This window comes from Triticum urartu, chromosome 6 (assembly GCF_003073215.2).
Source record: "Triticum urartu cultivar G1812 chromosome 6, Tu2.1, whole genome shotgun sequence".
NCBI classification, from domain to species: Eukaryota; Viridiplantae; Streptophyta; class Magnoliopsida; order Poales; family Poaceae; genus Triticum; species Triticum urartu.
This window is the reverse complement of record NC_053027.1, coordinates 548087555-548153350: the sequence shown is the minus strand read 5'-3', so window position 1 is coordinate 548153350 and position 65796 is coordinate 548087555. Positions and strand designations below refer to the sequence as shown.

At 46.5% G+C, this 65796-nt stretch overlaps 1 protein-coding gene and 2 long non-coding RNA genes across 3 annotated transcripts in view; all 3 read right to left on the bottom strand.

Annotated features, from left to right (window-relative positions):
• Nucleotides 1-248, bottom strand: part of LOC125515173 (vacuolar fusion protein MON1 homolog) — a 6359-nt gene extending 6111 nt beyond the window's left edge. The window contains exon 1 of the mRNA XM_048680611.1: nucleotides 1-248. This exon is cut by the window's left edge and continues 162 nt beyond it. Coding sequence (XP_048536568.1) covers nucleotides 1-165 — 165 coding nt within the window. The 5' untranslated portion in view covers nucleotides 166-248.
• A 22137-nt stretch (nucleotides 249-22385) lies between these two features.
• LOC125512829 lies at nucleotides 22386-24273 on the bottom strand. Its single transcript, XR_007285563.1, has 2 exons — nucleotides 22767-24273; nucleotides 22386-22678 (listed from the first exon to the last, which is right to left on the bottom strand). It is a non-coding gene; the product is annotated as an uncharacterized LOC125512829 (long non-coding RNA).
• A 1405-nt stretch (nucleotides 24274-25678) lies between these two features.
• LOC125512828 lies at nucleotides 25679-29037 on the bottom strand. Its single transcript, XR_007285562.1, has 6 exons — nucleotides 28900-29037; nucleotides 28634-28712; nucleotides 27908-28137; nucleotides 27699-27775; nucleotides 27534-27612; nucleotides 25679-26079 (listed from the first exon to the last, which is right to left on the bottom strand). It is a non-coding gene; the product is annotated as an uncharacterized LOC125512828 (long non-coding RNA).
• Nucleotides 29038-65796: the final 36759 nt, after the last annotated feature.

Here is a 65796-nt window from a genome sequence, read left to right as displayed (position 1 = left end):
TCCGTCCCCTTCGTCGAGCCCCTCCCTCCGCGGGGCGGCCGTCGCATATCCATCGTCCTCGTCCTCCTCGTCGATCTCGTGGCCGGCAGCGAAGTGCGCGGGCAGGTCGGAGCCGCGGAGAGAGAGGGCGGCGAGGGGGTTCTCGTCGGCGGGGTCTGGATCCATGGCCACGGCGGGGAGGCCGGGGGAAGGGACCGGAGCTTCTCCTCCGCGGCGGGCACGGGAGACAAACGACTCGGCCAGCTCGCTGAGAAATGAGAAATGGCCAAGTACTGAGGCGATTTTGCTTCGATTCACGGTCGGCCGTTCGATTAGGATTGGAGGGCAGATACGGATGGGTTAAGTTTTTTTTAGTGGTGGATGGGTTAAGTTGGACGGTGCCTTTTAGCGCTGGAGAAAAAGCTCAAATCTCGCGAGCTAAACGAGTAGCTCGTGACTCGGCTGGAATCGACTCGAACTCGAAGAATAACGAGTCGAACCGAGCTTTAGTTTAAGATCGTTTATAGACCAAGTTAAACAAATCAATCTCACGAGCACTAGTGTAACTCATTAGGCTCGGTACAAAAGATCAGCCACTTTAAATGCAAAAAAAGATCGACCAATCAGCATCCTATGTTTCAGGCGCATAACACAAGGCTTAGCCGTTGAAGGCCCAGCCGCCTAGAGGACTCATGCGTTACAAGAAAATTACTACTGTTTAGTGATATATATTTAATATATACATAATTATTTTTATAATATTCGAAGGTTTTATATTCATATCTTTAACGAGTTTAACAAGCTAAACAAGGCAGCTCGCGAGTTATACGAGTCAATCCAATCTTGTGTTTGAGCTCGTTATAATAACGAATCGAGTCGAGCTAACTCGTTAACGAAACGAGCTCTAGCGAGTCGAGCCGAGCTGGTTCGACTCGGCTCGAATTCCAGCCTAAGTGCCTTTGCTCTAAACCTACGCAATTCTAGGGCTGGGCTTGTCAAAACCCGATCCTATAAATTTCAGCTCGAGCCCAGCCCAAAGCCCGAAACTTCTGCTGCAATCAAGCCCGAGCCAGCCCGGAGCAAAAAGCCCGAAGCCTGGAGCCCGGCAAAGATACACATATCAATATTTTCCTCGGAGTACAATACGATAGCAAATTTCATCAATTTTCTCAGCCCGTGCATAGTGCATACAACACATCGATTTTTATACAAAATCGTATCCGTTTTACAAAAAGAAATACAACCAGTACGCAACTGGACTGGTGACGGCCTCGAAGCTCGAGGCCTCGACGCACAGGACCACGAGTCCATCACGCTCACGCATGGAAGCCACCGCCTAGATGGTCTTAGGCCGCCGGGGAGAGCCACAACACCAGATCCATGGGGATGAAGTCCACCACGCTGACACGTGGAAGCCAACGCCTAGATGGTCTTGAGGCCGCCGACGGAAGCTGCAACACGAGATCCATGGAGAGACGGAGGTTGTTAGAGTTGCTCTCGCCAGATCTGGTAAGGGAGGGCATCACGTGGCCAGATCTCAAGCGGGGGGAGGGCAGAAGTGAGCACGACGATGGCTTTCAATCTTCGGGTACAGTCTTCACATAGAACCTTGCAACGAGAATATGAACAAACTACTAGGATCACCATCCTCAATGGATGACGTAGACACATTTTTTTAAGAATGATAACCGCTCTATCAAAAGCCTCTTCCAATGCTTAGATGCTTAGACGAGGTACTAATTGCATGAAAGTGCTTAGTAGCCAAAGTCCCTAATGTATGGTTGCTTAGTTTTTTTTGTTACTAAGCTTTCTTAATTTGATTTGTCGTGGACTGTAAATTATCATGTGGGTACATTGGCTTAACATTGTTTCTTTGTAGGGTCATCAAACTACTCTATCTTTCCCCTTAATTAACTTATCATGTTGATTTCATGTCTACTTGACAGTCTTAGCACCTGTATAAGATGGAACATCAAGAAAATCTAACTCGCAATCTTTAAGAAAATTAGCAGATGTCATGATTTGATAATTTAAAGTAGAGAAGCCTAGAAGTGTTTGAGGAGATATTTTTTTCCTCCTTTTTCTTCTGCGTGATTATACTGTATACTTTATTTATTTAGTTTTTTCATGAGTGATTTTTTAAGTTACTGTTTAGAGATACACAGGGAGGAAAATTCACAAACGCACGCACTAGCGCATGCATTGTGCTAGGTCGACTTTGTACGCGCATGGCATGGCAGGGTTGCCTAGTGCATGCCTTCATCAGGACTTGTGTTGCCCGCGACTTTGTATATGTACGTACTTGGATGTCTACACACTAACACAGTTTTTTTTTCGAAATTTTTTTCAATCTATTCATCTTCAATCATGGCAGTACAACAAACATCAGAAATAATAAAAATTGCATCCAGATTTGTAGACCACCTAGTGACGACTACAAGCACTGAAGCAAGCCGAAGGCGCGCCGCCGTCATCGCCCCTCCCTCGCCGGAGCCGGGCAAAACTTGTTGTAGTAGACAGTCGGAAAGTCGTCGTGCTAAGGCCCCATAGGACCAGAGCAGCAGAACAGCAACCGCCATCGACGAAGAGTAGCGTAGATCAGAAGGATCCAACCTGAAAACACATGAACATTAAACGAACTACGACCATATCCGAGCAAATCCACCAAGGACAAATTCGCCGGAGACACATCTCCACACGCCCACCGATGAAGCTAGACACACCATCGGAATGAGGGCTTGGCGGGGAGTACCTTATTTCATCTTTAGGAAGCCACCGCCGTCTCGTTTTCCTGAATAGGACACAAACCCTAACAAAACACGAAGGAACAACTAAAAACAGAGCCCTCCCGTCGACAAGGGCCGAGATCCACCGCGCCGCCATGGCCCTAAGACCACCGAAGACGAGGTGGACCAACAGCGGCGCGACACACTAACACGGTTACAAACCTCAACCAGCACGCATACATAAACATCCGACTACCCACTATGTACACATACATGCTCAAATACCCAGATGTCGAGATGGCCAGCATGGCTTATATATATATATATCTATTCTCATAATATTATGAGAATAATATTCTCATAACACTTCTGAACTGTATTGGAAAGCTATGCGCACTGCTTTCTTCTACTGTTCTGAACCGCAGAGAGGGGCAGTAGCAAACTGCTTCACGAAGCAACGTTTCTGGCTAGTTTGATCGATTTCCATTGTTTTATTTGTGTGTGCGCTGATTTATTATGTGATTAAACACGCAATTCTACGAAAAAACGACGGAAATCGATGGATTTGGCGGATCGGTCTCTATTCTTCCGCACGGGCAGGAGCTTCGCATCGTGCTGGCGGGGTTCATATTCGATTTATAGCCGTAATCCTAGTGTGTTACTAAGTTCGCGTTCATGTTTGTGTTATTCCGCGACAGATTAATTTGCTAATACGATTGAAATTTTGGATAATTGGTCGAATTTCTCTCTATTCTAGCGCAAAAACGGCAAGGTCTCTGTCCTCCCACTTCCGGATCAAAATTGTTGTGTTTTTGTTCGTGATTTTTCTGTTGATTTTGCAAGTTATGTGTTCTATGACACTAATCTATATGAATTCTAGCTGATTAAGTTGTTAATTTTGAAGAATTTTAACTGGTTGATGCTTTTTGTGTTGGAGCGGGCGCCACGGGGTTGGTCGTTACTCAAGATGTTTTTTGAGTTTTTGCGCATTATGTAGTTTTTAGAACTGCATTACAGTCTGTGTTTTTAGTCTGCGAATCGTGGAAGGGGGGGGACTAGGTAAGAGCGGGTCGTTAGTTTAATTTTGCTTGGTCAAGCGCGGTGAACTGCAGTAATATGCAATGCGAGCTGCACCTTGTCATGTTACCGCACTGCTTTATTTGTCGTTTTACTTTTTTTTGGGTTGTCTCTCTCTGTGTGTGTGTGTGTGTGTGTGTGTATATGGCTGGGTCAATTGCCTCCCCTCCCACCTTATCCCTGGCGGCTCCCCTCCTACCTTATCCTTGGCGGTGAACATTGCCTCCTCTTTTGCCACCCCTCCTTGATCCGTCTTCTTCCCAACCAGAACCTACGTCTAGCAATGGATTGCGCGTGCGACTTCCTGGCAAGGATGGAGCCCATGCTGGAGACCTGCGTTTTTTCTGAAGGGTTGGTTCTGAACCAGAGGCAGCGGCACAGCGCGCTCTGTTCCCTGCTTTATTCTCCAGTTATTGGATTTCGGGCTCCATTCGTCCATCAGATGACTGACGATGATGTCAATGATTCATGGGTATGTATTTTCTCGCATAGTCTTTTCATGTGTTGTGTGTAGTTAACACTATCTGAATATTTGTAGTAGTATTAGTTTCTGAAGAAACATTTTTCACTAAGTATAAGTGAACTGCTTTCACATAGAGTTTTATTATGAATATTGTAGGAGCAGCAACAATTTGGTCTAGTCAATATTATTATCTGATGACATCAATATTTATTATGAAGATTGTAGCAGCAATTTAGTTTCTGAAGATTGTACCTTATTCTTATTTGTTCTTATTTTTTGTTCCTGTTCATTTCCTTGCAAAAATTCCCTTCTAGTCTAGTCAGGGTAACAGAAAGTTGTGTTAATTTGGTCTTGGTTAGCAAGAATGGATATCATAATGTTGATGTTATGTATTCTGTTGGCTCTGATGATTGTTTGGTTCTCAAAGATGGCTGGAAGGAATTGGTGGAGGAAGCTGGTCTTCAGGCTGGGGATGTTGTCATGGCTATGTTTTATAGGCATGCAAAGTGTTTGGAAATCAAGTTAAATTTGCTTTAGATCAGTCTTGCTTGAGCAGCAGCAGCATGAAACAATTTGTTGTAATAATTTGACATTTTTGTGTGGCTTCTAGTTTATTTTCTAGAAGAAATCTGAGTATAAGTGAACTTCTTTTCACAGATAGTTTTTTATGTGCATCCTATTAGCAGCAGCATTGAAGCAATATACAGACTGGAAACACCCACTGAGCTTTCTTTTTTTCTGTAACCCACATATGGAACTACAGCTCTTAATAAAAGAGGATTGCATCAACCATTATAGTAGTAGCAGTTTTGTGAAGAAAACTCTCTGTGAACTGCTTTCATAGAGAGTTTTTTATGTGTATCCTAGTAGCAGCAGCAGTTGAAGCAATATACAGACTGAAAACACCCACTGAGAACTACAAATTATTGATAGATACAAACCAAGGTTCTGTGCTCATAATAAGCAAAGTACATCATCAAGCAAACTAAAGCAACATAAGCAAACATTGTGCCAAAGCAAATTACAACAAAAGCAAACTAATCGACATAAGCAGAAGGAAACAAGTTGAGCAATTGTGACAGGAACCCTTGGCTATCAGCATCTGGCCTGCTTCATCAGTTCCACTCGGGCCAGGTGGAGGTGGAAGGTGATCCCCCCCTGCTCCCCATCCCCCAGGATGACCTCGGGCGCTTCCTTGTCTTCTCTTTTATAGAGCGGGTGAGGCCATTCTGCACTGTGGTGATGCGGTTCCATATCTCGAACGCAGTGTAGACGTCCTTGGCAGCATACTCAATGTGCCTCCTGCTGAGAACCCAAGTCCACTGGCGGTGCTCTTGGTCTGTCATCTTTCTCTTCATGTCTGCGTAGTAGTCGTCGATGATGATGGCAGATACATCGCCAAGTGAGTCTAGTGTCTTTGTTGCTTCAGGCACCCTCCAGTTCGTCTGAATGTCGGCGAAGTTGGGGATGTTCAGGTTGCAGCGTGAAAGCTTCTCCTTGTCTTGGTCTATGCAGAAACCAGCAAACTCGTACCTAAGTGAAGTGAACCACAAGTTATTCTTTTGCGAACTGCATACAGACGACAAATAGAACTGCATACAAATGACAAGGAGAGACCCATCGGCCTGCAACTATATTTTACTCAGTAGAAAGAATGGCTTACTTTGGGTCACTGAGGAACTTGTCGAAGGCGATGCATCTCTTGCCCATTGTAGCGCATACTTTGAAAAGCAGCACTAGGTGATTTTTGCCGATGGAGAGTTGAATCACGGCGGCGTCCCTCTTGTTAGGGGTGTACTCGAGGTCGATGCCGACGATCTTCTCGCGGCGCCCCCGGAGAACTTCCTTGTACTCGTCGATGTACCCCGCCATGGCGTCCACGTCGTTGGTGTAGACCACCGTGAGCATGGTCTTTCTGTGCGCCTCGACATCCTCGAAGACCTTGGTGAACGGCATGGCTGGAAAGAGGAGGAACATGAGGAGGAAGCGCAGTGTTGTGTGTTTTGTGAATGATCAGGGTGATGGAGCATGGAATTTAAAGGGGAGCGACAGCAACATCTGCCGAGCGCACGATCTCGTCCTCCAACCGGCATGGTGATCGTGTTTGTGTTCGTGGGGATCGTGGGCTTCGCGCGTTTTCCAACCGGCCGGATAGAGGAGCGGACCCGCGGCGCTTTGCTTGTGTCGGGCGATCGTGGGCGCGTATATTTCGGGCAGTTTTAACAAGCATTCTGAAGTGAGGTTTGTTTGTTCGCAGGCGAACCGCTTCGTTATTTGTAACCGAACTGCATCGTGTTAACCGAGCCGTTTTTTTTCTTTTTGTCTATGACCTGTGGGCCGTGCTCGTAGAGGAGGTTATTTTAATTTGTGCCGCTGACTCGTGGGCCCAGTCTTTTAGTCATTAAGCTTCTCTTCTTCTCTGTTTCTCGCCGTCCCCTTCATTCCTCTCTCCCGCACGAAAATCCCTTCCTCTCATGGCGGAGAGCGACGCCGCCCGCATCCGCCGCCGTCCACAAGCGCGCCTCCTCCGCCGTCGCCATCCGCAGCCTCCTCTTCCGGCCGTCACAGCATCTCACGTTGAGCCCCATATCTTCCCGTCTACTCCGTCGATTTCGGCGCCGGAAATCGCCATGGGTGTTCCCGATCGGGTGCTAGGGTTTTTTTGGAGCCAGCATCCTTTTCTTAACCTCATTTTGTATGCTCGAATCGTAATGCCCTATGGATTGAAACTTTTGGTTGTGGTTTTTTGGCCTTCAAAATTTTAGCAATGTGCATCTAGGGTTTTTTTCTCTGTCTATTTTTAGGTTGCTGTCTAGGGTTTAATTGTTATCCCTTTCTGTTTGCAGATACAACATGTCTTCTCCTACTAGAAGAAGTCCAAGATTTGGAGGGAAATGTATGCGAACTGCTTTTGTAGTTCTATTATAATGCCGCTCCAGCCTGATACTTATCTTTCTGTTTGTATCTCCGTTAGATAATACAACTTCTTCCTCCCCAATTGATGCCTCACCAGTCAGCATGGCTCCCCCATCTGGTAATACATCAAAGTGCACTGCATTTTTTATACACGGCCAATTGCTTTTTGAACGAAATAGTGCACTGCATCATAGATTCCCTTACCAAGGCCCATTTTCAGACATGTGGCAAACTGATATGAACTGCCTCAAGTTATTTTTTTATTTTTTTGGCATGACATTAAGTTTCTTGTTATGTTTAATTGTTAAACATAAACTGCTAAGAGAGCACTGCATTTGTACATTGCTTTGTCTTTTTTTTGTCTATCCACATGTGGTTGCCAAATTGATATGAGCTGCATTAAGTTTAGTTTTTCCCTCTCACAGAATTGCATGAATTTGTTTTGTTTTGTATATCAAAGCGCACTTCATTTTATATGTGGTCAATTGCTTACTGAATGAATTAGTGCACTGCATCATATATCCCTTTACCAAGGTCCATTTCAGACACGCGGCAAATTGATATTCAAGTGACATGAACTGCATTAAGTTTTCTGTTATGTTTTAATTGTTAAACATAAACTGTTGAAGAGAGCACTGCATTTGTACATTGTGTGGCCAAATTGATATGAGCTGCATTAAGTTTAGGTCTCCCTCTCACACACATATTTTCTTATATTTTTCTTACCTACAGTTTTATGTCCTGGTGGGTCCGGGGGTGGTGGTGTTAACTATTTGATTACACGTTATTTCACAGCTGATGTTGTCGGTGGCGGGACATCTGATCAGGGCAGCATTCTACCTGAATTGAGTGAAACCCAGTCGCAATCTGTTGATGGCACATAACTAGTTACACAGGATTGGATGGTCCCTGATCAGATTGCAGCTGATGTTGAGAAGAAAAGGCAGAAAGCGATTGTGCTCAGTAAGACTTTCGAGAAGGCTCATAAGGCGAAGCAAGTAAAGTTTGATGAGGGTAAGGAGATAAGAAGGAGGATTGCAGATTCAAAGAAGTCTGCTAAGTTTGCCTCCGCAAAGAATCCTGTGAAGAGAAAACTCAACACTGTTGCAGAGGAAGGTTTAAGTTCTCCACGGCGGAGCCCGCGTGTTGATTACTCAAACAGGCCTAAGTATGCTGAGGTTGATGTGGATGGGATTCAAGGAAAGCGGACATGCGCGGACGATTACTCGGGTGTTGATTTTGAGCGTCCATCTAAGTTGGCACGGGAAAATGCAGCTGAAGAAGCGTTGGACAATGATTCTGATGAGGAGGATGTTGATGTTAGGAAGGTATACGCTATTTATTTATTTTTACTGTTTTTAAGTTGTTTCGCATGAGTTGCTGATGTGAAATGCATTTTTTATTCTTTTTTGTAGATTGCTAAGAGTACCAAGAGGAAGAGGTCTGAAGATGATGTTGCGCATGAATGGCGTTTTAACAAGACTGTTCGGCTGTCCATTCCAAACGTATGCAAAGCTGTTGCCTTGTTGGATGAGCCGCACAGAACTTTGGTGCGGCAAGAAGGTTTTGGCATTATTTTCGACCTGAAAGTAAAGAAGAATGTTTCTCGTGTTCTCATGTGCAAGTTGATGGGAAAGATCGACCCTGATATGATGAGATTGGACTGCGGGTCAAACAAGGTTCTGGAAATCAATAGTGAGGCTGTCCATCACATTTTTGATTTCCCTATGGGTTCTCACACTGCTCCCAGGCCTGCTGACAGTGGCCATGATGATTCGCTGGCTAATCTGAAGGATGAACTTGGTTTCAACCGTTCTCGTAGCATAGATGTGAAGGACCTGCTTATTTTACTTCGCACGCTGGCTGCGGACCCTGCGAAGGTTAATAAGACTGTGAAGGTTTTTTTCTCATTGTTTTCCAGAGCTTGCTTTGCCCCAGCCCTGCAACTCGGTTGTCCAGGGTAGCTGCTATGGTTGAAAACTTGGATTTTGCATCTATGGCTAGCATGGACTTTTGTCAGCTTGTTGTCGATGAGCTACAGGCCGCTGTGTACAAGTGGAATTCTGAAGGGAGCAAGCAGAACTGCGCTGAGGGTTGCACCATCTGCCCCTGTTCATGTACCTCGATTCATTGAATCTTCACACTGTATCGGTTATGCATACACGCACGCCACGTGCTGCAATACTGTCCCATGAGCAGTTGAAGAAGATTCACAACGCCGACATTATTGTCAAGGGAAAGATACACCTGGATACTTACAAGTTTGGCAAGCTGCCGGTCAGTGCATAGCCAGCCTTTGTGTTTGTTTTATTCCTTTTTTTCGCCATGCTAAATGTGAACCTCTTATGTACTTATTTGTGAACTGCATCTTTTTCTGTTAATTTGTTCAGTGGAAGGCGGAAGGGGACATTGTGTACAAGCGGACTCCAGTTGCTGAACTGCATGCAAGGTTTTGTGAGCCTCTTGCTAGGGGTTCTCCAATTCGACGGGTTCATGGTTTTGCTAGGGCGGCTGCTGGAGGTTTTTCTGGCGAGGCTTCTGCTGACGGCAATAAATTTGTTCAGATCGATGAGCTTCTCGACAGGGTCATCAATTTAACTTCTGATTTACCAACATCCGGTTCTAGGATGAGGAATATTGCTGGATTGTTTCCTGAAGGCAAAGGCCCTTCTGAAGCAGAAATCGAGGCCGCTCATAACTTTGACCGTGGGCAGCTTGAATTCCTTAAGCAGACAGTTACGAATATCAGGTCTTCATTCGTTCAGTTTAAGCAGTCTCAGGATGAAAAGTGTGCTAGGTATGAGCAGGAAGCTGAGGCAATTGTGAAGGAAATGAACAGGCGTGAACATGTTATCCGGCCTTCTTTGCCTGACCGCGCAGCTGTGGATGTACGTCTTTTTTCATATGTGAACAGTTTTTACCCATTTTGTTATTGATTTTTTCTGTGTGTTGTGGCATTCACTATTTGTTTTCGCATCCTTTTGTTCTTTTTGTAGTGTGGAGGAGAATCTTCTAATGCTAACGCTTGCCGTGATGATGACCACCACGACCACTACGGTGTTGATTCTGATTTTTTGTTTGATAGGCCATTGTCCCCTGTTGACGAAGCTGCCAAAGACAATCCTCTTGACGAAGGCGTCATCGATAAGGTTTGATTTCTTCCTATTTTTTTTACAGTGGACTTCATTGTTTAATTTTTTGTAGTGTCCAAAACAAAGAATCATAGTTGCACCAGCAGTGGCAGCGAACTGTAGTTTTAACTTTTTTGTAGTGTGCACCAGTAGTGGTAGTGCACTGCAGTTGTTGTTTAGGGAAGAAGCAGCATTTAGCAGTGAACTACATGATCTGGTGTTGGCTTTGTTATAGAACTGCATTTTGTATAATAGTTTTATTTATGTTTTTGTTTTTTAGGACGGCGAATCAAATGTCAAAATACATGGGAAGGAGGCAGAGGGTGATGCTGACAAGGACGACGAGGCTGACAAGTCTAAAGAGATGGAAGGCGATGCTTCTCTGGTGAGTATAGAGAATTTGCATTTTGTGTTTTATTTTTATTTTTCATGCGAGCTTCATGGTCCGTTTTCTTAGTGAACTGCATTCTCTCTTTGTGTAATGTGTTTTATTTTTAACTCATTAGAACTGCGGATTAAATGTTGAAATCCAAGCGGAGCGCACCATGGAGGATGATAATGTAGAAGAGAGAGAAGGAGAGGAGCCTAATGCGGAGGTTGATAAGGCAGAAAGTAGAGAAGGAGGGGAGTGTTCTGTTGAGGCTGATAAGGCACAAGAGAGAGAAGGGAGGATATTGTGGATGGTGATAAGCATGAAGAGAGAGAAGGGGCTCCTTGTGTTACAGTTGAAATGGCAGAAGAGAGAGAAGGATCTCCTAGAGTTGGATTTGATGCTGTGGGGACATCCGCTGGCATTGATGGTGTTGTTTGGCCTACTATTTTGTTGCTTGGCGATGAGGTGCCTGAGAAATTTTGTGTCGCCCCTCGCGCCCCCGAGCAATCTGATGGCTATCTGGCTTTCCCAGCCGAGACAACCAAAGTCCCAGCTGAGACAGTTTCAATTGGTTCTGAAGAGGAACAACCAAGACTCTCTCAGGACATGAGCAATCAAGCGTCGCTTGACGATGATATTACCCGGCTGGATCACTTGAGGCTCAGTGAAGATGGATCTGAGCAGCCGCAGGAAGTGTATTCTGAAACCGAAGGTAAGCGAACTGCATTATTTTTGTTCTTTCCCGGGCGAATGGACCGTGTTGTTTTATTCTCTGATATCGTTCCCACTCTGTATGCAGATGAGGAATTACCTGTTGTTACTCCTTCGAACATTGATCCAGCTCTTCTGAGAAGATACAATGAGTTATATGACGCTGTTACGAGGGCTAGGAGGGATAATAAGAAGAAGTATGACATTTTTTGTCTTACACCCCGGTTATTTAATATGTTATTTTTTCAGGGACACCCATCTTATCACTTTTTGCTGGGCTTTTTTCTTCTTGTCTGAAGGCATCTAGTTGCATTCAAGGACGAGTTTGGTGATATTACTATCGGTCAGGTTGGTGAGTCTTTTTGGTCGTATGGAACGATGAGCATGTGCCTCGCAAATATTGGCGTCTCTATGTTAGCTGAGAGGTTCAAAGGATCTCAAACAATGATTGTCCCGTACAACCTATGTGTAAGCATTTTCATTAATTTATATTTATCCCTCATCCAAGTTTATTGTGCTATAAGCATTTTCATTAACTCTCTGGTTTTGTCTTTTTGGCAGAATTCCATTTGGAACGGCGGTGCCACAAATAGGGCTTTGAAAAAGATGTTTTCTTCAAGCGCAGAGGAACGTGTGGACAAGAAAAACTTGGTAACGCATTTTAACCATTTTCGTCATCTTGAAATAAGTTTTCTATTTTTCTATTTTATCATCTGGTTTGTTTTATTCTTTTTTAATTCAGATTATGTTTGCAACATTTGATCCTCCTCCCGCAACAATGAGGACGCGATAGGCCACTACTGCTTGGTTACTTTGAACCTGCGAGAGAAGCGTTTTGAGTTTCTCGACTCATACAATGGCGCCGACAGCACTCCTGCAAATCTTGTCTTCAGGAAAATGGTCAGGAACATAAAAAAAGTTTGGAAAGATGGCAGCGTAAGCTGCGGTGAGCCGTTGAACCCTCCCACCCTTGACGGCTTCGTGCTGACTCATGTTAATGTCCCGCAACAGGGAAATGGGTTTGTACTTGTTCTCCTTTCTTTTTCCTCCTTCAGTTTTTTTGTGTAAGTGAGCTGCATTGTTTTTACTAAATTAGAAGCACCTTTCCCTTGAGCGAACTGCATTACTAATGTGTTATTAGTTGTTCTCCCTCGGTTTTGTGTGTAGGGAGCTGCATTGTTTTACTAACATCAGTAGCACTTCATTATTGAGTGAACTGCATTAGTAATGTGTTTATCTTGGTTTTCTTGCAGGCATGATTGTGGATTTTACATGTTCCAATTCATGCAGACCTGGGATGGTGAAACGATTGCCAAGTTTGGGAAGGAGCACATTGGCTACATGAGGAAGGCGATGCTCTATGGTTGGCTGACCTCGTCGCGTTGCTGTTTGGACCTGACATCACTTTTAATTTTTAAAGAAGGTTATTACATTTTTTCAGTCACACACCCTTTTATTAAGTGAACTTCATTGATACAGAAAGGGGAGGTCCACTACTTTTGTTAAGCTTTTAGTAGAACTCCATTTGCATGTTAAAATGACTTTCGTTAGTGAACTTGATGATTCTTTTCATTTTGCTCATTATCCATTTTTTTGTGCAGGCTTTGACGAAGGCGCACACCAAGGTGGTATTTCCTTGTTTGAAACTCAGGTTCACACTCCAACGATTCAGAATTTTGTCCTTGATGAACCCCCCGTTAAGCTTGGAAAAGAACCGGTGTGTAAGAGGTTGAGGAGTGGTGCCGGCCCTTCGAATGAAAAAGCTCTTGAGAAATCTCCTGTCAAGGTCAAGCGTGGGAAGAAAGCAGTCAGCCCTCCGAGTGCTGAAGATACTGATGATGATTTTGAGAGGCCACCACCAGTGCGTAGGAGGACCAGGAGCGCAGCTGTGGAACGCCCAACCGACAGTGAGGCACTAGTTCTATCAAATAAGAGGCCTGTGCAGAAGCCATCAAAGTTTAGATCTCCGGTACAGAAGTTGAAGCCTGCGAGTTTCAGCTATCTTGCGGAGATGAGGAAAGTCTTGCAACTCATCACGAGCACACCATTCAGGCAGAAATACAGTGAGTCAGTTCTTTTTTCGTTAGTTTTTTCGCTTTGATTTTTAATGTGTGTAATGTTTGTGTGTTTTTCCTTTGTGTTCCTAATCCCCCCACCCTCGCCGTTTGTTTTGTGCAGGTCCGCGCTTTTCATGCACAGGAATCCTGTCGAAGTCTACACTGTGAATGTGGACTACATGTTCTTAACTTTCACTAGAGCTAGTTTCATGGACTCGGAATTGATGGATCATATCATCAGGTACTGGAAGAATGACGAGCATATGAATGTGGTTTATCGATCTAGCGAACGCGTTCTTCTGTCCCCTTTGTTTATCACGGTATTTCTCTTTTTTCCTTTTTTCTTTTTTCTGCTGGAGTGAACTGCAGTTAATAGTGTCTAATAATTTGTTTTAGCAATGCACTGAACTGCATACATTATTGTGTTAACCCATGTATCTTAAATGAAACAAATTGGAGAAGTGTGAACTGCATACTGCTAGAGAAGTGTGATCTGTTTTTCATTAAGCGCCAGAGTGAACTTTGAGGGGGAACTGCATTAACGTTCTTTTGTGAATTACCCACTCACAGTATGTGCTTCAAATGAATGATCACGCGGATAGAGATAAAGATGGAAACATTGTGTTGCCTTTTGTCCACAGCAAGTTTAATGTTGACGATGCAGTAAAGCAGTTCAAAGTTTTTGTTTGTGATGATGAGAACCTTCTTGATTGCAAATTAGTAAGTTATCAGATTTGCTGGTTCAGCCTTATGTACTTATTTTCTCTCCCATTTTTTCCAGTAATCCTTTTTCACTCATCAAACCCATAACAATTTTGATGAAACAAAATCAGATTCTGTTACCACGGATGAAAGACCAGCATTACTCGCTATACACGATGAATAGGCACCGCGAGACCCTTGATATTCATGACACTAGGAGGTACAACGGACCGTTTGATCAGACAACGAGGTGGCATAAGTCTGAATACCACAGCGACCGCACTGAAATGGTAAAAATTTTCCTTTTTCACCTTCTTCTTCTTTTCATCTGTGCGCGTGTTGAACAACAGTTTTGTGATGTGTATTTTTGTTTTTTTTTAATTTTCACCAGATGATCAGGATGACTGCATTGTTGCAGAAGGTTTACGGAGAAAAGGAGTACAAGAGAAAGGAGTCGGTAGACTGGGTCGATGTTTCAAAGAAAGCTAGCTTTTTGGGCGCCCCTGAACAGGGCCCCAACGAGTGCGGCTTCTTTGTTCTGAAGATGGCTCAATTTTATGACGGCAAAAGCTTTGTTGTGAAATTCGCAAAGCGTAATGTAAGTATCTTTTTTTAACCCAATAATAATCCCTCATTCTTTGATTTTTTGTTAGTTCTTTTTGTAGATGATCTTGTATTTTGTTTATTTTTTTTGCTTCATCGCAGGAAGCTGCTGTTGAGGAATGGAAGGTTGAGTTCTTGTTCCAGATCCTGTTCCACCCTGATAACATGGTCATAGTCACCGAGTTCCCGGAGGATCTAAGAAATCTCTGCATTTCTCTTGGCCTTCCTCCAAAAATGGATTCGCAGGAGCAGGATGAGGCATAGAATGATAGCAGATCTTTTATGTGTGTTGATGTCTTTTCGTGTGTGCTCCAAAACTTTCTGTAAACAGTATGTATGTCGCTGTGTGTAGTTCTCGATCTGCAAAACTTTTCACACCATGTTGTGTGCTTTTGTATATTCCGGTCTAGTTAGTTTTGTGTTTTTCTTTTGTGGCAGACAGTGACAATGTCAAATATGTACATAATGGAGCTTTCAGCCAATTCCTCCTGTGAATTGTAACATGTTCGTAGCGCACTACATTCACTCATATGAGTAGCAGCCAAGTTTTTTTTAAATATACGTATCCGCACTGCATCTCACCTTATCACATGGGACAGCAAAGAGGAATTCAACGTGTTTGTCGTCGAGGTTCAAAATTTTGGAAAAATTGTATTAGAAGACAGAAAATCAACAATGTCTGCTAAGTGAGAGCTCAATTTTTACATTTTTGCACTAAGCGCACTGCATTGTATACTCGAAGAAGACTACACTGTAAGCTTTAAACGCACCACACTGCACTGTACGTGAAGCCTAGTCTCACTCTATAGATTTTTCTTCTAACTGCATTCTATATTGTTTTTGTCATCTCAGATTCTATATGACGAAGAGAACTGCATTCTCAAAATGACATTCTGATCTCAGGGTTTTCATATAGAAGAGAACTGCATTCTGAGAATGACATTCTCATCTTATTTCTTTCATATAGAAGAGAACTGCATTTTATCAAGCATACCCCCGCAGCACATTGATCACAAAGTATATCTGTTTTATGTTATATCTATTCATTTTGAACTTCAATATTACATGTTGAATTCTTTTTTTGCAGTCCACTGAACACAAGCTATATCTCATATACGATACGATATATAAAAGGATGAAGTTAATATATTTAAAAGGTAAAACTGTATATGTGTTGAGCTATGTCCTCTTCCTGCTGCTTCTTGTCAAATTCTGCACTGCATTTGTTTCAATGGTTGTTGCTGCTTCTGTTTTGTTCTTGTTGTTCGCATTACCCCTCGTAACGCGACCGTGTGACTGTGATGCTTGCCTACGCGCTGGATTCTGCATTCTGCCTCTCCCCCTCATTTTTGATGATGGTTCTTCGATGTCTTCATCTTCTTCTTCTTCCTCTTCTGCTTCCTCACCTTCCTCTTCAGTTACATCAGCTTCGCTCTCTTCCTCGTTCTCTTCTTTGTCAGCATCTTCTTCGTCATCTTCTTCATCTTTTTCTTCTGTTCTATTTGGACAAGTTCTTGCGTTATGCTTCTCTCTCTTGTTGCAGATGCCACATAGTCTTCTCTTTGTCATATCATCTTGTTGGTCAGCTTGGTGATCTGTGGCGGCATTTTCAGCCTGGATTTTTTTAGCCTCTCCTTACATGTTCTTGAGTTGTGTCCCGCAATCTTATTGCATGATTTGCACATATTTACCCCCAGTGGTCTTCCTTCGCTGTCCAGTTCTGGCTCAGGCCTGCTATTTTTTTCAGGACCTTTTTCATTTGCTGCAGCTTTTTTATTGGCTGATTTGCTCTCTTTCTTTCTCCCTTTTGTGTTTGAAACAGGTGGGGGAAGAATTGTGTCATCCATATTATGAGCTGCACCATCAGCGGCATGTTCGCGCTCCTCTCCTTGTTCTTCACTCCGCGCATCCCTGATGTTCTCTGCTTCTTCTTCTTCGTTTAGTACGTCAACTTCTTGTATGAGTGCTCTCATCCCAGCTAAAGCTCTGTTGTACCCTCTATCCGATTTGACACCCCTGTTTGCCAGGTCCATCGTTGTTTCTGCAAGTAGTCTCCTACGGCAGAACATCGAACTCCCATTTGGAGCAGTTTGCTCATAGTCTCTGCGGTCAAAAGTTGCATTTTGGCGCGCGTTCCGTGTGTATCTCTTCAATATGTACTCTTCAGGTATCTTGTCCACCCGCAGCTGATCTAACATGCAAATGATGTGCACACAGAACAGGCCTGCAACAAAGAATTTTTTCGGTTGTTCGTGTCAGCAAACTTCACATAAATATGCAACATTCAATTTTGGTTTGTGAACTGCATTATAAATACGTCCTGGTTTTTATCTTCTAGTGAACTTCACTAAGGTTTTTTTGTTTTCATCTCTTGCTACTAGCAATAAGTGAACTTCATTATGTTTTTTGTGTGCTTATTTTCGTTTCTTGTCTCACTGACCTGTGTGTGTCCACAGCTTGCATTCGCATTTGTAGATACCGTTCATCACATCAGCAACTACCTGGAACTCGTGTCTTGCCCAATCAAAATCATCAGACTGGTTGTAGTGGCGCACCAAATATTTCGTTGGGTTGTCAGCGGACTGCTCTGATCTGAATGCAATGTTGTGGTAGTGCATTTGCTTGAAGTCAGCAAAGACCTCCCTGGTGTAAATCTTGGAGAGCTGAACCTCGAAACCAAACTGAGTAGTAGTCTTTATTTCCGTCTGTGAAACAAAGAAAACCAGTTAAGTAGTTGTTTTTCACAGCAAAAATCAAGAAAGTGAGTAGTGTTTATTAATTGCTCATCCAGCTTAAAAACTTTGCTCTGGTTATATACCTCGTTAGCTATGGTCTCCGCTTGCTCGACGCCCTTCCTTGTCTAGATGCACCTGTCCACCTGCGATGCAAAGATGTGTAGGTCGTGTCTTTCCTTGACAAAGTTCCTCTTCAAGATCCGGTTCATGCTTTCACTTCTCTGTGTCAACGTCATCCGTGCACAGAACACCTCCTTGTGGTAAGCTGATATCCATTCTTTTCGGTCTGTCCAGAGCGCCTTCATAATTTCATCATTTTGCAGGTTATACTTCTCCATGAGCTCATGCCAAGCGCGTTCAAACTCCGATGGCATTAGCGGGTGGTTGAGAACTGAGGTCAACTCATCTTTGAATGTCTCATACGCTTTGTACAGCAAGGACAGGTGATCCTTGTATTTTTTCAGTATATGCCAACGACATAACTTGTGCAGCGTGCCTATTAGCGTACTTTTTATCGCGGCATCCATGGAGGGGCATTGATCTGCATGTTTTTGAAAAACCAAGCAGTGAGTTATTGAGAGAACTGCATATCTTTTTCTGCTTTTGCTAATTTTTCGTTGGATGGAAGAAATGCACTACAAAACTTGGCAGTGAACTGCAGTGTTATTTAAACCCATTCTTTAGCATACCTGTAAGTATGCAGATTGGCTGCTTGTTGTTCATGCAACGCAAGAACGTCCGGAACACCCACTCGAAAGTCGGTATTGTTTCGTCTCTGATGAGAGCCACAACAAATATTGTACTTTGGAGGTGGTGGTTGACTCCAACGAAGACGGCCAGAGGCATGTGGAACTTGTTGGTCTTGTAGGTCGTGTCAAATGTGACACAATCTCCAAAATCTTCGTAGGATCCCTGGCAGCTCACGTTCGCCCAGAAGATGTTTCGCACACGGTTATCGACATCTTTGTCGTAATCATAGAAGAACTCCGGGTTTATTTCCTGCATTTTCTCAAAGAAAGCCAGGAGTTTCTTCACATCGTCTTCTGTTTCCTCCCTCGCGAATTGGTGCTTCCTGTAGTTCGAAATAATAATATACTTGCAGCATTAAAGACATGCAGAAATGCACAAGCGAACTGCATCAGATAGACGAGATATCGTTTTTGTTTAGTGAACGTACTTGTTCACCCAGTCACGGCTAGTGCGCCCCATAAAGTGCGGCCCTCCTGACATTCTTGATAGGGTTGACATCATCTGCGTGTGCGTCAGGTTGTCGCTCTGCATGCCCTTCACTAGTTTATCAAGTAACGGATCATCCATCTTATGTGAGTGCATGTGCAGAAGCATAGCCGGGCTCTCAATCATCCTGTGGTTGTGATTGAGCTCAATCTCTGCTATCACAAACACATCCTTGATTTTTTTCACTCTGATTCTCGCCTTGCAGCCAGTCCTCTTTGTTGTTTTCTCTCGCTTTCTGTCATAATCTGTGACAGTTTCCTTGCTTTTGCCTTCCTTTGAGCACACTATGTATCTGTTTGTTTTGTATCCGCCGTTTTTGCGTGTGCCGAAGCCTGCATGCCTCGCATACGTGTTGTAGAAGTTTTGCGCCGCAGCGTATGATGTGAATTGCATACCTTTCATAGGCACAAGTTCTTGGAGCATGTTCTCATTCTGCACCACAATATGGAATGTTTTTTTGTTAATGAGAATGCACAAGTTGAAAGAATGCATAAATGAACTGCAGTAGTTAGGCAAGGAAGCTTACATGCGTGTACTGTATTTTCTCTAACGGTGTTTGCAGCTCACCGATGTTTATTGGGCATGGAGGAGTGACAACAGATATGTGTAATTTAGGATCGCGAGGAGGCAGAAGTGTTGAGAACTTTACTTTTTTGGTTGCTTGTGGCTCTCCTTGATTTTGCTTCCGATTCTTTTGTTGCGCAGTAGGCGGCCTGGGTGGAATTCCACTGTCTCTTCGTTGACGAATCATTTGCTCATGAACTTGCCGAACTTGCTGGGTTTCAACATTGGCTTGTGGAGGTGCTATATCATCCGTTCTGATCTGCTGGCCAAATGTTTCAAAGACATGCGTGTACCTTGGCTGCATAACTGTTATGATTTGTTCTTCATCATCATCCTCATCATCTTTCTGCGCATGCTCCCCCATGAAGACCAGATCGTCGTCCTCCTCCTCATCTTGTGCACTTTTTGCTTCACTGCCTTCTCCATCTCGAGTGATCTTTGGTTCACTGTTTTCATCTTTATCCTCTACATCTTCCTCCACCGAGTACGCAGTTCTGTTTGTTGTGTTAAAGAAACCCCTAGGTATTTCAGGTGTTATCCATCCAGCCATCTCCCACTCTTCTCTTCCAACGCAGTTCAGGGGCTTTGTGTTGTGAATCAATCGAGGTATCTTCTGGTTTGGAGGCATAGTAATTTCCTGCACAGTATTAAGCCAAAGCATTATGCACGCTAACAGTGAAATGAACTGTATTTTCGTACTATATATCATTATATATGCAACTGGAGAAATTGCACTTCAATTTTTCATTCTATAGCAGGGGCACTGGGAGTTAACATGAAGAAACAATGCACTTCAGTTTTAAGCCACAGCGCTCTACATATGTATGCCATGGTGGACTGCATTGTTCAGCCATAGCGCATTTTCATTTTCGAAGTATCTTTCTGTTTTTTACTGGGAGATACATGGCACTGCAGTTGATGCAAGAGGGCACTGCATGGTAATAAAAAGGGCACTGCAATTTGAATTTCTCATCAAACACTAGAAAGCAACTGCACTATACTAAACTGGAGGTGGGGGGGGGGGTTGGGTATGTGAATTTCTTACATTATCTGCAAGCGTGACTTTCCTCTTGAGAGCAATTCTCTCCTTCTGCAGATGCAGCTCGGCCTGCTGTTGGCGTGCATTCCACCACCGCTACAGGAACTCATGGGCTTTTTCAACTTTCGCCATTGTCGCGGGAGAAGGCTGGATGGGCGAAATGACCATTGCAATTCGCATCCACGACGACTGCGAGGTTGCCGGAGAAGGCATCCTTGCAATTCTCTTCCCCCTGCCATGCATCACCGAGGCTAGCTGCTTCAGCTGGGTGAACGGCGACAGATCCCCCATGCGAGAGGCGGCGCACCAGTCATATCGCGGTAGTAGGAGCGCAGAAGCGTGCCGCCGGCGCTGTCCATGCTGATTTCACGGAGGAGAGGAGCGGCGGTGATTCCGGCGGCGATTTGGGGGCGATTGGGTGGACGAGAGGGGCGGCGGCGCTGATTAGGCGCTGCCCCTGGAGAAGGGTCGCGTGATTCGATCTGCATCCTCCTGGGCCGCTGTCCGCCGGCGCTCCGCGCAAGAAGGCGGGGAGGGGAGGGGGTCGCCGCCGGCCGTGGGGGCGCTGCCGCGCTAGAAGGCGGGGTGGGGAAGGGGCCGTCGTCTGCGGGCGCCGCCACGCTAGAAGGTGGGGTGGGGAGGGGGTTGCTGTCCTCGGGGCGCTGCCGCGTTAGAAACCTGTGTTAAGTGGGGGGGGGAGGGTGTTATGAGAATAAGGCCTTTGTTATGAGAATAAGGTCTTAAGGGGTGTTATGAGAATAGACCCACCCTATATATATGAGTATCCGTACATCGGCTGCCACACACATACATACTTGCATTGACGAATTGTTTGGAGGTTGTAAACCTTTGGTCTACTCGTCATGACTCTCGTTCTGTCATGGCACCAATTCTAGTAGAAATTGGAGAGCTTATCAGTAATTTTAATTCTTTTGTTATTCAATACGTATCCAGATCAGCCAATAGTCCAGTACATATCTGTGTGAAGCATGCTTGCACGATTAATGTGGCCGAAATCTGGCCTGACAACACTTCTAGCTTCCTGATCAGTAGCCTACTGGCTGACTGTTCGGCGAATACTTTTATTGAATAAAGCTCTCAGTTTTCCCTCACAAAAAAATACTTGGCTAATTATTTTGTTTTTGCAGACGATCGCGTTAAGAAGGACAAGCACGTCTGAGTGGCCGCGTATTGTACATGCAACATGCAAGGCTACCACCACCCTCTTCGGCAGTAGACTTCTGCAACGTCAGCGGTTGTTCACGAGCGTGGACCAGGGTCTATCATCGTTGACTCTGACAGTAGCCCATACGCTCTATCACCGTCGTGTACGGCGGGAAACAAGATCAGATCCTGCTAAAGTTTTAGATAGAGGTCAAATTGTGTTAAACATTCGCTAAAGTCAAAATAGTGATTATGGCTCGTCATCGCAGAGTTGGCCTCGTTCTCCGTGGAATCAAATCCTGTCAAAATGACAGTTGGACAAGTCATTGTTTTTTTCTCAGTACATAGGTAAGCAGTGACGTCAGCATCTACCATGCGGTCAGCCATGATGTCCTCGTAGGACATGACATTAGTGATAAAGTCGTGGCATGTACCCAAAGTCGGCTTGATCTCCTATAAAAGGAGTTGACTCCTTCGTTGTAAAGTCAAGCCATTTTCAAGTAGAGAAAAGCATTCAACCTTGATAGTCTAATCCTATGGAAGGGAAAATTCTTCTTCTTTGTCTCATGATCCTTGTGCTACTAGGAAATTCCACTCACGCAGGTATGGAATCTATGTATCTATCTTTGTGGTTCCTTTTCTTTCTCCTTCCAATTAGAGTAGAACAAGTAGTATGAATATTCTCAACCCAACTGCATGAATTTCTTTGGGCGCTTTCAATTTGAAATTCTTTTCGTGATGTGTGTATGTTGTTTACAGAGCACTGCGAAACACACAGTACACCAGACTTTATGTGCACTAGATGACTCATTGCGCCAGTGGCGCAAAGGACGAGAGGGGGGCAAGTATTGTGAGAATATTTAGACACCCAAGTCGAAAACCAAATGTGGCCAACACTCCCGCATCCTCTGCTTGAAAGCCGCCTTTTCTCACCAAATCAAACGTAGATACATGATTCTTCAAGAGCAAATTTCAAAGAAAATATAAAGCATGGAAGGCTTTAAATTGTATTATTGAGACCATACCACCATATCTTCATTTAGTTTCTTTGGAAATCTAAAGGTCTAAGAGGATGGTACATGTGAGAAGCTATGAATCCACAACAAAAAACTAAACTAACTTCCAAACAAACATTTCAAGTTTGGAAGCCACAAAGAAGCAGCCCAAATCTCTCGTTGTAGTGCAGGTACATGTCCTTAATCCTGCATCCACAGCCCATAATTTTTCAACACCTAAATCCACAAAATCCAACCGAAGGAAATCATGGCAGAAACATGCACCGTGGCTTACGTCTCCGAGAAGGACTTCTTGGCATTCTTGTGCAGGTTGGACACAACAATCCTCGTTGCGAACTGCATAAGAACCACACAGGCACCTTCCTTCACCTTGCCCTTGGGGAGGAGGGGGGCAACACTTGCAGCGCCGTGACAAATATATCTTTTCTGTCCCTCTATCCCTGCTATTTGAAAACAAGGATCTCCAGTGATAGAAAGATGCCAAGGAGAACCAGAATAAGGACAATAACCAAAGTGTACCCGGCAGTTCAGGCTTTACCCCAACAAGAACAGACCATGGTCAATTCACACAAGCATGAAAAAGCAGGCAAAGCACACCATGATACATGGCTAACAATTGAAATAAGCACGCAAATCATGTCCACACGCAACCACAAAATATGAATGGCATGAGGCAAAAGAAAACAAAATGTCGGGCCAAACCCAGAATATCAACATGACCAATGAAGCAAGAATAATGAAAATACATAGGTCACATAATAAATGCAATTTCCAGAAAAAGGAAAGGAAGAAACCCTGATAAGCAGAAGAAAGAAGAAGAAAACTTGATCAACAGAAGAAAGAAAAGGCGACCTCCAAGAACGTACAACATAAAAAAGGAAAGAAAAGAAGTAATCAGGCCACATGCATTGCACTAAACAACTCATTATTATTAGGACATGTGTGCATACCCAAACTTCTTAAGATTCTGTGTAGAGCAGAAATTTTGAAACGACACAGAAATAAAATACAGGATTATGTGGTCGGCTTTTTGTTGATGACCAGCAACTATGTCAAACTGGGATTAGTCCACCAAAATTAAAGCTTGTTCAGAATAGGGGGTAGCATCTGTAGCTAACAAGATCAACCATCAATGAATTATCTAAGTAAATGCGGCCAATAATCAAGCAAATAAACTGTAATCCCATCTCAGCTAGCAATATAAACAAACAAGGGGTAGCATATGTACTTAACCAGATCAACCATCAATGGATTATCTAAGTAAACATGACAAATAATCAAGCAAATAAACTGTAATCCCATCTCAGTTAGGAATATAAACAATTACACAACAATCCAGAATCACCTGATTCTTCCTCGGCTGAACTCTACCGTGTAGTTCATCATGCGTTGCAAGATGGAGAACACAACGCAGAGGCCAGGCTTCATGAGCACGATGTCGGCGCGGACCTGGCGGCGTGCATCATGTCCAAGGATGGTACACGTGAGATGTGGATCCAACACAAAGAACTAAATTAACTATCCAAACAAACTTTTCAATTGTGTGCTTGCATAGGAAATAATGGTCATAATGGTGCCAATGGCAAGAAATTTCCTGTGGAACTGAACAGTGCAGACCAGGGCATACATTTCAGTCACTTTGAACATAGATGAGTAACGAAATAAAAAAACCAGAGAGCTATGGAAGCACTGACCTCGGGCGGTGCCTCCCTTGTGCTCCTGGCCCCAGTACTGCACGGCCATGTATGGGTCTATCATCCCTGCAAGTACAAGTTAATCAGATTAATGTCCATCAGCAGAACAGCCCAAGGCAAGCCAAGAACATGTGTGGTGGTCATGATAAATGTTCTCTCTGGATTTGACGGAAGGTGTGCAGTGGAATATTCACCAAGTGCCGGAGTACACAGTGAATATTCAAGTAGAAAGGTATTCATGAATACACAGTGAATACATGAAAAAAAACTTGCATCCATCATGCACCGTGAATTCTGAAAGTAGGTGTGATGCTAACCAAGATATCTAAGAATAAAGCAATCATAGTTTTACCGAGAGGAGAGAATTTAGCATGGGCAAGCATGAGCGCATATAACACACAGCTTCACCTGGAAGAACTTTATTATCTACAAAGAAAGTATTAACCTGATGTACTACTAAATCAGGAAGAACATGATAAACCATTGCTTTTGGTCTGAAATGACTAATGAAACTGGAGATTGTAAATATACCAAGATTGAATAAAAGTCCGAAGGTAAGATATAAGTAGTCATTCGATTACATCATGTGAAGATCATTTGGAGATTATAGGTCATGAAATTCATCTTGTTATGACTTATGATTGACTGAAACTACAACGAGCAAATATACAGCAAAGTTCACTTCTGAATTTGGGCAAACAACATGAAGAAATCATATTATTACCTAACAAATACACATGCACACGTACACCTAGAAAGCGTAGAGTTTACAAGACACACTGCAAGCAATTATGCAACAAAAGTTCACTTCTGAATCTTGGCAAACAACATAAAGAAATCATATTAGTACCTAACAAATACACATGTACATGTACGCCTAGAAAGCTTAGAATTTACAGGACACACAACAGGCAAATATACAACAAAAGTTCACTTCTGAATTTGGGCAAACAACACAAAGAAATCATATTATTACCTTTGGGATTAGGGAAGCCGAGAAAACCTGGAAACAACATGTATATCTAGAAAACTTCAAGTTTACAGGAACTTGATAAAGCACTTCTGAACAAGGCTACTTACTTGCATTTCTTGCACATGTCCACGTAGCGATAGAACTACGACATGCGGCATCACGCAGTGATCTACTGATCACGAAGATACACTTCATCTTCTGTTGCAATGTCAACTTGAAGGAAACAACACATAAAAGCGCAGTCTTATGCATAGAATAACCTGACAGAAAACAGAGACAAATGCAGGTATGGTTATCTATTATGCCGCTGATAAAAAGTAATTAAAACACCAATAGAAGAATAATGCCTTACGTTACCTACAAATGCTTCTTCAGTAGAGAGCAGAGCAGCAGCTACTTGGCTTTGTTTGTGATCACAGTGGTCCTGACACCAGTATTGGCCCTGAGTTTCAGAAATTAGTACTGAATAAGCATTTTGCTGTGCATGTTAGAAATTTCAAATAGAACAATCAATCAACCAACCATTGGATTTGAATGGCTGTCCATTGCGTCAGTAAGGAAACAATACATTGCTAAGGAAAGGAAAAACACAAACCTTGACGTGCCAAAGCAGCAGATGATCAACAAGAAGCACGTCACAAATAGTAGAACCTGCAAAGTAAAATAAAATGATAGAAGAACATGGAGTTAGCTAGTATACATTTCATCAAATGGAAAATATGCAGGGCAAGCAGGTGGGGAATCACAAGACAGTCGATACAGTGAGCAACCCAAAGGCAACAACAACCCGACAAATGGCCATTGCTATGTTGTCTGCACGATCGGGCAACAAATCAGCACGAGGGAGAGGATGATGCGGGGGTGGTGGGATGAAAGATACATATGATGGATAATTTATCGGTCAATATTTGTAGGTTGTCCTGCAACTGTAAAAAATACTCCCCTTGGTTATTAGTTTCCAACTAAATGGAATATACATGACACAAATATGAAATGTTGGTCATCCTGTATGCCTAAATGGAAGATACATGGAAAAAAAATTGAATAGAAACATCAAGCCATTCATATCCATTAGAGATCAAAATATATCATGCACGAAAAAATGGAATTAGCTGCGCTATCGTCACTCTATTTTGTTTGCAGAGATCATGCCAAATATAAAGATTTTAACCAAGAAAATTTCATAATTCAGATCATCAAAAACCTCAAAAAATACATGCAAACAAACTGCAGATATGAAACCACATGTACTACTGAATCTTTTAGAGCCTAGTTCTCTGCAAAAAAAACAGCTATCCTCTCTGCCAAGCTTAGCAAATCTCGGTTCAACAACAAAAACGTAGTCTTAGTGGAGAAGGGGTTCAAAGTCAACTTGTGTTTTATGTCAAAAGTAAGACTGAATAAATTATTGGGGATATGAAGAACATAAATAGCATAGGAGAAGATAATAATGGTAGGCATACAACCCTTTGGTTCAGGTAGGAATATTTCGATCTTAGGTTGTGTATCTTCTGAATTAGATTTCAAATGGCTGCCCCCATTCAAATCCAACCATGGCATGAATGATCTATCGATCCCAAGCGTGTCAAAGAACCTGAACACACACGCTGAATGTACCGAGTTGACAGTACGTCACAAACTGCCCATTCAATAGGTAAAAATCAAATTAGGTGAACGCCGACACTTATCTTACTACTTTGTATTTCATCCTATCAATTAATTAATAAAATTAAGCATGGTCACTTTTATTGCCTCTTGCAGCAGGTTCGTTCCATCAAAATGTTAGACAATGTATTTGTGTCTTATTTACTTATTAAGAGACTGTTCTCTTATCAAATTTTATTATTCTTTTGGCGATGTGAATTTTCAGGCCCAATAGGAATAGCCACAGCTTGGTTGAGCAAGCTGTTAATGGTGATAAATGATAATTTCTGTCAGGAAGAGGCAAATTTTAGCAAAGAATACATAGAAGAAGTGGTGTAGGTAAAGAGCTAGTGCCATATTCTAACGAAACAAAAATGAGATGGTTATCCTCATCTTCTACAATATAATAAATAATATTTTTCCATCAGAAACAAAGTTAAATAAAAAGCATAATATGCAAGGATGTCTTCAAAGAACAACTGAAATGAGAGAGGTGTAAATTTGTAGGATACTTTTTTAGGTTTGATTGCTTCCTAAATACCCTCACGTATGCCCTCCTCATCTCAGAGCAACAACCACTGTTAAAAACACCGAGGAGAGGGAATGGCGTGCTAAGAACTTAAAGTACGAATAACTTAAGGCTAGAATGCTAGCAAGCAACATATTCCAAGCAGCAAGTACTGAAGTACCAGAAAGAGCAATAATTTGGTTAGATAAGAGAAGAACTGACCTCCCTTTGCAAATATCTCACAACAACATCACCTTGGTCCTCTTAGATATCCATTCAACTGAACATGTGTGATTCAAACCTGAAAAAAAGGCAAGTCAACCATTATTCATAGACCTACGGACTGAAGCATGTATATAAGGAGGTAAGCGGTAGGAGGAGAATTACCATGGCAACAAGCTGTTGATGCCTGAGCAAGGGGGCGGTGGAGAAGAAGTGGCGTGAAATCGAGAAACAATCAGCACCTATGGACACACATCAATAACAATGCAAAATAAAGACATAAGCCAACCAAACACTCAGCAACCTACCCAACATTAGGATTAAGACATCCAAATGCTCCATAGTTTTTTCTTCTGGTGGAGAACAATACTTACTCGAGTTCAGATTCTACCCAGAATGAGTGTGTGCATCGACAGTAGTAAATTTCTCTCCAAGACTGTTGAAAAGAGCGAAAGGCATGAAGACGGTTACCAAGCCAAGCAAACAGTAGCAGGCACACAGAACAGCTGATGTATAGAATTACCTGTCACTAAACGAATTTATGTCAGGGATATCGTCATTGATATACCAAAAGCAGGCCAAGCGACCAATGAGCCCCTTGTACCTATCGGAAAGAAACAACAAGGAAAAAAATATCAAGCACACTGAACATAAAGAATATGTGACTGAGGTTAATACGCAGCAAATTACTGAAGCTTATATGCACATAGCTATATTACTCCCTCCATTCCTAAATATTTGTCTTTCTAGGCATTTCAACAAGTGACTACATACGGAGCAAAATGACTGAATCTACACTCTAAAATATGTCTACATACATCCATATGTAGTAGTCATTTGAAATGTCTAGAAAGACAAATATTTAGGAACGGAGGGACTAATTCCTACAGGTATTTCTTGGTACAGAGCAGACCTACGAAATCTATTATAAAGCATGATGCAATCTATTTCTGCACATGGAAATGAACACCATAATGAGAAGATCAAATATATAAGAATTCATTGGTTGACAAATTATATCGCAACCTCTCGATCAGGTGGACACCATGCAAATGCACAACAACCAATCGCTGAATCTAAGCTTGTAGAAACAGTCATACATGGAGATAGCCATTTGTTTTTCCTCCTCCATCACCATTTGTTTTTGCTCCTCCCCGTGCTTCCTCCATCAACCACATACTACAAAAGTACCATACATATAAGCTGAGAACATGAATCGACCGTACCATGTCAAATTATGAATTAGCGTGGCTGTAACACTTCCACTACACAGCCCAGTTAGAGCTTGAGAATATATAAGTACCAGCAGCATCAATCTAACTGTGAAACAGCCATGCCACGAAGAAGAGAGTTGTTACTTGCCAACCTTGTCATTGTGTGGCCGTCGTTACCAAGCTCTAACACGAGATAGAAGGAGCCCGGCTTGGTAAGGCTAATTGGTAGAGACAACAACTGCAAATATTGTAGAAAAAAAAGAGAAATGTGAATTATCAATGGGTTCCCACAATGAATTGGCCGAACTCCACACAAGTGGAGCAGGGGCCATAGAAAATCTATTGATTAAGTATACCAAGAAGAACAGACAACACCACACAACGACGATAAAGTGACAAACGCACAAGCTGAGAGAGAGGACCGGAAAGAGCTCACCTTGTAGTTTCAGCCAGCGGTTCTCAACGACGATAAAGTGACAAACGCACAAGTCGAGAGAGAGGACTGGAAAGAGCTCACCTTGTAGTTTCAGCCAGCGGTTCCCAAGTTGCGCATGCTGTCTTGAACACCAGTCTTGTCCGTAGGCTGCTCCGGCGCTCGTTGCAAGACAGGCAGCGGCGCGGGTGGCGAAGCCGACGAGTAGCTGGAGGTGGCGGGCGAGATGTGCGGGCAGGCGTTGTCGGGGAAGAAGAGGTAGCGCACAGGAGGCCATCGGCGAGGTCAGCGCTACCAGGGCCGGGCGCCGCGCACGGGAGGCCAGCGGCGAGGTTCCTGCAACGAACGCCCCCATGGCTCAAGGCCCTGCGTCAGGAGCGGAGGAGGCGGCGGGGATATTCCTTCCCAGACGCCCCCACACTCTCCTCCTCCTCCTCCTCCCCCGTCTCATCCACCCCTCCTTGTCCCGGATCCCGCCGGATCCGAGGCCTGTGGGCGCGGAGGCGAGCTTCTCCGGTGGCGGCGGCGGCGGCGATGGCAGGAGAGAAGGCGGGGGTCACGGGGTAGACGTGTGGGCTAGGTCACAGGCATTGGCGGCGAGCTTCTCCGGCGGCGGCAGCGGCAGGAGAGGAGGTGGGGGTCGCGGGGGAGACGCGCGGGCCGGAGCTGGCCGGAAGCGGCCGGCGCGATGGGGAGAGAGAGAGAGAGAGAGAGGAGGGGGAGGCGAGTGGGACGGGAGGCGGCGGCTAGGTCTTCTCCCTAGGAGTGGCTCCCTTTTATACTCCGGTGCGTGAAATGACGAAAATGCCCCTGGTAGGGCACCAAATTAACAGGCGGTGGCATAGCGATTTAAAGAAGACGTGGATGCAACGGTTGTGACTGAGTTCTTAAGGGTTTATATGTTCAATGCCTTACTACTGCCGGAGTATGTGCATGGATGAGTGGGGCCATGTCAAGGGGTCCTACTGCGTCGGTGGCACATCTTTGTTTCAATGTCAATGCGTCTGCATCGTTTGTAACTAGAGTTGCACTCTAGCATCATGTTAACAATGGACAATGACGCCTAGTAATAAAGGTCTAGTTTGGATCATGACCATGGCTGCGTGCCTGGGCGATGGGGCTGCCTGGCGTGGACACAGATTCAGATTGTTTTTCTGCCTGGCCAGGCAACGCTGGGTGAGAGGCGTTTGGTTACTGCCCTGAGCCTGGATGGCCATTAGGAATAAAAAAAATCAGCTCATGGGCCCATGTACGGGGAACATTTTCTATATTTAAAACCTAGGCACCTGTTTTGTGTGCCCGGGCGCCCGAATTCTCATGCCTGGCTCAGGCTAATTACCTCCCTGGCTGCACCGCTCAGGCTAACCGCCTGCATGCGAACCCCAGGCCAGGCTATACCAGGCATTTTCAGGACGTGAACCAAACAACTTACATGTGACGTCCAGGCACGCGCCAGGCCAGGCGAGGCTTCCCCAGGACGAGAACCAAACTGCCTCAAAATCTTCTTGTGACATGCATGCAAGAACATTACGCCAATTTTGGGTGTTTGATTTGATTTTGTCCGCGTAATCTTAGATTTAGAGGTTTTCTGATTGCTTTGCCCGATAGGCAGTAAGTTTGGAAATAAGAGCACCTACAGTCGGGCTCCTCAAACCCCTCTACACGTCCGGGCGGACGGTCCGGTGACCGACCGCCCGCAAAAACATAACCCAACCAAGCTCCTCAAACTGACCCTTTACGTTTGGGCTGACCGACACCACCCAAATCTAGGATGGATATGGGGAGGACTAAACGCGTCCACCACATCAAATCCGACAGGCAGGAACCACCATAATTTGCACCAGAACACCCCCGACCTTGCTAGATGAGGCATTTGCCTCTCCTCTCTTCGTCCACTCCCGTCCCCCACTAGCTCCGCCACCGCCCTAGCTGCACTGCCGTCTAGACTCCTTAGCGTTGCTAGGACCGCCACAAACCTTCTCCTCGGCTGTTTCGCCACTCTGGGCACTGTTCCGTCCTCGGACGCCGTGGCGCTACGTGCGGCTATTCTCAGACTGCTTGCCCTCTATGTGTTCCACAAATTGTTCGAACATTTTTTTCATAATTTTTTTACATTAGAGTACGAAAACTTCACTCTTATATATTTATTCTACATATTATTTCAAGGAAATATGCCCTAGAGGCAATAATAAAGTTATTATTTATTTCCTCATATCATGATAAATGTTTATTATTCATGCTAGAATTGTATTAACCGGAAACATAATACATGTGTGAATACATAGACAAACATAGTGTCACTAGTATGCCTCTACTTGACTAGCTCATTGATCAAAGATGGTTAAGTTTCCTAGCCATAGACATGAGTTGTTATTTGATCAACGGGATCACATCATTAGGAGAATGATGTGATTGACTTGACCCATCTCATTAGCTTAGCACTTGATCGTTTAAGTTTACTGCTATTGCTTTCTTCATGACTTATACATGTTCCTATGACTATGAGATTATGAAACTCCCGAATACCGGAGGAACACTTTGTGTGCTACCAAACGTCACAACGTAACTGGGTGATTATAGAGGTGCTCTACAGGTGTCTCCGATGGTGTTCGTGGAGTTGGCATAGATCAAGAATAGGATTTATCACTCCGATTGTCGGAGAGGTATCTCTGGGCCCTCTCGGTAATGCACATCACTATAAGCCTTGCAAGCAATGTGACTAATGAGTCAGTTGCGGCGTGTTGCATTATGGAACGAGTAAAGAGACTTATCGGTAACGAGATTGAACTAGGTATTGAGATACCGACGATCGAATCTCAGGCAAGTAACATACCGATGACAAAGGGAACAACGTATGTTGTTATGCGGTTTGACCGATAAAAATCTTCATAGAATATGTAGGAACCAATATGAGCATCCAGGTTCCGCTATTTGTTATTGACCGGAGACATGTCTCGGTCATGTCTACATAGTTCTCGAACCCGTAGGGTCCGCACGCTTAAAGTTCTATGACGATCGGTATTATGAGTTTTGTGTTTTGATGTACCGAAGGTAGTTCGGAGTCCCGGATATGATCACGGACATGACGAGGAGTCTCGAAATGGTCTAGACATAAAGATCGATATATTGGAAGGTTATATTCAGACACCGGATAAGTTCCGGGGGTTATCGGATAAATACCGGAGAACCGGGAGGTTACCGGAACCTCTCGGGGGGTTATTGGGCCTTATGAGCCCAAGTGGAGGAAGAGGAGAGGCGGCCAGCTAGGGGCGTGAGGCCCCCCTAGCCCAAACTGAATTGGACTAGGGGGCCGGCCCCCCTTTCCTTCTTCTTCTCCTCCCCTTCCTCCCCCTCTCCTACTAGGACTAGGAAAGAGGGGGGAATCCTACTTGGAGTAGGATTGCCCCCCTTGGGCGCGCCTCCTCCTCCTTGGCTGCCCCCTCCTCCTCTCCCTCCTTTATATATGAGGAGGGGGGCACCCCTTGGAGACAACAATTGATCTGTTGATCTGTTAGCCATGTGCAGTGCCCCCTCCACCATAATCCACCTCGGTTATATCATAGCGGTGCTTAGGCGAAGCACTGCGACGGTAGCTTCATCAACATCGTCACCACGCCGTCATGCTGATGAAACTCTCCCTCGAGCTCTACTGGATCGTGAGTTCGCGGGACGTCACCGAGCTGAACGTGTGCTGAACGTGGAGGTGTCGTATGTTCGGTGCTGAGGATCGGTCGATCGTGAAGACGTACGACTACCGCTTCCGCTTAACGGTCTATGAGGGTACTTGGACGACACTCTCCCCTCTCGTTGCTATGCATCACCATGATCTTGCGTGTGCGTAGGAATTTTTTTGAAATTACTATGTTCCCCAACAGTGGCATCCGAGCCAGGTTTATGCGTAGATGTTATATGCACGAGTAGAACACAAGTGAGTTGTGGGCGATACAAGTCATACTGCTTACCAGCATGTCATACTTTGGTTCGGTGGTATTGTTGGATGAAGCGGCCCGGACCGACATTACGCGTACGCTTACGCGAGACTGATTCTATCGACGTGCTTTGCACACAGGTGGCTGGCGGGTGTCAGTTTCTCCAACTTTAGTTGAACCGAGTGTGACTACGCCCGGTCCTTGAGAAGGTTAAAACATCACTAACTTGACAAACTATCGTTGTGGTTTTGATGCGTACGTAAGAACGGTTCTTGCTCAGCCCGTAGCAGCCACGTAAAACTTGCAACAACAAAGTAGAGGACGTCTAACTTGTTTTTGCAGGGCATGTTGTGATGTGATATGGTCAAGACATGATGCTATATTTATTGTATGAGATGATCATGTTTTGTAACGGAGTTATCGGCAACTGGCAGGAGTCATATGGTTATCGTTTTATTGTATGCAATGGAATCGTCATGTAATTGCTTTACTTTATCACTAAGCGGCAGCGATAGTCGTAGAAGCAATAGTTGGCGAGACGACAATGATGCTACGATGGAGATCAAGGTGTCACGCCGGTGACGATGGTGATCATGACGGTGCTTTGGAGATGGAGATCAAAGGCACAAGATGATGATGGCCATATCATATGACTTATATTGATTGCATGTGATGTTTATCCTTTATGCATCTTATTTTGCTTTGTTTGACGGTAGCATTATAAAATGCTCTCTCACTAAATTTTAAGGTGAAAGTGTTCTCCCTAAGTATGCACCGTTGCGAAAGTTCGTCGTGCCGAGACATGATACGTCCATTTTGCATCATGCTTTTATATCAATATTTATTGCATTATGGGCTGCTATTTCACATTATGTCACAGTACTTATGGCTATTCTCTCTTATTTTACAAGGTTTACATAAGGAGGGAGAATGCCGGCAGCTGGAATTCTGGGCTGGAAAAGGAGCAAATATTAGAGACCTATTCTGCACAACTCCAAAAGTCCTGAAACTTCACGGAACACCTTATAATAAATAATGAAAAATCCTCGCCAAAGATGAAGACCAGGGGGCCCACACCCTTCTCACGAGGGTGGGGGGCGCGCCCCCTACCTCGTGGGCCCCCTGGTGGCTCTCCGATGACCATCTTCTCCTATATGAAGTCTTTCGTCGAGAAAAAAATAGGAAGCAACCTTTCGGGACGAAACTCCACCGCCACGAGGCGGAACCATGGCGGATCCAATCTAGAGCTCCGGCGGAGCTGTTCTGCCAGGGAAACTTCCCTCCCGGAGGGGGAAATCATCGCCATCGTCATCACCAATGCTCCTCTCATCAGGAGAGGGCAATCTCCATCAACATCTTCATCAGCACCATCTCATCTCAAAACCCTAGTTCATCTCTTGTATCCCATTCTTGTCTTCAAGTCTGGGATTGGTGCTAGTAGGTTGCTAGCAGTGTTAATTACTCCTTGTAGTTGATGCTAGTTGGTTTAATTGGTGGAAGATCATATGTTCAGATCATTTATGCATATTATACCCCTATGATTATGAAGATGTTTATGCTTTGTGAGTAGTTACGTTTGTTCTTGAGGACAAGGGAGAAGTCTTGCTATTAGTAGTCATGTGAATTTGGTATTCGTTCGATATTTTGATGAGATGTATGTTGTCTAGCCTCTAGTGGTGTTATGTGAACATTGACTAATCACCCACAAGTATAGGGGATCTATCATAGTCCTTTCGATAAGTAAGAGTGTCGAACCCAACGAGGAGCAGAAGGAAATGATAAGCGGTTTTCAGCAAGGTATTCTCTGCAAGTACTGAAATAAGTGGTAACAGATAGTTTTTTGATAAGATAGATTGTAACGAGAAACAAGTAACAAAAGTAAATAAAGTGCAGCAAGGTGGCCCAATCCTTTTGTAGCAAAGGACAAGCCGGAACAAACTCTTATAATAAGAAAAGCGCTCCCGAGGACACATGGGAATATCGTCAAGCTAGTTTTCATCACGTTCATATGATTCGCGTTCGATACTTTGATAATTTGATATGTGGGTGGACCGGTGCTTGGGTGCTGTTCTTACTTGAACAAGCATCCCACTTATGATTAACCTCTATTGCAAGCATCCGCAACTACAACAAAAGTATTAAGGTAAACCTAATCATAACATGAAACATATGGATCCAAATCAGCCCCTTACGAAGCAACGCATAAACTAGGGTTTAAGCTTCTGTCACTCTAGTAACCCATCATCTACTTATTACTTCCCAATGCCTTCCTCTAGGCCCAAATAATGGTGAAGTGTTATGTAGTCGACGTTCACATAACACCACTAGAGGCTAGATAACATACATCTTATCAAAATATCAAACGAATACCAAATTCACATGACTACTCATAGCAAGACTTCTCCCTTGTCCTCAGGAATGAACGTAATTACTCACAAAGCATATTCATGTTCATAATCAGAGGGGTAATAATATGCATATAGGATCTGAACATATGATCTTCCACCAAATAAACCAACTAGCATCAACTACAAGGAGTAATCAACACTACTAGCAACCTACTAGCACCAATCCCGGACTTTAAGACAAGAATTGAATACATGAGATGAACTAGGGTTTGGAGATGTTGATGGTGCTGGTGAAGATGTTGGTGATGACGATGGTGATGATTTCCCCCTCCCGGAGTGAAGTTTCCCCCGCAGAACAGCTCTGCCAGAGCTCTAGATTGGATCCGCCAAAGTTCCGCCTCGTGGCGGCTGAGTCTCGTCCCAAAAAGTTCCTCCCTATTTTTTCTCATCGAAAGACCTCATATAGGAGAAGATGGGCATCGGAGAGCCACCAGGGGGCCCACGAGGTAGGGAGGCACGCCCTAGGGGGGGCGCCCCCCACCCTCGTGAGAAGGGTGTGGGCCCCCTGGCCTTCATCTTTGGCGTGGATTTTTCTTTATTTCTTTTAAGACGTTCTATGGAGTTTCAGGACATTTGGAGTTGCGCAGAATAGGTCTGTAATATTTGCTCCTTTTCCAGACCAGAATTCCAGCTGCCGGCATTCTCCCTCTTTATGTAAACCTTGTAAAATAAGAGAAAATAGCCATAAGTATTGTGACATAGAGTGAAATAACAGTCCATAATGCGATAAATATCGATATAAAAGCATGATGCAAAATGGACGTATCATTGACTACATAACACTTCACCATTATTTGGGCCTAGAGGAAGGCATTGGGAAGTAATAAGTAGATGATGGGTTGCTAGAGTGACAGAAGCATAAACCCTAGTTTATGCGTTGCTTTGTAAGGGGCTGATTTGGATCCATATGTTTCATGCTATGGTTAGGTTTACCTTAATACTTTTGTTGTAGTTGCGGATGCTTGCAATAGAGGTTAATCATAAGTGGGATTCTTGTTCAAGTAAGAATAGCACCCAAGCACCGGTCCACCCACATATCAAATTATCAAAGTACCGAACGCAAATCATATGAGCGTGATGAAAACTAGCTTGACGATATTCCCATGTGTCCTCGGGAGCACTTTCCATTATATAAGAGTTTGTCCAGGCTTGTCCTTTGCTACAAAAAGTATTGGGCCACCTTGCTGCACTTTATTTACTTTTGTTATTTGTTGGTCGTTACAAATTATCTCATCACAAAACCATTTGTTACCACTTATTTCAGTACTTGCAGAGAATACCTTGCTGAAAACCGTTTATCATTTCCTTTTGCTCCTTGTTGGGTTCGACACTCTTACTTATCGAAAGGACTACGATAGATCCCCTATACTTGTGGGTCATCAAGACTCTTTTCTGGCGCCGTTGCCGGGGAGTGAAGCACCTTTGGTAGGTGGAATTTGGTAAGGAAAAATTTATATAGTGTGCTGAAATTTACTGTCACTTGTTACTATGGAAAGTGATTCTCTGAGGGGCTTGTTCGGGGTATCTTCACCCCGTCCAGTAGAGCAAAGAGTTGCTCCTCAACCTACTGAACCTATTGAAAATGAAATTCCTTATGAGTATCCTTCGGGTATGATAGAAAAACTGCTAGCTAACCCTTTTACAGGAGATGGAACAAAGCATCCTGATGAGCACTTAATATATGTGGATGAACTTTGTGGATTATTTAAGCTTGTAGGTATTCCCGATGATGTTGCTAAGAAGAAGGTCTTCCCTTTATATTTGAAGGGAGACACATTGACATGGTATAGGCTATGTGATGATATGGGATCATGGAACTATAGAAGATTGAAATTGGAATTTCATCAAAAGTATTACCCTATGCATCTTGTTCATCGTGATCACAATTATATATATAATTTTTGGCCTCGTGAAGGAGAAAGCATCGCTCAAGCTTGGGGGAGGCTAAAATCAATGTTATATTCATGCCCCAATCATGAGCTTCCAAGAGATACAATTCTTCAAAAAAATTATGCTCGACTTTCTGAAACTAATCGCACCATGCTCGATACTTCGTGTGATGGCTCTTTTATGATGAAGACTATTGGATTTAGATGGGATTTATTGGATAGAATTAAACGCAACTCTAAAGATTGGGACCTCGACAATGGTAAGGAGTCAGGTATGACACCTAAGTTTGATTGTGTTAAATCTTTTATGGATACCGATATTTTCCGTAAGTTTAGCACTAAATATGGACTTGATTCTGAGATAGTAGCTTCTTTCTGTGAATCTTTTGCTACTTATGTTGATCTCCCTAAGGAGAAGTGGTTTAAATATCATCCTCCCATAGAAGTAAAAGTAGCTGCACCTATTAAAGTTGAAGAAAAGACTATCACTTATAATGATCCTATTGTTCCTTGTTATGTTGAGAAACCACCTTTCCCTGTTAGGATAAAGGATCATGCTAAAGCTTCAACTTTGGTTTGTAAAAGCAATATTAAAACATATACACCTCCTGAGCAAGTTAAAGTTGAACCTAATATCGCTATTGTTAAAGAGCTCTTGTCTGATAATATTGATGGGCATGTTATTCAGTTCTGCGGTGAAACTGCTAGAATTGCTAAACCTTGTGCTAAAGATAAACATAGACCTGTGGTAGGCGTGCCTGTTATTTCTGTTAAAATAGGAGATCATTGTTATCATGGCTTATGTGATATGGGTGCTATCGCTAGTGTTATACCTTATACTTGTATAAAGAAATCAAGCATGAAATTGCACCTCTGAGTTAGAAGATATTGATGTCACAATTAAACTTGCCAATAGAGATACTATTTTAGCAATGGGAATTGTTAGAGATGTTGAACTCTTGTGCGGGAAAACTAAATATCCTGCTGATTTTCTTGTTCTTAGTTCTCCACAAGATAGCTTTTATCCAATTATATTTGGTAGACCCTTCTTGAATACAGTTAATGCTAGGATAGCCTGCGAAAAGAATGTTGTTACTATTGGCTTGGATGATATGACTCATGAGTTTAATTTCTCTAAATTTAGCAAAGAATACTGTGAAGAAGAATTGCCTAGTAAGGATGAAATTATTGGTCTTGCTTCTATTGTCGTACCTCATAGTGACCTTTAGAACAATATTTGCTAGACCATGAGAATGACATGTTTATGAATGAAAGAAGGGAAATAGATGAAGTATTCTTTAAACAAGAACCAATGCTAAAACACAATTTGCCTGTTGAAATCCTAGGGGATCCTCCTCCACCAAAGGGTGATCCCGTGTTTGAGCTTAAACCGTTACCTGATAATCTTAAATATGCTTATCTTGATGAAAAGAAGATGTATCCTATTATTATTAGTGCTAACCTTTCAGAGCATGAAGAAGAAAGATTATTGAAAACTCTGAAGAAGCACCGCGCTACTATTGTATATACTCTTGATGATCTTAAGGGCATTAGTCCCACGCTATGTCAACATAAAATAAATTTGGAAGCAGATGCCAAACCAGTTCGTGATCCTCAACGACGTCTGAATCCTAAAATGAAAGAAGTGGTAAGAAAAGAAATACTAAAGCTTCTGGAGGCAGGTATAATTTATCCCGTTGCTGATAGTCAGTGGGTAAGTCATGTTCATTGTGTCCCTAAGAAGGGAGGTATTACTGTTGTTCCTAATGATAAAGATGAATTGATTGCACAAAGAATTATTACCGGTTATAGGATGGTAATTGATTTCCGTAAATTAAATAAGGCTACTAAGAAAGATCATTACCCCTTACCTTTTATCGATCAAATGCTAGAAAGATTATGCAAACATACACATTACTGCTTTCTAGATGGTTATTCTGGTTTCTCTCAAATACCTGTGTCGGCTAAAGATCAATCAAAGACTACTTTTACATGCCCTTTTGGTACTTTTGCTTATAGACTTATGCCTTTTGGTTTATGTAATGCACCTGCTACCTTTCAAAGATGCATGATGGCTATATTCTCTGACTTTTGTGAAAATATTTGTGAGGTTTTCATGGATGACTTTTCAGTCTATGGATCTTCTTTTGATGATTTCTTGAGCAATCTTGATCGAGTTTTGCAGAGATGTGAAGAAACTAATCTTGTCTTGAATTGGCAAAGGTGCCACTTTATGGTTAATGAAGGTATTGTCTTGGGGCATAAAGTTTCTGAAAGAGGTATTGAAGTTGATAAAGCCAAGGTTGATGCTTTTGAAAAGATGCCATGTCCAAAGGACATCAAAGGTATAAGAAGTTTCCTTGGTCACGTCGGATTTTATAGGAGGTTCATTAAGGACTTCTAAAAAAATTCTCGGCCTCTGACTAATTTATTACAAAAAGATATACCGTTTGTCTTTGATGATGATTGTGTAGAAGCATTTGAAATACTTAAGAAAGCATTGGTCTCTGCACCTATTGTTCAGCCACCTGATTGGAATTTACCTTTTGAAATTATGTGTGATGCTAGCGATTATGCTGTAGGTGTTGTTCTAGGGCAAAGAGTTGATACGAAATTAAATGTTATCCATTATGCTAGTAAGACTTTAGACAATGCTCAAAGAAATTTTGCTACTACTCAAAAAGAACTTTTAGCAATTGTATTTGCTTGTGATAAGTTCAGACCTTATATTGTTGATTCTAAAGTAACTATCCACACTGATCATGCTGCTATTAAATATCTTATGGAGAAGAAAGATGCTAAACCTAGACTTATTAGATGGGTTCTCTTGCTACAAGAATTTGATTTGCATATTGTTGATAGAAAAGGAGCTGAGAACCCCGTTGCAGACAACTTATCTAGGTTAGAGAATGCTCTTGATGACCCACTACCTATTGATGATAGTTTTCCTGATGAACAATTAAATGTCATAAGTACTTCACGTAGTACCCCTTGGTATGCTGATTATGCTAATTACATAGTTGCTAAATTTATACCACCTAGCTTCACATACCAACAAAAGAAAAAGTTCTTCTATGATTTGAGACATTACTTTTGGGATGACCCACATCTTTATATGGAAGGAGTAGATGGTGTTATTAGACATTGTGTACCTGAGCATGAACAGGAACAGATCCTACGCAAGTGCCACTCCGAAACTTATGGAGGACACCAGGCGGGAGATAGAACTGCACATAAGGTATTGCAGTCCAGTTTTTATTGGCCTACTCTCTTCAAGGATGCCCGTAAGTTTGTCCTTTCTTGTGATGAATGTCAAAGAATTGGTAATGTTAGTAGACATCAAGAAATGCCTATGAATTATTCACTTGTTATTGAACCGTTTGATGTTTGGGGCTTTGATTATATGGGACCTTTTCCTGCCTCTAATGGATATACACATATTTTAGTTGCTGTTGATTACATTACTAAGTGGGTAGAAGCTATTCCAACTAGTAGTGCTAATCATAACACTTCTATTAAAATGCTTAAAGAAGTTATTTTTCCGAGGTTTGGAGTCCCTAGATATTTAATGACTGATGGTGGTTCACATTTTATTCATGGTGCTTTCCGTAAAATGCTTGCTAAATATGACGTCAATCATAGAATTGCATCTCCGTATCACCCACAATCTAGTGGTCAAGTAGAATTGAGTAATAGAGAACTCAAATTAATTTTGCAAAAGACTGTCAATAGGTCTAGAAAGAATTGGTCCAAGAAACTTGATGATGCATTATGGGCCTATAGAACTGCATATAAAAATACTATGGGTATGTCTCCGTATAAAATGGTATATGGAAAAGCATGTCACTTACCTCTCGAACTAGAACATAAGGCATATTGGGCTATTAAAGAGCTCAACTATGATTTCAAACTTGCCGGTGAAAAGAGGTTATTTGATATTAGCTCACTTGATGAATGGATAACCCAAGCTTATGAAAATGCCAAGTTGTTTAAAGAAAAGGTTAAAAGATGGCATGACAAAAGGATACAAAAGCGTGAGTTTAATGTAGGTGATTATGTATTGCTATACAACTCTCGTTTAAGATTTTTTGCAGGGAAACTTCCCTCTAAATGGGAAGGCCCCTATGTTATCGAGGAGGTCTATCGTTCCGGTGCCATAAAAATCAACAACTTCAAAGGCACAAATCCGAAGGTGGTAAACGGTCAAAGAATCAAACATTATATCTCAGGTAATCCCATAAATGTTGAAACCAATATTATTGAAATCGTAACCCCGGAGGAATACATAAGGGACACTTTCCAGAACATTTTAGACTCCGAAAAGGAATAGGTATGTGGTACGGTAAGTAAACCGACTCCAAAACAATTTTTAAGGCAATATTTCTCCGTTTTGGAATATTTAGAAAAATAGTAAATTAAGTAGCAGTCCGGGAAGGTCATGAGGGCCTCATGAGGGTGGAGGGCATGCCCTACCCCCTGGGCGCGCCCCCCTACCTCGTGAGCTCCTCGTGTGCCTTCCGGACTCCGTTTTCTTGCACGATACGTATTTTGGTCGGTAAAAATTCATTATATAACTTCCCGGGGGTTTTGACTCCCGTATCACGCAAAAATCTCTTGTCTTTGTTTTGAGCCATCCTGTTGCAGACAGAGCAACATGTCGTCCCAGGATTCGGAAGGAGAAAGCTATGTAGCTGACTACCTTGCAGACCCTAAGGTCTATGGAGAGGTGGAGCGTTATGGTTGGACCATGGAAGAAGAAGAAGACTATGAACCCAAGGGGAAGGAGGAGGCGAGCTCAGATGAAGATGAAGTCCCACTACCTCAACCTGGGTACATGCATGTGGAGTTCAAAAAGTCAAGCCTCCCGGATAGGGTAAAGAAACCTAAGATCGAGTTTATCCCTTTTCGACTCTTGGAGGAAAACAAGCAGGAACTATGCAAAAAGATATTGAGCCTGGAACAGGAGATCGAGGACCTAAGGGACCAAAATTCTGTCCTCAAACGCAAATTAAGGAAGAAGCCTACGCCATCAACAAAATCACCACTGTCTCCTCCAACAAAGAAGAATTGAGTATCTAGTATGGGCACTCCACTTGGCAACTGCCAAGCTTGGGGGAGTGCCCCGGTATCGTATCACCATCACTTTTATCTTTACCGTTTTCCTTAGTTTGATCTTACTAGTAGTATTTTGATCTAGTAGAATAAAGTTTATGGCATGATCTAGTTGTGAGTTTTGCTTTATTATCCTTCTATGTAATCGAGTCCGTGAGCTATATAATAAAGATTAGTGTTGAGTCAAGGGCTTGATTATTTTGCCATGATCCTAAGTGAATAAAAGAAAAGAGAAAGAAATAAAAAGAAACAAAGAGATCATATGGATCTCATGGAGAGTAATGAGCTCACATAGAAAAAGTATGATGAGTAAAAGTTGTTGAGAGTTGACAAGCATAGTTTTGGTCATCGTTGCAATTAATAGGAAGTAATAAAGAAAGAGAGGTCCTCACATATAGATATACTATCTTGGACATCTTTTATGATTGTGAGCACTCATTAAAATATGACATGCTAAAGTGTCGGGTGGTAGGTGCGACATATGCCAATGGGTGGCTTATCATTGTGGGAGCCCGTAAGACGTCGTCGGTGCCTGGAAGCGGGATGAGGCGGAGACATGCACGCCGGCGAATCTTACCCAGCTTCAGGGCTCTCCGTGGAGATAACACCCCTACTGCTGCTCTGCGGGGTCTCCGCATGATCACTAGATGACGAGTGGCTACAAGATGCTCCTTGAGCTGTTTGGCGAGAAGAAGAAGAAGGGCACGACTAGCTCTCCTCTCCTCTCTATGTGGTGTCTAAAACTAGCTCAGATCAACCCTTTGCATGGGCGCCCCGGGGGGTTTATATAGGCCCACCCCCCGGGGGTACAATGGTAATCCGGCTGGGTGTGGGCCCTAGCCGTCTGTGTCTACGCTCGCCGGCTTCTGCGCCGGCTGCTGGGGACCGCCGACTGGTGGGTCCCACCGGCTGCCGGCTCCTTGGTCGACAGGCAGGCCCCACTATCAAGGGCCTTGTCGGTGGCTGGTTACTGTTGCCTCAAACCTAGTGACGAGGGCTTCGCCGAGGTAAGCGTGGCTACAGTGCCGTCGCCCGGCGGGCGATCGCTGTAGCCTCACCTCGTCTTGTCTCCTTAATGGTGCATCTCCTTCAAGGGAGGAAGCAAGCCGGCTGTGGGGAGCCGGCCCTATCTTGGGCCGACTGGGGGAGGCCTGGCCGCCTTCGGGTGTCTCTCTGCCTGAAGGGGCCCATCGCCCGTGGGCCGCGCTGACAGCCCGTCGTGGGTGGCATCAGGGTCAACATGGCAACAATGCCGCGCCGGACGGGTCATGGCCACCCCATACGGCGCACTGTGCCAGGCGTGCTCCGGGATTCGGGGGTGGCAGGCTTTACTGTAGCCACGCCCCACCACATCGTCGTTATGTGGATGCAGACTTCGAGGGTACGATCTTGACCGCTTTGTGGGAGTCGGCTTCTCGCGGTCGGCTTCTTGGAGCCGGCTCTCCCGCGGCTTTCTTCATGAGGGCTAAAGTTGGGCCGCCTTCCGATAGTCGGCCTGGGAGACAGCCGGCAAGGGGAAGGCGGCCCCACGTCTTGGATTCTTGAGGGCCGGATCGGCTCATAATTTTTTTCAGAAGGGCCAGGGGGAGCCGGCTAGGCTACCCGTGGTCGTTTACTCCGACAATAGTCCCCGAAGCCGATCGAGCTTCGAGGATGACAAAGGGACGAGAAGCTTGGTCAGCTTCCTATCCTGAGGAGCCGGCTTTGCTTATGCGCGCCGTCTTCGAAAAGCTCCATATCTTGTAGGCGGGAACGTGGGTCGGCCTGCGAGCTGACCGCGCGCCACCCCGCGGGCCACGTGGCAAGGAAAGCCTGCCAACACACGCACGCGATGGGACGCCGCCGCAGGCCCGGGCCCGCCACTTCTAGGCCTCGGCCCAAGCGCGGATCTTCTGCGGCCCACAACGGACCGCTCGCCTTCCCGCGGCGGTTTCATTTCGTCATCAGGGCGCAATAATCACGGGACATGGGGGAGTGGGCGCAGTTGATCCCACGTTCCCCCACACCACGCCTCCTTGGCTCCGCCGCGCGGGTCTATAAGTAGGGGGAGGAGAGGGAGCGGCAGAGGCTCGCACGCTCTCCCTCGCTCCACCCTTTCTCACCTTCCTTCTCCTTCCTTCCGCCGCCGCAGCGACCCATTGCCGCGCCGCTCCGCCGTCGGACCTCTCGGTTCCTTCGGTCCCGCCGTAGCGGCGTCGTGCTCGTCTCCGCCGTCGCATCGCCTTGTTCCTCGCCGCGTCGCTCCCATGGCGTTGTCGAGCTCGTGGGACGGCTCCAACGTCCACGAGGACCACGTTGAGTTCCTTCGCCGGACGCGGCGTCTGCCGGGCGAGAACTACGTGCGGGTTCGTCGTGTGCCGGCGAGGGAGATTTCGCCGGCACCGAAGGAGGGCGAGCGGGTAATCTTCCGCTCGCACTGCCTATGCGGCTTCGGCCTCCCGGTGAGCGAATTCCTTCGTGCTTTTCTTGAGTTTTACCATCTCCAGCCGCATCACCTCACACCCAACGCGGTGATGCTGCTGTCGGCTTTAGCCACCCTGTGCGAGGGCTTTCTTAGGGTTCTCCCCAATCTCGAGCTCTGGGGAGAATTCTTCCAGTGCAAGCTCGGCACCGTTGTCTTGGGCGTGCCCGCCCCCTGCGGAGCCTTCATCGCCATGAGGCGGACGGGCGAGAACAATCCGTTCTCGCCCATCCCGCTGATCCAGTCGGTGAAGCTCTCACAGAAGTCCTATTTTTACGTGAAGAACGTCGCCCGGCAAGGCGACTTCGTCAACCTGCCGGCTTACGTAGCCGGACCGCCGGCTGGGAGGCAACCCTCGTGGAGCTACCAGGCCAGGTCGTTGTCTCAGGCCGGGAACGCAGCCGTCGCCCGGCTCCGGGTGATGATCCAGTCGGAGGGCCTGACCGGAGCCGACCTGGTGGCCGCCTTTGTGGAGCGCCGAGTACTTCCACTCCAAGGCTGGCCTCACATGATTTGTCAGATGAGCGGCCGCTTCGACCCGTGCCGGCTGAGCACCAGGGAGATGCCTCATGTCAAGGTGTCTTACATGCTGAACTACATCTCCAACTGCAAGCTCGCCGAGGATTGGCGATACGGCAAGGGGTTGTATTCTCGCGCCAACCCTCCGCCTGCTGTAAGTTTTTCTTCTTTTCTTCCTTTTTGTATCCGGCCTCATGATGGCCGACTTCTGATCAATTGGTTTGTCCTCAGCAAAACCCTCTTCTTTCGCCGACGGTCGGGGCCGCAGGGGTAGAGCGCCAGCTCCTCCCCGACCGCATGGTGGACGATGTCGATGATCCGGACCTGGGAGCGGCCGCCATGGAAGATGCCGTCGTGGGGGAAGGCGATGAGGCAGGCGGCGCGGGGCTCGGGGCCGGCCTCGAGGACTGGGCGGACGATGACGAGGTCGAAGTCGTTCCGCACCGCCAGCCGGCGCTTCATCATCAAGGTGCGGGCCCGTCTGCCGCGCCGGCTGCCCGTGGCGGCGCGCAGAAACGCCGGGCCGTGTCGACCTACTTTGGCAGCCGGCCGAAGAAATCCAAGGGTTCCACGGTGGCGACCAAGCGGGATGAGGCGGCCGTGAAGGCGGCCCGCTTCCGCAAGGCGGTGAAACAGCCGCAGGCGATCTCGGCGTAAGCGTCAAACGTCTTGTATTTTTTGTTGTCCTCTTCGATTGAGGCTCTTCTAAACTTTTCTTTGCTCGCCGGGCAGGGCACTGCTTTCCCTCGAGCGAGGTCCTGGCGGCTCCGTAGTCGGGCCGACTAGAGGGTCCTCAGGCTCCCGCCGCGTGGATCCCCGCACCGACCTCATGGAGGCCACGGAGCGGAACGCACGGGAGGCGCAGGAGGCGGCGGAGCGAAGGACCGCCCAGGCGGTGAAGGAGCAGGCCGACGCGATGGCCAAGGCCCAGGCGGAGGCGGCGGCTGCGGAGAAGGAGGCGGAGGCCTCGCGCAACCAGCCTCCGCAGCTCGCCGTTCCCCTCCGCGCCGTGCCCCCCAACATCCCCGTGCCCCCATCGGAGGAGGTCGACCGAGACCCACCGGTGATGGAGAGGAGGGAGGACCATGTGGTCTTCGTGGAGGAGGCGCCGTGCGGGCCAAAGCGGCCAACCAGCCGCGGCGCCAGAGCAGCCGGCCGGGGGCGAGCCGGAGGCAGGGGCCGGCCTCGAGGTGCAGCCGGCATTTCGCCAGCGCGCAGGGGGAGCTACCTCCACGTCGGAGCCGCACAGAGCTGCGGGCGCCAGCTGGACGGCAGAGGCCCTGGAGGAGGCCAGCGTCAGCACGTCCGAGTGGACGCCCAGCGGGGGGGCGGCCGAGCTGAACACGGCGGCCCAGGAGGTCCGGAACCGGCTTCAAGCCCAGGCCGCTTCGCTGTAGCGATATACCCAAGAGTTCCTCACGACACGGGCCGTCATCCAGGTGAGCCTTCTGGCCTTGGTTGTTTTGCTTTTTTGATTTCTTCTGTGGGGGCGCGTCAGCGCACCCACTGGGTGTAGTCCCCGAGTTCTGAGTCGGCTGCTGAGCAGGCGGCTTGGAACTTACTAGGTCCTGATAGCTATCTTATTCTTGCATCCTGTCTGATCTTCCAGGAATACCATAACCTCCGCGCTGCTGCCTTCAACTCCCAGGCTCAGGAGCTGGGCCAGAAAACCGAGGACCTGACCAACAGCCGGAGTGCGTGCTTTATCTCGTTCATCTCCTGTGGGGGCACGTCAGCGCACCCACTGGGTGTAGTCCCCGAGATTCGGGCCGACTGCTGAGCGGTCGGGTCGGATCTTCCCTGACGACTTCTTCCTTATTGATTTTTCCTTTGTCTTCATGCTTGCAGGAGCCAATGCCGACTTGAGGGAGCAGCTCAGCGGGGCCCAGACCGCCCTTCGCGCCAAGGAAGCCGAGTGCAACGCCTTAGTCCTGGAGCGTGACCGCCTGGCCAAGAAGTTGGCCGACCAGGAGGAGAGCCACAAGGCGGCCCTGAAGAAGGCGCAGGACAGTGAGGATGCCCTCAAAGCTGAGTTCGAGACCGAAGCGGCGGGCTAGGCTAAGGCAAAACAAGCGCTGAGCGAGGGCTACGGCCGGGTTGAGGATCTGATCGATGGTAAGCCGCCTTCCTCACTCCTTGCTTGCCCCTTGCCCCCTGATTTGTGTTCTGACTTGTGCTACTTTTTGTTCTTTGTGCAGACTACTTCCCCGGCTACTCCGTCATTGCCACCCAGACCATCGAGGCCCACCGCAAGGCGCGCCGGCAGGCGGGGGCTGAAATCGCGCCGGACGCGAGCCGGACGCTTGAGGAGCAACTCTTGGCGGTCCAAGCCCGGCTTCAGCCGGCTCACCGCATGCTCCGCCGCCTCCAGCGCGCCGGGGCGCAGGTGTTGTCCACCCTCTGGCCAGGCGAAGCGATTCCCCGCACCCCGAGTCGGACTGCCAACTGGCTGGAGGTTGCAGTTGGCCGCTTCGAGGCCTGGAAGGCATCGGCAGCCCAGCTTGGAGCTGGGCGGGCGCTGGAGTTCGTCCGAGCCTGGTATCCCGGGCTGAACCTGGACCAGCTGCGCACCTGGCGGCTAGAAGCCGACGAGGAGATGGAGGAGGTGCGGCCGGCTATCGCTCAGCGTGCCTCGACGATCGCCGAGTGCACTGACATCAGCGCCTTTTCTCTTGAGATACATGACGATGGCGTTGCCCAGGCGGAGGAATGGTTCGGGCTGGACCCGGCAGAGGGTGAGGACTCGGCGGAGGAGATCGCTTCCAGCGATGAAGGTGAAGACGACGAAGGAGAGGAAGGCGAAGACGTCGAGCCGGCCGGTGAAGCGGCCAGCCAGCCTCAGCTTGACCGTGCCTCCAGCAACGAGGAGCGTGCTAGCGCGCCCTCTGCGGGAGGTGGTGATCATGCCGAGGCTCGCCAGCCGGCCACTCCTCCAGCCAGCATTGCCGTCTCTACCGACCTGCCCGACTCGCCAGTCGTTCCCTTGGCTTAATCTGTCGTCCTTGCTTTTCCTGCTTGTTACTCTTTGAACAATTTTTATTAAACTTGCGCAGTTCCACCCACTGGGGATGTATTCAAACTATGTTGAATGCTGGCCTTTCGAAGGTCTTTTGTGTAAATATGATCGTGTGTGTGTTTGGCTTCCATTCGCGTATGCTTTTTATCCTTAGGCTGTTTCCTTTGCCGCCTTCCCCTGGCTGCTGCCTTCCCAACCGGCAGCTGCTCTGCAGCCTGTGGCTAGGGAAGAACTTGGCTATATTTATTTTTTTGGGGGGAGGCAAGTACTCGAGCTTTCTTAGATTGAAGCGAGGTGAATGGAAGCCGGCCGGCCGGCTACTCTGGTAGTCGGTCGGTGGTGGGAGAAAACCGGCTTTTGTTATATTAGTCCGTTAGTCCCTAGCCGTTTTTCGTGTGGGCGTCCTTTCCTGCCTTTAACTCTTGCCAGCCGGACAGCCGGTTCTTCGAACTGTGACTTTTGGCAAGAGAAGGCTTGGTTGCCGGCACACTACTTGTCTGACCGCGGGTAGGACTTCTAATATAACTCAAGGCGGCCAGTCCCCGGGCCGACTAGTCGAACCCGGTGCCGGACGAAAAAAGTGAATGTAATGACATGATCATAAGCATGATACTCTTCATTCATAGATAAAAGATGGCAGTCCCCGAGCTCTCCTCGGGGGCCTATTATCTCGTACTTAGTTCAAAAGTTAGCGTGATACATACTGCATTTCAACTGTAAAATCTTTGGAGGAGGTTGGCGTTCCATGGTCGTTTCGACTCCTTGCCGGAGTCGTCTCTCTTTCGTACCTTCGGCTTCTGTGCGTCGATCAGGTAGTAGGAGTCATTTCCCAGCGCTCTGCTGATGACAAAGGGGCCTTCCCAAGGGGCCGAGAGCTTGTGCTGGCCGGCCATTCGCTGGATCAGCCGGAGCACGAGGTCACCCTCTTGGAAAGATCTTGGTATGACCTTCCGGCTGTGGTAGCGGCGCAAGCCCTGCTGGTAGATGGCGGACCGGCTGAGGGCTAACAGCCGGCCTTCTTCCAGCAGGTCGACGCCGTCTTCTCGTGCTTCCTTGGCCTCCGCCTCCGTGTACATGGTTACCCGAGGCGAGTCAAACTCGATGTCAGTTGGGATGACCACCTCGGCACCATACACGAGGAAGAAAGGAGTGAAGCCGATTGACTTGTTTGGGGTAGTGCGCAGATTCCAGAGGACGGCCGGCAGCTCATCGAGCCAACAGCCGGCCGAACGTTCCAGTGGTACGACCAGTCAGGGCTTGATGCCGGAAAGGATGAGGCCGTTGGCTCGCTTGACTTGGCCGTTTGACTGCGGGTGGGCAACGGACGCTAAGTCCAACCGGATGCCCTACGTCGCGCAGAAACGTGCCAATGCTCCCTTGACGAAATTCGTGCCGTTGTCGGTGATGATGTTGTGTGGCACGCCGTACCGAGTTGTTATATATGCGATGAATGTCACGGCAGTCGGCCCATTCAGCTTCTTGATCGGCTTTGCCTCAATCCATTTGGTGAATTTGTCCATGGTGACAAGCAGATGTGTCATGCCGCCACGCGCCGTCTTGAATGGGCCCACCATGTCCAGTCCCCAAACGGCGAAGGGCCAAGTGAGGCGAATGGTCTTGAGTGCCGAAGCCGGCATGTGTTGCTTGGAGCTGAAGACTTGGCACCCTTTGCAATGTTTAACTAACTCCTTGGCGTCATACAAAGCAGTCGGCCAAAAGAACCCATGGCGGAAAGCTTTGGCGACGAGTGATCTTGAGGCCGCATGGTGGCCGCATTCTCCTTGGTGGATGTCTCTGAGGATTGCAATGCCCTTCTCTTGCTCGACGCATCGCTGGAAGACTCCAGTGACACTGCGCCTGACGAACTCTCTGTTGACGATTGTGTATGCTCCGGCTCGGTGTTGGACTTGTCTTGCCTCTGTTTCGTCAGCCGGCAGATCTTGGTTTATTAGGAAGTTGAGGATGGACTGGGCCCATGATGGAGCTGCGACTTCTTCTATTGCCAACACGGCTACTGCGACCAGGGCGGGTGGGCTGGGTGGTGAAATGCTGGAGTCGGCCGCCGCCTGTTGTGTTGGTGCAGTCCCCGGGCCGACTACCGTAGTCCCCGAGCCGGGTGTGGCAGTCCCCGGGTCGGGCGTAACTACGGAAGTCCCCGAGCCGCCTACTGACGTCCCTGGGCCGACTATCGAAGTCCCCGGGTCACCTGCTTGGTTCTTCGAGCCGGACCCGGCTGCGTCGGGGTCAGGCGGCACGAAGATGGAATCAGACTCTGGAGACGGCTTGATAGACGGCTTGAGGAGGCGTTGCAGAGAGACACCGGTTGGTATTGCCTGCCGAGTGGAGCCTATTCGAGCCAGGGTATCAGCTGGCTCGTTGTCGGCTCGCGGTACGTGGAGGAACTCGCATCCTTCAAAGTACCCGATGATCTGCTGAACAAGGAAGCGGTAGCTTGCCATATTTGCATCCTTGGCGTCCCAGTCGCCGGATGATTGCTGGACTACCAAGTCCGAGTCGCCGTAACATAGGATCCGGCGTATGCCGAGCTCTTTGGCAAGCCGGAGCCCGTGTATGAGCGCCTCGTACTCGGCCACGTTGTTGGAGGCAGCAAAGTGAATTTGCAGCGTGTATCTGAGCTTGTCACCTTTGGGAGAGGTGAGGATGACGCCAGCTCCCAAGCCGGTGCGCATCTTGGACCCGTCGAAGTGCATGCGCCAATGAGTGGAGTCGGGAGCTGGCGGCAGGTACTGGGTCTCGGCCCAGTCGACGAGGAAGTCGGCCAATGCTTGGGACTTGATGGCAGTGCGAGGCTGGTAGAAGATCATGTAGGGGGCCAGCTCGATGGCCCATTTCGCCACCCGGCCGAATGCATCCTGGCTGCCTATGATCTCGGCAAGCGGGGCGGTGCATACGACCGTGATGGGGTGCTATTGGAAGTAGGGCTTTAGCTTCTTGGCGGCGAAGTACACGCCATAGCACATCTTCTGGTAGTGCGGGTAGTTCTGCTTCGAGGTAGACAGCACCTCACTCAAATAGTACACCGGCCTCTGGACCGGCTGGGCTCGGCCCTCTTCTGGGCGCTGGACTACCATGACGGTGCTGACCACCCGGCTGGTTGCAGCAATGTAGAGGAGCATGGGCTCTTTCTCAGTCGGTGCCGCCAGGACAGGCGGCGTGGCCAGCATCTTCTTCAGCTCGTGAAAAGCTTGGTCGGCTTGGTCGTTCCACTCGAAGTGAGTGGTCTTCTTCATGAGGCGGTAGAGCGGGAGAGCTTTCTCTCTGAGCCAGCTGATGAAGCGGTTCAGGGAGGCCAAGCACCCGGTGAACTTCTGGACGTCTCGAAGTTTGGTGGGAATCGCCATTCTCTCAATGGCCTTGATCTTTACTGTGTTGCATTCGATGCCGCGTTCGGAGACCAGGAAGCCTAGGAGCTGGCCGGCTGGCACTCCGAACACGCATTTCTCGGGGTTGAGCTTGATCTGGAACCGGCGCAGGTTCTCAAATGTTTCCTTGAGGTCTTCCAGCAAGGTGTCGCGCTTCTCCGTCTTCACCACAATGTCGTCTACGTAGACGTGGGCATTTATGCCAAGCTGCTTGAGGAGGCACTTCTGCATGCAACGCTGAAAAGTGGCACCATCATTTCTTAAGCTGAATGTCATAGTCAGGTAGTAGAAAGCTCCGAATGGCGTGATGAAGGCGGTCTTCAGGCGGTCAGCCGGATCTAGCTTTATCTGGTGGTATCCTGAGTAAGCATCCAAGAAACTCAACAGCTCGCATCCGGTCATGGAGTCTATCACTTGATCAATCCTTGGCAGGGCAAAGGGATCCTTGGGGCAGGCCTTGTTGAGGCTCGTGTAGTCTATGCACATGCGCCACTTGTTGTTCTTCTTTAGCACGAGGACCGGGTTGGTGAGCCACTCTGGAAAGAAAACCTCCATAATGAAACCGGCTGCCAGAAGCCGGGCTATCTCTTCTCCTACAATTCTTCTTTTCTCCTCCGACAGTCGGCGGAGGGGTTGTTTGACTGGTTTTGCGCCTTCTCGGACGTGTAGCTTATGCTCGGCGAATTCCTTCGGAACACTCGACATGTCCTTAGGGGACCATGCAAAGATGTCCCGATTCTCACGGAGGAAATCGGCGAGCTCGCCTTCCTATTTGTTGTTTAGGTTTGCCCCGATGACGGCAAACCTTTCTGGGTGCTCGGGGTCAAGAGGTATCTTCTTCGTCTCCTTGGCCGGCTGGAAAGATCCTTGGGCATCACACTCCTTGGGATCGGGGGACAGGGCCGGCTGTTTGTCGGCCATGGCCACGGCTCGGTCCAACATCTTCTTTTCTTCGGCAATCACAAGGGACTCGGCCAGTCGGCTGCTGGCTGCTGCGCACTCGGGAAGATTTCTTGTAATCGCCAGCTATGGTGATGATGCCCTTGGCGCTCGGTATCTTCATCTTGATGTAAGCATAGTGGGGAACAGCCATGAACCTGGCCAAGGCAGGACGGCCAAGCAATGCATGGTAGGGGCTCTCCAGGTCCACCACTTCAAACCAGATCGCTTCCCGGCGGAAATGATCCTTGTCCCCAAAGAGAACGTCAATCTTGATCTTACCAATGGGGGCGCAGGACAGGCCAGGTACAATGCCATGGAACATAGTCCGAGTAGGCATGAGTTGCTTCGTCTTGACGTTCAGCTTCTCCAGGGTGTCACGGTACAGGATGTTGATGCTGCTCCCGCCATCTATCAGCACGCGGGAGAAACGGGCGGCACGTCTGTCCGTTGCAAGGGTGGCATCCAAAACCAACGCATAAGAGCCGAGAGATGGCATCACCTCTGGGTGGTCGGCCCGGCTCCAGCTGATAGGCTTTTCTGACCAGTGCATGTGCTCGGCGGGGTTGGTAGCGACCACGTTGACTTCCTGGTGCTCTCGGCGTCTGTTGCGCCGGCCTTCGGGCTGGCTTGTAAAGACGACATAGGCGGCATGCTCGTCGGGGAACACATCGTGCACAGCTCCGACTGCTGGCCGAGCGGTCGGCAGCTGCGGAGCCGGAGGCGACGCGAGCCCTTCGCCTTTGGAGATTCGGGTGAGCCAGTGGCACTTCCAGGTTGTGTGGTTGGACGGCTTCGCGCCGCTATGGAACTTGCATGGGGCGTCGAGAGTTTGCTCGTAGGAGAAGGCCGGCTGCCAAGCCGGCCTGCCGCCCCTCTGCTTCTTGGGTGCGGGTTGCCCTTCGGGCTGCTCGTCTTCGACTGTGGCCACCTGCCGACTGGCGGAGAGCGGCACGGGGCCCTTGCGCTTGTGGTCATTCTGGTACGGGCATCGGCCGGAGTCCCCAGCCGGCGTCTTGGGCACCGGGTTGAGTACCTTCCCGGACGCGTCTACCCGGAGTTCAGTCTTCATTGAGGAGTCGGTGGTGGCGTACTTGTCCGCTATGACCAGAAGCTCGTCGAGGGTAGTCGGCTCGTCGCAGAGGAGCTTGTGCTTGAGGAGGGTGCCTTCTTGGCACCCGGCAGTGAAGTATTCTATGGCTTGCACCTCATGCACTCCTTCGCAAGAGTTGCGGAGCTCGGCCCAACGCGTGAGGTAGTCGCGAGTGGATTTGGCGGGGCCTTGTAGGTGCTAGTGAAGTTGCGGACGAAGGCTTCTGTGAAGTCTAGCCAGCTGTTGATGCTGTATGGCCTGAGGCTATTGAGCCAGGTCCGCGCCGTGCCTTGCAGCATGAGGGGCACGTACTTCACGGCAACGCGCCTGTTGCTGTTTGCTATGCGAACCGCTGTGGAGTAGTCGATCAACCAATCTTCCGGCTTCACGGAGCCGTTGTACTTGGGCGTGTCTCTTGGGAGCGAGAACCCTTTGGGGAAAGGCTCGTCGCGGATGCGGGGGCCGAAGCAAGGCGGGCCGACATCATCATCTTCTTCTAGCGCCAGGGATCGCGCTAGGCGGTCGATCCGATGGCGGGCGTCGTTCTCGCCGACTCCTTCACGGCGACCTAGTCGGCCGCTGAGAGTCGGATGCGTGACAGGCGGTGGGGTGGGATATCTCTCCCCACGAGGCGGAGGCGGGTTGCCCCGCCGCTCCACGGCCCGGGGACGGCCTTCTGCGTCTCGCTCGATGGAGATCCGGGTTCGGCTTCGGCTGACAGCCGGCTCTTTCTCGTGTCGCGCGCGGGTTTTACCCATAGTCGGTGTCCGGGACGTTGCGTCGTGCTCTCGGCACGGGGGAGGGCTTTCCGCGCGGGCGTCGGCTTCGTGCCGCTGTGCGGCTGCATCGATTAGTTGCTGGATGCGTCTGGTCATGTGGGGGAGTTCTTCGGCCCCCAGTCCGTCTAGCTCGTCTACGGCCGCCTGGGCGGCGCGCAGGTTCTCGAGTGGAGTGGCGTAGACTGGGCGGTCGACTCCTAGCGTGTCGGCGAGGGTAGCGCCGCGCTGTCTGACAACGCCGGCTCGGCTTGGCCCGCCTGGGGGCGGCGTGCCAAAGGCGGCGCGGTCGGCTTCGTGCTGGTGGGCCTCAGTGAGGCATCTCATGGAAGCCAACTTCCGGCCCTCCGCGAGGAGGGCGAGGCGGTGAGCCTCCAGTGCTTCGGCGTCGGCATCGGCCGGGAGGGGGATGGACAAGTCGTGGACCACCGCATGCGGGGCGTCGAGGGGTTCTTGCCAGAAGCGCCGCCGTGGTCTCGTCAAGGAGATTGGCGAGGCCGCTCGCTGCGCAGACGTTGGTGACGCCTTGCAGCGCGTCGTGGCAAGCGCCATCGGGCGTGCCGGGCTGGCTACGCTCGCTGGGGAGGAAGAGGGTTCCCGTCCAGAACAGGTCTCCGGACGATGGTGCACCTAGCCCCACGGTGCGCGCCAAATGTCGGGTGGTAGGTGCGACATATGCCAATGGGTGGCTTATCATTGTGGGAGCCAGTAAGACGTCGCCGGTGCCTGGAGGCGGGATGAGGCGAATACATGCACGCCGGCGAATCTTACCCAGCTTCAGGGCTCTCCGTGGAGATAACACCCCTACTGCTGCTCTGCGGGGTCTCCGCATGATCACTAGATGAACGAGTGGCTACAAGATGCTCCTTGAGCTGTTTGGCGAGAAGAAGAAGAAGAAGGGCACGGCTAGCTCTCCTCTCCTCTCTATGTGGTGTCTAAAACTAGCTCAGATCAACCCTTTGCATGGGCGCCCCGGGACACTAGTAGAAAAAGGGTCAAACGTGAAGCACATTAGTGCCGGTTTGATTTTGGCCTGGTACTAATGGTACCATTAGTGCCGGTTCGAACGGATTTGCATTAATGCCGGTTCGTGTTGAACCTTTAGTACTGGTTCGTGCCACGAACCGGTACTAAAGGGGTGGTGGCAGGCTGGCGTCAGGCCGGGGCCCCACGATCACCTTTAGTACCGGTTCGTGGCACGAACCGGTACTAAAGGTCTAACCTTTAGTACCGGTTCGTGCCATGAACCGGTACTAAAGGGGTCTGACCTATAGTACCGGTTTGTGACACAAACTGGCACTATAGTGCAATTTTCAAACTCTACCCCCCCCCCCCGTGTGTCGCCATTTCAGTTCTGAAAAAATCAAAAGAAAATGATAAAAACTTTAAAAAATAAAATCCTTCGAGAGGTAGTTATATTACTACATCTACTAGTTAGGAAAATTTGAAAACTACAATTTGGACATGTTTTGCAAAAAGTGTAGGGAAAATGTAAAACGGCTATAACTTTTGCATACGATGTCAGAAAAAACGTATAATATATCAAAAAATTCAGCACGAAAATCCGCATCCGATGGAGACCGCCTACGGCCTGTTTGGAATTTTTTAGAATCCTCAAATTCCAAAAGGAAAAAAAGATATGGTCAAATTTCAGTTTTTAAAAAAAAATTTGGTTAAATCTGGCCAAACTACTTATTCAAGAAGTATTAATGTTACTACATAATTATTCAAGAATATTAGTGTTACTAAATAATTATTTCAATTTTTTGAATTTCGGTCAAATCTGGTCAAACTGTGGTCAAACTATGGTCAAACTTATTCAAGAAATATTAGCGTTACTAAATAATTACTGTTTTTTAGAATAATAGTTTCAAACTCAAACGGTGAAATGTGTGACTTCATGCTCAAGTTAAACTCCTGATGGTTAATAGGATTGACATCTTACTATTGTCAGGAAAACAACAAGTGCAGACTCAGAAACGAAGGAGAATAGAACCCGAAAGTTAAGCGTGCTCGGGCTAGAGTAGTGAGAGGGATGGGTGACCGGTCGGGAAGTTAGATGATTTGAAATGAGTGATCCACATTTGAGCAGTTAAGAGAGGTGATTAGAGACTAAATCATCAAATAATTCAGAAAAATTAAAAATCGAAAAAAAATCAAAAAAAACCCTTAGTACCTAACCGGTACTAAAGGTCCCCCATACCAGGGCACGAGCTCACGCCACGTGGTGGCACTTTAGCGCCGGTTCGTGCCGAACCGGTACTAAAGGGGGGGCCTTTAGTGCCCACCCTTTAGTGCCGGTTATGGAACCGGCACTAAAGGCCCTTACGAACCGGCGCTAAAGCTCTGTTTTCTACTAGTGGGGGGTTTATATAGGCCCACCCTCGGGGGTACAATGGTAATCCGGCTGGGCGTGGGCCCTAGCCGTCTGTGTCCACGCTCGCCGGCTTCTGCGCCGGCTGCTGGGGCCTGCCGGCTGGTGGGTCCCGCTGGCTGCCGGCTCCTTGGTCGACAGGCAGGCCCCACTGTCAAGGGCCTTGTCGGTGGCTGGTTACTATTGCCTCAAACCTGGTGACGAGGGCTTCGCCGAGGTAAGCATGGCTACAGTGCCGCCGCCCGGCGGGCGATCGCTATAGCCTCACCTCGTCTTGTCTCCTTAATGGGGCGTCTCCTTCGAGGGAGGAAGCAAGCCGGCTGTGGGGAACCGGCCCTGTCTTGGGCCGACTGGGGGAGGCCTGGCCGCCTTCGGGTGTCTCTCTGCCTGAAGGGGCCCACCGCCCGTGGGCCGCGCTGACAGCCCGTCGTGGGTGGCATCAGGGTCAACATGGCAACAGTGCCGCGTCGGACGGGTCATGGCCACCCCGTACGGCGCACTGTGCCAGGCGTGCTCCGGGATTCGGGGGTGGCAGGCTTTACTGTAGCCACGCCCCGCCACATCGCTGTTATGTGGATGCAGACTTCGAGGGTATGATCTTGACCGCTTTGTGGGAGTCGGCTTCTCGCGGCCGGCTTCTTGGAGCCGGCCCTCCCGCGGCTTTCTTCATGAGGGATAAAGCCGGGCCGCCTTCCGATAGTCGGCCTGGGAGACAGCCGGCAAGGGGAAGGCAGCCCCACGTCTTGGATTCTTGAGGGCCGGATCGGCTCGTAATTTTTTCCAGAAGGGCCAGGGGGAGCCGGCTAGGCTACCCGTGGTCGTTTACTCCGACATAAAGAGTTGACATTGGACAAGGAAGACAACGTAATGGGTTGTGTTTTCTTACATCTGAGATAAATTATATTGTCTTGGATCCTCCAACATGTTGAGCTTGCCTTTCCCCCTCATGCTAGCCAAATTCTCAGCACCAAGTAGAGATACTACTTGTGCTTCCAAATACCCTTAAACCAGTTTTGCCATGAGAGTCCACCATACCTACCTATGGATTGAGTAAGATCCTTCAAGTAAGTTGTCATTGGTGCAAAGCAATAAAAAATTGCTCTCTAAATATGTCTGATTGATTGGTGTGGGAGAAATAAGCTTTATACGATCTTGTGATGTGGAAGTAATAAAAGCGATGGACTGCATAATAAAGGTTCATATCACAAGGGGCAATATAAAGTGACGTTCTTTCGCATTAAGATTTTGTGCATACAACCATAAAAGCGCATGACAACCTCTGCTTCCCTCTGCGAAGGGCCTATCTTTTATCATTATCTTCTACCTTATGCAAGAGTCATGGTGATCTTCACCCTTCCTTTTTACATTTTACCCTTTGCCAAGCACAATATGTTGGAAAGATCCCAGTATATATGGCTAATTGGATGTGGGTTTTCATGAACTATTACTGTTGACATTACCCTTGAGGTAAAACGTTGGGAGGCAAGACTATAAGCCCCTATCTTTCTCTGTGTCCGATTAAAACTCCACACCCATAAGTATTGCGTGAGTGTCAGCAATTGTGAAAGATTATATGATAGTTGAGTATGTGGACTTGCTGATAAGCTCTTATACATTGACTCTTTCCTATGTTATGATAAATTGCAATTGTTTCAATGACCGAGAATGTAGGTTGTTAGTTTTCAATGAAGTTTACGATTCATACTTGATATTGTGATTGAATTATTACTCTAGCATTAGAGATCATATGACAAAAATTATATAAGTTGTTGTTATAAGAATGATCATGATGCCCTCATGTTCGTATTTTATTTTTATCGACACCTTCATCTCTCAACATGTGGACATATTTTTCGATTTCGGCTTTTGGCTTGAGGACAAACGAGGTCTAAGCTTGGGGGAGTTGATACGTCCATTTTGCATCATGCTTTTATATCAATATTTATTGCATTATGGGCTGCTATTTCACATTATGTCACAATACTTATGGCTATTCTCTCTTATTTTACAAGGCTTACATAAGGAGGGAGAATGCCGGCAGCTGGAATTCTGGGCTGGAAAAGGAGCAAATATTAGAGACCTATTCTGCACAACTCCAAAAGTCCTGAAACTCCACGGAACACCTTATAATAAATAATGAAAAATCCTCGCCAAAGATGAAGACCAGGGGGCCCACACCCTTCTCATGAGGGTGGGGGCGCGCCCCCCTACCTCGTGGGCCCCCTGGTGGCTCTCCGATGACCATCTTCTCCTATATGAAGTCTTTCGTCGAGAAAAAAATAGGAAGCAACCTTTCGGGACAAAACTCCACCGCCACGAGGCGGAACCTTGGCGGATCCAATCTAGAGCTCCGGCAGAGCTGTTCTGTCGGGGAAACTTCCCTCCCGGAGGGGGAAATCATCGCCATCGTCATCACCAACACTCCTCTCATCGGGAGAGGGCAATCTCCATCAACATCTTCATCGGCACCATCTCATCTCAAAACCCTAGTTCATCTCTTGTATCGGATTCTTGTCTTCAAGTCTGGGATTGGTGCTAGTAGGTTGCTAGCAGTGTTAATTACTCCTTATAGTTGATGCTAGTTGGTTTAATTGGTGGAAGATCATATTTTCAGATCCTTTATGCATATTAATACACCTCTGATTATGAACATGTTTATGCTTTGTGAGTAGTTACGTTTGTTCCTGAGGACAAGGGAGAAGTCTTGCTATTAGTAGTCATGTGAATTTGGTATTCGTTTGATATTTTGATGAGATGTATGTTGTCTAGCCTCTAGTGGTGTTATGTGAACGTTGACTACATAACATTCACCATTATTTGGGCCTAGAAGAAGGCATTGGGAAGTAATAAGTAGATGATGGGTTGCTAGAGTGACAAAAGCTTAAACCCTAGTTTATGCGTTGCTTCGTAAGGGGCTGATTTGGATCCATATGTTTCATGCTATGGTTAGGTTTACCTTAATACTTTTGTTGTAGTTGCGGATGCTTGCAATAGAGGTTAATCATAAGTGGGATGCTTGTTCAAGTAACAGCACCCAAGCACCGGTCCACCCACATATCAAATTATCAAAGTATCGAACGCGAATCATATGAGCGAGATGAAAACTAGCTTGATGATATTCCCATGTGTCCTCGAGAGCGCTTTTACTTATATAAGAGTTTGTCCAGGCTTGTCCTTTGCTACAAAAAGGATTGGGCCACCTTGCTGCACTTTATTTACTTTTGTTATTTGTTGCTTATTACAAATTATCTCATCACAAAACTACCGTTACCACTTATTTCAGTACTTGCAGAGAATACCTTGCTGAAAACCGTTTATCATTTCCTTCTGCTCCTCGTTGGGTTTGACACTCTTACTTATCGAAAGGACTATGATAGATCCCCTATACTTGTGGGTCATCAAGACACCACGTGATGATCGGGTGTGATAGGCTCAACGTTCATCTACAACGGGTGTAAGACAGTTTTGCACATGCAGAATACTCGGGTTAAACTTGACGAGCCTAGCATATGCAGATATGGCCTCGGAACACTGAGACCGAAAGGTCGAGCGTGAATCATATAGTAGATATGATCAACATAGTGATGTTCACCATTGAAAACTACTCCATTTCACGTGATGATCGGTTATGGTTTAGTTGATATGGATCACGTGATCACTTAGATGATTAGAGGGATGTCTATCTAAGTGGGAGTTCTTAAGTAATATGATTAATTGAACTTAAATTTATCATGAACTTAGTACCTGATAGTATTTTGCTTGTCTATGTTATTGTAGATAGATGGCATGTGCTGTTGTTCCGTTGAATTTTAATGCGTTCCTTGAGAAAGCAAAGTTTAAAGATGATGGTAGCAATTACACGGACTGGGTCCGTAACTTGAGGATTATCCTCATTGCTGCATAGAAGAATTACATCCTGAAAGAAGCGCTGGGTGCCAAACCTGCTGCAGGAGCAACGCCAGATGTTATGAACGTCTGGCAGACTACTCAATAGTTTAGTGTGTCATGCTTTACGGCTTAGAACTGGGACTTCAACGACGTTTTGAATGTCATGGAGCATATGAGATGTTCCAAGATTTGAAGTTAATATTTCAAGCAAATGCCCGGATTGAGAGATATGAAGTCTCCAATAAGTTCTACAGCTGCAAGATGGAGGAGAATAGTTCTGCCAGTGAACATATACTCAGAATGTCTGGCTATCATAACCACTTGACTCAGCTGGGAGTTAATCTTCCAGTTGATAGTGTCATTGACAGAGTTCTTCAATCACTTCCACCAAGCTACAAGAGCTTTGTGATGAACTATAATATGCAAGGGATGGATAAGACAATTCCCGAGCTCTTCGCAATGGTAAAGGCTGTGGAGGTAGAAATCAAGAAGGAGCATCAAGTGTTGATGGTCAACAAGACCACCAGTTTCAAGAAAAAGGGTAAAGGGAAGAAGAAAGGGAACTTCAAGAAGAACGACAAACAAGTTGGTGCTCAAGAGAAGAAACCCAAGTCTGGACCTAAGCCTGAGACTGAGTGCTTCTACTGCAAAGGGACTGGTCACTGGAAGCGGAACTGCCCCAAGTATTTGGTGGATAAGAAGGATGGCAAGGTGAACAAAGGTATATGTGATATACATGTTATTGATGTGTACCTCACTAGAGCTCGCAGTAGCACCTGGGTATTTGATATTGGTTTTGTTGCTAATATTTGCAACTCGAAACAGGGAGTACGGATTAAGCGAAGACTGGCTAAGGATGAGGTGACGATGCGCATAGGAAATGGTTCCAAAGTCGATGTGATCGTCGTCGGCATGCTACCTCTACATCTACCTTCGGGATTAGTTTTAGACCTGAATAATTGTTATTTGGTGCCAGTTTAAAGCATGAACATTATATCTAGATCTTGTTTGATGCGAGACGGTCATTTAAATCTGAGAATAATGGTTGTTCTATTTATATGAGTAATATCTTTTATGGTCATGCACCCTTGAAGAGTGGTCTATTTGTGTTGAATCTCGATAGTAGTGATACACATATTCATAATGTTGAAGCCAAAAGATGCAGAGTTGATAATGATAGTGCAACATATTTGTGGCACTGCCGTTTGGGTCATATTGGTGTAAAGCACATGAAGAAACTCCATACTGATGGACTTCTGGAATCACTTGATTATGAATCACTTGGTACTTGCGAACCATGCCTCATGGGCAAGATGACTAAAATGCCGTTCTTCGGAACAATGGAGCGAGCAACAGACTTGTTGGAAATCATACATACTGATATATGTGGTCCGATGAATATTGAGGCTCGCAGCGGGTATCGTTATTTTATCACCTTCACAGATGATTTAAGCAGATATGGGTATATCTACTTAATGAAACATAAGTCTGAAACATTTGAAAATTTCAAAGAATTTCAAAGTGAAGTGGAAAATCATCGTAACAAGAAAATAAAGTTTCTACGATCTGATCGTGGAGGAGAATATTTGAGTTACGAGTTTGGTCTACATTTGACACAATGTGGAATAGTTTCGCAACTCACGCCACCCGGAACACCACAGCGTAATGGTGTGTCCGAACGTCGTAATCGTACTTTACTAGATATGGTGCGATCTATGATGTCTCTTACTGATTTACCGCTATCGTTTTGGGGTTATGCTTTAGAGACGGCTGCATTCACGTTAAATAGGGCACCATCGAAATCCATTGAGACGACACCTTATGAACTATGGTTTGGCAACAAACCAAAGTTGCCGTTTCTTAAAGTTTGGGGCTGCGATGCTTATATGAAAAAGCTTCAACCTGATAAGCTCGAACCCAAATCGGAGAAATGTGTCTTCATAGGATACCCAAAGGAGACTGTTGGGTACACCTTCTATCACAGATCCGAAGGCAAGACATTTGTTGCTAAGAATGGATCCTTTCTAGAGAAGGAGTTTCTCTCGAAAGAAGTGAGTGGGGGGGGAAGTAGAACTTGATGAGGTAACTGTACCTACTCCCTTATTGGAGAGTAGTTCATCACAGAAACCAATTCCTGTGACACCTACACCAATTAGTGAGGAAGCTCATGATGATGATCATGAAACTTTAGATCAAGTTGCTACTGAACCTCGTAGGTCAACCAGAGTAAGATCCGCACCAGAGTGGTACGGTAATCCTGTTCTAGAGGGCATGTTACTTGACCATGATGAGCCTACGAACTATGAGGAAGCGATGATGAGCCCAGATTCCGCAAAATGGCTTGAAGCCATTAAATCTGAGATGGGATCCATGTATGAGAACAAAGTATGGACTTTGGTTGACTTGCCCGATGATCGGCAAGCCATTGAGAATAAATGGATCTTCAAGAAGAAGACGGACGCTGACGGTAATGTTACTGTCTACAAAGCTCGACTTGTTGCAAAAGGTTTTCGACAAGTTCAAGGAGTTGACTACGATGAGACTTTCTCACCCGTAGCAATGCTTAAGCCCGTCCAAATCATGTTAGCAATTACCACATTTTATGATTATGAAATTTGGCAAATGGATGTAAAGATTGCTTTCCTGAATGGATTTCTGGAAGAAGAATTGTATATGATGCAACCTAAAGGTTTTATCGATCCGAAGGGTACTAACAAAGTGTGCAAGCTCCATCGATACATTTATGGACTGGTGCAAGCCTCTCGGAGTTGGAATAAACGTTTTGATAGTGTGATCAAAGCATATGATTTTATACAGACTTTTGGAGAACATGTATTTACAAGAAAGTGAGTGGAAGCTCTGTAGCATTTCTAATATTATATGTGGATGACATATTGTTGATTGGAAACGATATAGAATTCTTGGATAGCATAAAAGGATACTTGAATAAGAGTTTTTCAATGAAAGACCTCGGTGAAGCTACTTATATATTGGGCATCAAGATTTATAGAGATAGATCAAGACGCTTAATTGGCCTTTCACAAAGCACATACCTTGATAAAATTTTGAAGAAGTTCAAAATGGATCAAGCTAAGAAAGGGTTCTTGCCTGTGTTACAAGGTGTGAAATTGAGTAAGACTCAATTCCCGACCACTACAGAAGATAGAGAGACAATGAAAAGTGTTCCCTATGCTTCAGCCATAGGCTCTATCATATATGCAATGTTGTGTACCAGACCTGATGTGTGCCTTGCTATTAGTTTAGAAGGGAGGTACCAAAGTAATCCAGGAGTGGATCATTGGATAGCGGTCAAGAATATCCTGAAATACCTGAAAAGGACTAAGGATACGTTTCTCGTTTATGGAGGTGACAAAGAGCTCGTCGTAAATGGTTACGTCGATGCAAGCTTTGACACTGATTCGGACGATTCTAAATCGCAAACCGGATACGTGTTTATATTGAACAGTGGAGCTACCAGTTGGAGCAGTTATAAACAAAGCGTCGTGGCGGGATTTACGTGTGAAGCAGAGTACATAGTTGCTTCGGAAGCAGCAAATGAAGGAGTCTGGATGAAGGAGTTCATATCCGATCTAGGTGTCATACCTAGTGCATCGGGTCCAATAAAAATCTTTTGTGACAATACAGGTGCAATTGCCTTGGCAAAGGAATCCAGATTTCACAAGAGAACCAAGCACATCAAGAGAGCTTCAATTCCATCCGGGATCAAGTCCAGGTGGGAGACATAGAGATTTGCAAGATACATACGGATCTGAATGTTGCAGACCCGTTGACTAAGCCTCTCTCACGAGCAAAACATGATCAGCACCAAGGCTCCATGGGTGTTAGAATCATTACTATGTAATCTAGATTATTGACTCTAGTGCAAGTGGAAGACTGAAGGAAATATCCCCTAGAGGAAATAATAAAGTTATTATTTATTTCCTCATATCATGATAAATGTTTATTATTCATGCTAGAATTGTATTAACCGGAAACATAATACATGTGTGAATACATAGACAAACATAGTGTCACTAGTATGCCTCTACTTGACTAGGTCATTGATCAAAGATGGTTAAGTTTCCTAGCCATAGACATGAGTTGTTATTTGATCAACGGGATCACATCATTAGGAGAATGATGTGATTGACTTGACCCATCTCGTTAGCCACTTGGTTGTTTAAGTTTATTGCTATTGCTTTCTTCATGACTTATACATGTTCCTATGACTATGAGATTATGCAACTCCCGAATACCGGAGGAACACTTTGTGTGCTACCAAACGTCACAACGTAACTGGGTGATTATAGAGGTGCTCTACAAGTGTCTCCGATGGTGTTCGTGGAGTTGGCATAGATCAAGAATAGGATTTGTCACTCCGATTGTCGGAGAGGTATCTCTGGGCCCTCTCGGTAATGCACATCACTATAAGCCTTGCAAGCAATGTGACTAATGAGTTAGTTGCGGGATATTGCATTACGGGATGAGTAAAGAGACTTGCCGGTAACGAGATTGAACTAGGTATTGAGATACCGACGATCGAATCTCGGGCAAGTAACATACCGATGACAAAGGGAACAACGTATGTTGTTATGCGGTTTGACCGATAAAGATCTTTGTAGAATATGTAGGAACCAATATGAGCATCCAGGTTTCGCTATTGGTTATTGACCGGAGACATGTCTCGGTCATGTCTACATAGTTCTCGAACCCGTAGGGTCCGCACGCTTAAAGTTCTGTGATGATCGGTATTATGAATTTTTGTATTTTGATGTACCGAAGGTAGTTCGGAGTCCTGGATATGATCATGCATGACGAGGAGTCTCGAA